The sequence below is a fragment of the Nelumbo lutea genome, chromosome 1, assembly GCF_056320005.1.
Source record: "Nelumbo lutea isolate HS-2025 chromosome 1, American lotus-T2T, whole genome shotgun sequence".
Classification (NCBI taxonomy): domain Eukaryota; kingdom Viridiplantae; phylum Streptophyta; class Magnoliopsida; order Proteales; family Nelumbonaceae; genus Nelumbo; species Nelumbo lutea.
This window is the reverse complement of record NC_142684.1, coordinates 163,257,558-163,329,646: the sequence shown is the minus strand read 5'-3', so window position 1 is coordinate 163,329,646 and position 72,089 is coordinate 163,257,558. Positions and strand designations below refer to the sequence as shown.

Genomic DNA, 72,089 nt, shown 5'->3' with positions numbered 1-72,089 from the left:
CTCGCCTTACGCAAGCTAAAGGGTTGTGGGTAAACGAGCTACCTAGTGTCCTTTGGGCCTACTAGACTACCATCAAGACCGTGGCCAATGAGATGCTCTTCAGCCTCACTTACGGGACGGAAGCCATGATGGCAGAGATTGAAGTACCGACGTTGTGGCTTGAAGTTTACAACGAAGAGACAAACGACAACAAGCTCAGAACTAACTTGGACCTCGTCGAGGAGGTACGTGATCTGGCCCACATTCGGACTGCATCTTACTAGTAGCGAGTAGGTCGGTATGGGTCAAGAAGTGACTATTCTGAACCGGCAACTTGGTCCTCCGTAAGGTAATGGTACATGAGCCCGGCGTGGGTAAGCTCAACCCGAATTGGGAAGGTCCTTGCCGGGTGAAACGGGTGTTTGGAGAAGGAACCTATGAGCTCGAGACCATGGAAGGGAAACAGGTACCTTGAGCCTGTAAACCTCAACGCAGTCAAAACGGTTAAGTCCATAAGATCACCGAGTTGACCCTATGGATGACGAATTGGAGAGAGGACCTTAAGTCACTCCCAGAAGCCTAAGGGCTATGGTGCTGAGCTGACAAGAAGACCTTAGCTCAATATAAGACCCAGTCGCCTCTCCGGCATGGGCAGAGAACTCTTAATTGCCTCCTTGGCATAGGTAACTTAAGACCCAATCGCCTATTCGGCATAGGTAACTTAAGACCTAATCGCCTCTTTGGCATAGGCTCATTAAAACCCAGTTGCTTTGGCATGGGCAAGGTGAAGTAGCCTGGGCACAGATAGGTCAGGCATGTACCCTACAATGTCTATTCACCCCAGCATACAATAACAATTAGATTATTCATATTTGAGTCAAGATCGCCAGTTTGGGAGTAGCCTACACTTAGAAAAATTTTGCTCCTATATGGTTTAGCTCACGAGCTTGGGAGAAATCTACACTTAGAAAAATTTTGCACACATAGGGTTTGCAAAATACTTGTATTCTATTGATAAAGAACTTTGAGTACATGGTGAAAAAAAGAAAAGAAATATTACAATTGTTTAGCTGAGCTCGAAGGCTCAAGACATCAAGTATTTACAAAGGGAGGTCTAAGAAAAGAGGCATCAATCACTTAAGGGCTCCTCATCCCCTGTAGAGGCATCAGCAGGCAGATCTGTCTCAATGAGGTCCTCGGCGGCATTAGCTCCCTTCCCCTCTCCCACTGTCTTATCATCGAGAGGGTCGTCCTCGCTCTCTTCCTCGGAGTCCAGGTCCTTCGCGGTTTCGACAGCCATCTCCTTGGTGAACTTATATGTTGTGATGGCACTGAGGTTGAGGTAGGGAATTCACGCCGAGTCAACCACCTACTGAGCTTAAATCCCTTGCGGTAGCCCACTGTCCCAACCTCGACCATCTTCTCACGGTACTCTGCCAAAGACTTGTACTCCTTGACAGCCTTAGCCTTGGCATCCTCCATCGCCTGGAGCAAAATCTCAGTTTGCTCCTTCACCAGTGCTTTGAGGTTCTTGTTCTCCCTCTTTAGAGCCACCTCGCCCTCCTCAAGCTGCTTCTTCTCCACTTCAAGCTCCTTCTTCTCCGCCATCAGTAAAGTCAGTAACTCCTTGTATCGCACATTAGTCTTCAGTTTGTTGATCTTGCTATGAGATAAGTTGATCTCATAGTGGGTACTTCGGGAGGATTCCTCGGCTTTGAGTGCTCCATTTAAGTTCACCTAGTATTGGTAGGCCAAGGCGTGGATTGAGGAGTTCACCTACCAAAAGAAGAGAAAAAGTATCAGTCAGCCTGAAGAATAAAATACCTACCACCATATAGTGTGTGGCCGCTTTGGCCCCGAATTGAGCAACCGGTAAGTCAGCCCAATGAGCTACCTCCTCGGTGAATACTGCATCCTTGCTTTTGAGGAGGCCGAACTTTGGAGTTAGAATGCTCCGAGTAGAAGCATCGCTATTCGACGGAGTGGTGGTTTCCTGCATGGGCTGAGGCTCAGAAGACATGGTCTCCTCTAGCACATGAGGTAGTGTAGCTTTGCCTTGGTCCTCCTCAACTAAGTCAATCAGAGGTGGTGATTTCGGTGTAGAGGTGAGCCTTCTTGGAGGCCCTCTTCTTCTTCTTCCCTTTTTGCATACTCCCGAAGAGCTCGTTGGTGGGGATGTCATCCATGGAAACTACAACAAGTGATGAACCGGGTTAGATACAACATCAAAGTAAAGCAAAACAAAGAAAAAAGGTACCACAGTTGGTGTCTTACCAGGAGGGCTTAAATTGGCTTGCATGAGCTTCTCCTCGGTTACGAAGTTTTTGAACTTCAAGCCGAGCTTTCCCTAGATCGGACCTCATCTTGAGTTTTTAGGTCCAATATGACACCAGGGTCCTGGATGGCTGCCCTCCAGTGAGTTGGGAAAGGCCACCCCTCGGTGTTATGGACCACGAAGTAGCGTCTCTTCCAGGCCGAGACTTTGTTAGGGAGCACATGCAGTAGCTTGTACCCGGGGTGAGGAGACATATAGTAACTTCGCTTGTGCTCAGGTAGAACACAGGCCAAGTTCTTCTTGATGGAAAGGATCAAGGAGAAGATGTCGAGGTCTAGAGGATGGTTGTAATCATGGAAATGGGCAATAGTACCTACGATGTTATGGGTGGAGTTCGGGTGTAGCTGGTTTATGGCAATGTCAAAGAACTTAACGACTACGACTATGAAAGGGTGGAGTGGAAGATGTAGCCCAGCTATGAGCTGCTTCTTGAAGACCACGATCTTGTTGTGACTGTGATCCCAAGGAAAGTTGCCTAAGGGAATACTATATACAAAGTCATTGGGAAGTCTATACCAAGCTACTAAAGATAGGAGTCTGTTCGCTGTCATTGTAGACAGACCGAAGCTGTCCAGCAAGCGACATCGGTGTGAGGTGGAGGCTGACTTGCCAGAGGCTTCTCGCTCTCGCTGAGGTGAATCCACCTTGGATAGATTGGACTCCACATCCGGTGCCGAAGTTCCCACCTCAGTAGGATGAAGCTCTGCGATTTGTGTCGAGGTACGCACCTCGGCCCTAGTAGACTCACCGCTCCCATCTAGAAGGCTATCTAAGCTAAGACTAGACATACTAACGAAAAGGACAATGGAATCGAAAGCAAAGGAAGACAAACTCACCAAAGGAAGGCCGAAGAAAGCAAGACAACCTCGGACCTAGGAATATCTGACACCGAGCTTGAATACTTGAATGCGACCTCAAGGACTTTGGATTCATGGTTTTGTGGCAAAGAAAATAGGCCCTTTAGCCTCTATTTATAACTAGTATATCCGGGGATCAATGATTGAGATTTGCGCGATCCAACAACTCCTAGGAAAATTGGTTCCGTGCTACCCGAGGTTGAAATCAGTTAAGCATGCTTTTTGACGTCCGTGGAGTTTATAATCGTCTTGACGTCCGCATGTACCTGATACGCGATCTGGATTATTTCCTAGTTGAGCCAAACAGTTGAACAGGCCACCAATGGTCCGGCCTCCATCACCTAGACTTTGTGCCAAATCCACATGGGCTCGTCATGAACTCTCTGCGCTAGGTCAGGACCCCTGGCACGAGGAGTGGAGGGCAATTGATGAGGGGTAATTTGGCACGACCTAGCAAGTAAAGGTCACGTGGATGCGATCTGCTCGTAGGGTGACAACTCGGCAAGAGGAGCCTAGTCAGTAGTTTTTAGAGCTTGGGTGTTCGGTCACCTCGATACAAAGCCACCTCGACATAAGAGTTACCTCGGAATAGTGGCACCTCAGCACCTATGGCAGTTCGGGGCCCAGGAACCGAAGTGACACGTAATTGACTCCAGAAGCTTTTCAACGGATTTCAAACCTCACCCGGATTTGGCTGTAACAATAAACTTCATTGACTGATATGTTACTTCCCAGCTAAAGTGGAAACGGATCTCATCTACTCAGGCCAAAGATCCTAGAATTGTTTTGTGAGACCCACGGCAGCTCAGCTATATAAAGGCATCAACCCCTCCAGGGCCTAGGCACGCGTGATTATTTACATTCAAGCTTTTAGCTCGCAACCACAAGCAAGAATACTAACTAAAGCATCAGATCGACCTCACCGAGTCATCCACCTCGGTTTCTCTGGTCCCTATTTTGCATTTTGATCCAGCTCGCCACGTGAGCAACATCCAGGCAACCTTCTAGCTAGGAGCTTCCAGATCACGCATCGTGACATATCATATGAAAATTGATAGATTTTAATTACTAAAAAAATTATTCTATTATTAGTATTTTATTTTTATAAAATTTTGAAGTTAAAAATTATATTTTATATAAAATGTAGATTAATGGATTTGATAGATTCAATTTGTATTATATTTTCAAATACTTTGTAAATAATACTTTTATTTTGTAAATAATAAATACTTTGTTATTTAATGCAAATTAAAGTATTAATTAATAATTTGTAAAAATTTAAGATATATACCATATGCAAATTTGTAAAATTTAAGTATTAAAATAAATATTCTATTATGAATATTTTATTTGTATAAATTATTAAAATTAAAATTCACTTTTGATATATATATATATATATATATATGTGTGTGGATTTTATAAATTATTTATTCCATTTATTTAAAATACTAATTTTGAATATCATTCTTTTTAATTTATAGTTGAAGTTTTTGAATATAAATGTATGTTGGTTTTTGTTTGCATGTAAACATTAAGTTTAATAAAAGTTATTTTATTACACTTATTAACACAAAATAACAAATGGCTTTGTGGTGAAAGCGCACTTTGGCATTAGGCGTGCATTAATCGATGTAGGTTCAAGTTATGCCCCTCTTTTTTTATTGTAAGACACTAAACCATTAATCGAAACGATTGTCGATGCGCTTTGGTATCGGCACATATTGGACCGATACGCACGAACGGAAAGATACACCTATGGTCGTAGTGTATCCCATACCGGTGCAATCCAATACCAATACGATACGCCACGTATCGTATCGATGTTTTAATCCTTGCCTCTGTGGCCAATGACTTTAGGCCATATCGGCACACCTCACCACAACCACATTATGGAGAGGCCTCACGAGGAAGTAGAGTCCTGCATAAACAAGGAGATGCAGCCCACCAGAAAGAGCAGGACCTCTCAAGAACATCGGTGTGCGACCTCATCTCGACAATCCCGTGAACCACATTCGACAACAACATGGGTGTTCAGTCTATATAAAGTAATCTCCCCCTTAAGGTAGCTCTTTGGGATCTAGCACACATTACTCTCCTCGGCTTGGACCAGAGCTCTTTACCTGCTTGGCCTAACCAATCTCTCTCTCTCTCTCTTTCTCTCTCTCTTCATTACTGACTTGAGTGCTGAAGTGCCTACTCAGGGATAAATTCCTTGGGCCTCTAATTCTCTCTGTACTTGTAGACTACAATGCACAACCTTATCCTTCTACCTTGACCTCATCCAATTGGTAGGACTATCTACTACGTATTCGGCTCAGCACACATCATTCACTTCATTTAATTATCTATATTTAAATCTTATATTTCTTTGATAAATGAACAACAAAAGATACACCAAAAAGATAAAACATTACAAAAAGAAGAATCTAGCCTAGTAGGTAGGCCTATCAATGATACTTGAACCTTCACAACTCGATCCAATGATATTTGGATGAGGTGTTTTATGTAATCAGATTTGGATTTTACAATTTGCATCTTATTAATAATAAAAATAAAAAAATACATATTAATATAAATTCTTTTGATACATTATTACTATTATTATCATCATCTAGAATTGCTACGTGTAAAGCACATGCATGCTTACTAGTTAAAAAAAAAGTGTAAATGGGAGTGTGGAACTTTTGTTTGACTAAAATACCCTAATTTTTAAATTTAGTCCCTCTTTAATTATAATGATAGAAGTGTAATTTGAACAACCACTTTTTCTCCTTATCTAAAATACCCTAATTTTTAACTCCCATTAATGTTCATTGAATCCGAATCTTAACTAAAATGCCCCTTTTTTTGAATTTGGTCCCTCTCTAATTGTAAAGGTACAAAATGTAATTTGAACAACTACATTTCTTCTCATTCATATCCATCTAATTAAGTCTTATATTTAGGGTATTAATTCTCATTCTTTCATTGAATCCTATATCAATTATTATTAACCATATTAAAGAAAAACAAGTGTGACAAATAATAATTGTTTTTATTGATGACATAAATAAAGTTCAGATTTTAAACCAACTCCGTGGAAAAAGTTCTTTTCCTATTTGATGGTGAGTCAATAATTCAACCTTTTGGGTCAAAATTTGTTAACCCTTGATGTCATAGTTAACTAAAAAAAAAAAAAAAAGATAAAACACATAAAAGTACAAAATATTGTAGAAAACATTTGGGTACATCTTTAATATTACATATTCATCAATCATCATGTTAAGTGTTAAACAAAATATAAGTGTGTCAAATATGAATAGTTTTTATAGATATAGAAATATAAAAAAAAAATTGTGAGTATTAGACCTATTTGTGGGTCGGGTAGCCTAACGGTCTAGGTTGACCCATTCTAAGTCGGGCTTGGATATAATTTTAGGCCCATGGGTTCGGGCTCGGGCCTAAAATACTGGGCCCGACCTTTTTTTGGATTGGGCTCGAGCTTTCTCAAAAAAACCCAGCCCAAGACAAAGCCCAACTTAATAATATATTTTAAATAATAAAAAACATTTTTTATTTAATAAAATATATATACAATATTTTTTCTTTGTTTCTCTTCTCTTTTTTTCAAGTAATAGTGAGATCTTTTATTATTTTTGAGTTTTGAGGATTTTAATATAAATAAAACATTTTTTATTGAATAAAAAAGAAAAAAAATCTGTTTTCAAATTTCTTGCTAGGCTCAAACCTGAGCTTCAGGATCAGGCCTAAATGTATTTTGTTAATACATAGTCAAAGCCCAACCCGGCTTGTGAACAGGTAGTATATAAACAATTTATCTATTTGGTAAATTGTTCATAAGAAACGCATTTCCTTTCAATGTTGTTTGGATAGTCCTATTCTTTAGATCATTAACTATTTATCTTAAATCAAATTATCACTTCATGGAAAACTCTAAACACAATTTTCGATATCCACATGAAGGAAGAAGAATAAATGAATAAGGTATTCATTTAATGTAATGTAAATACAGAATAACAAACTAATTTAATTTGTTTTATATAGATTAATGCAAGCTCACCTTTCTTTTCCCGTAATACAAACATGAAGATAATTAAGAACATTCTTGATCGTCTGGAATGGGGTTTGGATAATCGAACCCATGGGTTGAATGGAAAGAAGGTTGACCTAAACTACAAAAAAGGGAGAAATTATGAGCAAAACAAACGTGAATAATTTACCTCTGTTACAATTAAAGTGAATAATTTATATTTGTTGACTTGTGACTAAAGTTTTTGGGGGTTTTAGGCATGAAAAAATTTGAGATTACAAAAAGTATGGAAGAAAAAACACAAAAAATATATTACCTGAGTCTAGTTTGTCATTGCCTAAGGATAAAAGAATGGTGTCTTAGATGCTTGAATTGATGGCTATCTCATTCAGATAAATGGTTTTGACAACCGGATTGGACTTAACGGTTGGATTGATTAATATGGGAACCAATCAGGTAAACCGGTTATGTTTCACCCTAAAACCATTACTAGGCCAAAAACCGTTGATTTGGTTAGCGGTCTACTAACTCGTGTGGTCGACCCGAACAATGGTTTTGGCTATTTATATTTATATTATAGTATATTATATTATATTATTTATTTTTTAAATCAGAATGGGTCATCCATTCTAATTAGAGTCAAACCATTTGACCCAGGAACTAGACCTGTTCATGGGCCGGGTTAGCGCCCAACCCGATCTGAGTCAGGCTTGGACAAGATTTCAAGCCCCTGGGTTCGGGTTTTCTCAAAAAAGCCCAACTCGAGCCTGAGCCCGACATGGTAATTCATTATATTAATAAAAATATATTTTATATAATAAAAAATCATATGTATAATATATTTTTCTTCTCTTTTTCCAAGTAATAATGAGACTTTTCATTATTTTTGTAGGTTTTGAGGTCTTTTAGTATAAATAAAACAGCTTTTAATTGAATTAAAAAGGAATTTTTTTTTTCAAATTTCTAACCATGCTCGGGTTTGGGCCCAGGCTTTGGGCTTTATATGAGGGCCAGGCTCAGGCTCAAGACCTAGGCCCAATGGTCGAGCCAGGCTCGGGCTCAAGACCTAGGCCCAATGGTCGGGCCTGAACATATTCTGTTAATGTAGAGGCAAAGCCTGGCTCGTGAACAGGTCTACCGGGAACCAATTGATAAAATAGTTCCGTGTCTAGTCTGATTTTTAAAACCTTGGTTTCAAGCAATGGAAGAACATTGGCTTGAGTGTTAGGGGGTGGGCTTCCTTTTCTTTTCTATGGATTTTTATTATGTATTTGGGTCAAAATCACTCATTTGGCTCGAATTTTGCATGTAGAACACAGACATGTTCATAATTTTAAAGGGCATAATGTGCTTAGAGCATGTTCTTGTAGAATAGTTCCAAAGAAATGACAATTTCTTAAAGGCATGTTCTTGCATGAAAATGAAATGGATCAATGCTTTCTTCACAACCAAACATATTTTTGTTTCGTGAAAACATCCAAAACACAATAATCATTCCTATGAAATGATGCCAAACGGGTTTTACTATCCTAGGCAATCATATTTTATCATATATATGCATGGAATGCATGATTTTGGATTTGCTCCTCACAAAGCGCGCCTCATAGTGCTTTTAATCATGCATTGAGAACATCTCCCATACTTGATATTGTCATTCATGGGAAGATGTTCCCAATGTAGGGGATGCCATGTGTTGTGAGGTGTGCTTTGGGCACAAGTTGATCACTTGGGCATAGGTAGGACTACTAGGCCTTGTGTTAAAAATGGTTATGATGAACCTATCTAAACTATTAGGTAAGAATACTTCTCCTAGCTCTTCAACATGGGTCACATAGTCCTATTACTCCCTTGCTACTAAACTACAAATAGAAGTGAGAAAAAGAGAGACCAAGGGCCTATTCATTTGCACGGACATTTGACATATGAAAGTGCAATAATTACATTAAGAGATATATTGGTATTGGTGAACTTTTCTTTCCTTTGAACCCTAACTACAGAAAATGTTGTTCTGAATTTTGAATTTTGAAAATTGTCAAATGCCCATTTTAACCCCATATATAAGAATTTTTGTTTGTGTTTTGGGGGTATCATTGGAAAACAAAAAGTTGTAAGGTTCCTCTTTAAGAGATAAGAGATAAGAGGAAATGAACACCCATTTTTCTCTTAAAGTTGTAAGATTCCTCTTAAGATATAAGAGTTAAGAGGAAACAAGCAAGCCCTAAGAGAAGGTGGAGAAGAACTTTAATGGTGACTATTCAATGCTCTCCTCCTTCAATCTATTAATAGGAACCAAGGTTTTAAAAACCAACCTGGAATTGGAGCTGTTTTGGCCATCGGTTTCAAAGTTGATAGTTCGATCATTTGGTTCGAATAGACAACCTATTCCATCTTAAAAATATAATTAAAATAAAAATGATTAAAAGTCATTGAGCGGGTCGACAATTCAACCACCAAGGTCAATGGGTCATTGACCAAATCAATGGTTTTTAGGGAATACCAAGTTAAAGTTGAAACAAAACCGGTTGCCTAGACGATTTTCGAGCCAAATGGTTTGACTATTTGAGTCAACGATGGTTTGGCACTTATAGGAACAATGGTCTCTCTAGGGTTTCAAATGTTTGTAATGGAAAATGGGTTTTAATCCTTTTGGAAGGACAAAAAGTGACTTGGCTTCACCTCCTTGTAATGCACTAGCTCTACAACATGTTTCCTCCACTTAGATTATTAGTTAATGCCATTGGAGGAAATATATTTTCAACATTTTCTCTATAGCACCACTGCAACCAATTTTCAAAGTGTTCATGTTTCAAGTCTAATACAACTTGAAACATCCTCTACTAAATGGTTTTTCAATGGTTTGAACTTTGAAGTGTGATGTGGGAGCATATATGTGGATCTAATGTTACAATGCATCGGCTTGTCATTAATGTTTTTGTTTGTCTTTTATTTTTTTTAGGAAAACCAGATCAATTGCTTTTATTTTAAAGATAAAAGAGCCATTATAAATAATGGCTTGTCAATTTGGTAAACATAGAATGGACAAACCAAAAGATGACTTAGATCAATCCTATTTCCATCTCTCCTTACATGAAAAATTGTATTGTCACGTAGGAGTGATCATAAAAAAAACCAAAAAATCAAATAACCAAACCAAATTCACAAGGTCGAACCAAAATTTTTGGTTAACCAAACCAAATGGTTCAATTTAGGTTTGGTATTTTTAGAAAAACAAATGTATTAGTTTAGTTTCGGTTAACCAATATAAAAAACCAGTGATTAACTGAATTGAGTAGTTTACATATGTATATTATATATATATATATTTATATTATCAATATATTATAAATGAATATATATGCATTATATACATTTATAATACATAATATATATTTATTATTATTAATTTTTTAACTCCAAAATTTACTCCCAATGGAGGGGTGGCCACCGCAAATTTATCCATATGAAATAAAAACCTCGGGGGGGGGGGGGGGTGTGAGGCCTTACCCCTCAAAACTATACAGGGGAAACCTGACTCATATAAACATCAGGTGTTCAAGAAACCTACGATCAATGAATTTGCAAAAAAGGAAAACCTAGACCATCTGCGATAACCAAGTTTTGGACATGAGAAGGAAGAATTTCTATGCAGTTATAAACAATTTTCTAAGAAGTTAAGCAACCAAGCTTTGCAGAAGCCTTCGCTGGTTGATTAACCTCTCTATAAATATGTACACAAAAGAATTCCAATCTATTCCTAAGCTCTTGTACTTGAGACAACCAAAACCAAAGCTTCCAAGGGGCTGTACAAACCCCATTAAGAATATCAAACAAGATTTTGGAATCCGAATCAACCATAATCTTAATTAAACCTAAAGAAATGACAAGGTTTAAGTGCCATAAGTGTTAGAGAAGGGGCTTCTACAACTAAATTAGTTTTAGTGCCATAAGTGTTAGAGAAGGCACAAACATAACCATTCCTTCCATTTCTAATAATACCCCCTCCACCACAGGGGTTGGGATTTCCTCCGGAAGCACCATCAACATTAAGTTTCAAAAAACCCTCTGAAACCACCATCAAATGTTCCTTACTCTAATCAATTGGATCCACAACCCCAAACCTTGCAAGGATAGCTGTTGGTTGTAGTTCACCTTATGGGTTAGAATTAAAGAAGAAGAAACCTCATGAAACCACTGCACTACCACCCAAATCACCAACTTTGAGCATCTGAATTTATTTTCCATCTTACACCTATTTCTCTCTTTCCAAATCTCCTAAACAGCAAAGCATGCAATCAGCCCCACCACAACAACCCATTGATTCCTATCCAATGCCGTTGAAAACCAACAAGAGAGAATCTCCTTAATACTCTCATTCCCCCTGAAAGGCAATCCTAAAATTCTATTGAAGAAGAGCCACACTTTTCAAGCTAAACAGCCATGCACCAACACATGATTGATGTCTTCTTCTGAAGGGTCACGACAACACATACATCTGGAAGCCAGTGGAATTCCCAGCCCTTTAATATCAGCATCCACACTGACCTTCACTACCATAAGTTTTCAGATAAAAAAAATTATCTTGGTTGGCAATAAAGCATTCCACACCACCTTGGATCAATTCACAGAAGGATGAGCAATCCTATAAAAAGACCAAGCTGATTTTACAATAAATTCCCCCTTCGCCTCAGTTAGCCAAACTATTTTGTTGTGGCAGTTGGAGAGCCTCACACCAGACTCCTGAATGCTGTTTAGGACATCCTCCTCTAGAAAACCACAAACCCAACCTAGGTGCCAAGCCCCTTCTTCATCTAGGACATCACAAACCCTCAATTGCAAATTCAGCCCTTCATGTTGAAGGACTTTATCAATCAAGGGGCCATCCATAGTTCACCTATCAAACCAATAATTGATTGCTCTTCTTCCCACCATCTACCTCAAAAGATGAACTAAATCACCTCTTAGTTCCATATTTACCTTCCAAGTACGTGAAGTGTAGCAAAGATGGATGGTTGTATAAAAATGACTATGTTTCAGAACCTTGGCTCTAAAGAAAGCAGCCCATAAAGAATTGTGAAAAAGCACCCGCCCGAAGAGCTTTATGAACACCATATAAACTCTTAATTTGGAGCCCCCCTTTAGAGAAAGGTCTCACAATTTTTTCCCATGCAACCCAATGATGTTGATTGGCTGAGTCAGATTTGGTCCATAAGAAGCCTTTTCATCAATTGTTTTATTCGCCTAATAACACTTTCCCATGTTGCCATTACTGACATCAAATAGATAGGAATGTTGTTTAAAACATATATGAGTAACACAATCTTGTCTCCTATTGAAATCATTTTCCCTTTCTAACCAGAAATTTTGGCCACATCTTTTTGCACTACATCATTAAAAGCTTTTTCTTTCATTCTACCCTTACCAATTGGAATACCAAGATAAATGAAAGGTAATTTCTTATGCATATAACATTTAGCTAAATTAATAATCTGGATTCTACTATGAGAGGCTTTTGTTGAAGTGAAGAAGCAACCCTTTGCCTTATTCGCCAATTGACCCGAACACTTCTCATATCTTTAGATGACTTTCATGACTTTCTCTAGTACTTTCTTGGATCCTCGATGAAGATAATTGTGTCATTGGCATAAAGTCTATGAGTGATAACCAGACAGCCTCTATGAGTAGCAAAAACACCTACAGGATATTTCTCACCCAATTTAGACAAATTTCTACTTAGGACTTCCTCTGTGATGATAAACAGATATGGAGACAGAGGCTCCCCTTGAAGTAGCCCTCTTGTGGACTAAAAGTATACTATGACTCCTCCATTCCACTTTACTAAAGAACCAACATTTGTAAACCATTTTTTCACCAAACCAATCCATGCTACACTGAAACTGAACCTTCTCAAAACATCAAAGAAAAAGGACCAATTCAGCCAATCATAGGCTTTCACCATGTCTAGTTTCAACACTACATTCCCCCTGCCGCCTTCCTATCAATATCATTAACCAGTTCCTGCACCAGGGCCACATTATCCATGATATTCCATCCTCGTATAAAAGCACCCTATTCTTGTGAAATCAATCTAGGTAAGATACTTGCTAACCTCTTAGTAACCACCTTTGAAATAATTTTGTAGCAAAAATTACCTAGACTTATGGGGCGAAAATTTGTAAAACTTTTAGGAACTTTGCATTTTGGAATGAGTAATAAAAAAAGTGTAACCCTCCGGGAGCTGGCCACCATTAATTGTTGTACAGCCCTTACCACGTCATTACCAATGATGTTCCAACAAGAAACAAAGAAATGTCTCGTAAAGCCATTTGGTCTCGGAGCACTATCTCTATCCATGGTGTGGACCACCTCATGGATTTCAGCCTTTGAAGGAGCATCCAATAAAACATCATAGTCTCCCTAATTTACCACACACGGGATAACCTCCAACAAATCATCATCACATTCTGCCCCTTTATCTGACAAAACATTGCAAAAGTAGTTCACCGCATTCAATTTCATTTCCTTCGGATCAATAATCCAATCTCTTGCCGAGTCTTTGATTTTACAAATTCTGCCTCTCATTCTCTTCATTTTAATAGAGAGGTGGAAAAATTTGGAGTTTCTATCCCATTTTTTCAACCATTTGATTCTAGATTTTTGTCGCCAAAAAATTTCCTCCAATCTGTGGATTTTCTGAAGTTTCTTCTATTCTTCCCTAAGTTCAGTGAGACTGGTGGATGAATTCACCTATAAATGATTCATCTCCACATATTGAACTTTGCCCTCGGCCTCTTTCACAGCCTGATGAATGTTCCCAAAAGCCTCCCAATTCCATTGTTTGAGTTTACCCCTTAATTTATATGATTTAAGAAATAAACTCACAAGCAGATTTGCATGAACATTTTCATTCCAGCAATCCCTAACTACATTGTGAAAAGATTGGTGAGACAACCACATCTGTTGAAATTTGAAAGGTTTAGGACTTGTTTGCCTTTCCTCCTCAACTAAAAAACTCAAGGGACAGTGATTTGAACAAGTTCGGTTTAAATGGCTTACCGGTTTCAAAGGAAAAGATTAAGCCCATCTAGAGTTTACCAGAAACCGATCAAGTCGAGCCCAAACACAATGCAATCCTTCTTTATTATTGCACCAGGAGAATCTGCTATCAGAGAAACCCATGTCCACCAAACCCACTGCATTGATCATATCTACAAAATCCTCTATTGCAGAAACATTAGGACTTCTCCCTCCAACATTTTCCGCTCTACACGTAACCACATTAAAGTCACTAGCTATCAGCCAAGGTTCTGAAACCCAAGAAGCTAAATTCTAGATTCTTTCCCATAGAACCATTCTTTCCAACCGGTCACATTTGGCATAAACCACAAATAGAATAAAAGCCTCATCGGCAGAAGTAGTAATTCTCATAGTTAAAATCTAATCATATTCCTCTATCAGCTATATAGAGAAAAAACTATTCTAAAACAAAACAATTTTGCTACTAATATTAACAATGAAACCGGTCATATTAAGTCTCCTGGTAATCAAAGAGAGTCTGTCATCCCCAATCATGGGTTCAACCACAGCCACCACACCTAATTTATGTAACTTGTAGAGTTTTTTTAAGCGAGTAATGAAGGGATCATTAGAAATCCCTCGAATATTCCAGAAAAGACCATTCATTAGGAATAACTAGAAGTAGACCATTCTTTCTAGGCCTTTTCTTTCGAAGCTAGCTTCATCCTCAGAGAGTGCACAAGAAGGACCTTTCATTCGTTCAATAATTTTGTCAAGCAACTCAGCATCATATTTGTTGGCATTGCTATGTCCCCAACGATTAAATCTTTCATCCAATTCCAATTTGGAAATCCTTAGATCCTCCAAACTCCAGAGCCTTTCTAGCTTCCTAGAAGAGAGAGGACAAATAGTCTCCAGCAGGTATGGCCAAACAGGCTTCACACTGATATCATCTTTGGAGGCAAAAGATTTTTGCACCCCATCAGCAGGGATCTCCACCATATAAGTAACCTCAAGTTGTGGAACCTGTACCTCCTCTGAGTTTAGAGTTTTTGTCAATACCCTCTCTGTGGTAACTACAGGTGCTCTTCGTACTCCTTGGTAGATTTGCTTCACAATCTATTTTCTTCTGGAAGAGGGTGCTTGTTCCACTGGCTTTGAAATTGAAGTAGCATTGGTCTTGGCAACTTCTCCCTCTGCTTTTGAAGTTCTTTTAGTTTTCAATTTACAATCCCCTTCACCATGACCATGCTTGAAGCAGAAAGTACAATACTTGGGTAGACTCTCCTACATTATTTTCTGCTAGAACCCCTCTTTCCTGGGCCCAACCTAAACACAAGTAAGGTTCTCCTTCAACAGATCCACCTCCACACAAACCCTAGTCACCGTAGTTCTAGTCAAACGTGTAGTGGTTGGTTCAACCTTCAGAACTCTTCCTGCTACATGTGCAATCGAATGCAAATACCTATCATTGTATATATTGATCGACAACTTTGGCAAAGAGATCCAAAGCAGCATAACTGATGGTTCCCACCCTAACTCTAAACCTGGTGTCCATTTCAAAAATCTGAGAAAGTAGTCTTTGACAAAAACCACCTCTCGTAGCCAAACCCTAAGTATTCCTCTTCACTTTCAATCCTGAGAAGCACATGTCTAGGATCTAGGGCAATGACGATAAGAGCTCTTTGAAGCCTGAATGTACCCACCAAAAATTCTCTGATTTTAGCAAGAGAAGGACGTCCATCAGAACATTTTCCAACCAAGGCGAACTGATGAGGGGGGAGAGATTTTTCGATATCTTCCTCTGAGAAAAGAACTGTAGGTTCTCCCCATTTAATTGAAGGAACCTTCAAAGGAATATCCACCACTAGTGGATCAAGAATAGCTGGGAAAGGATTTGTAGAGGATGCAACAACCGAAGCAAAGGAAGGAACACCACGAGTTCCCCGGTGACTCTCCCATCTCGTCCCTAAATAATTGGAAATCTAACTATTATAGTTAGAACTAGGAGCAGAGGATATTATTTATTATTTATAATATAATAATTTATACGTATTTTTAATATTTATATATATATATATATTTATAATATATTATAAATATAAGAAAACATAAAATTGATGAACTAAATTAGTGATTAACCAAACCAATCAACAGATTGGCTTTGGTTCAGTTTCGATTACTAATTTTCCAAAAACTAATAATATCAATTTGATTTGGAAAATAGGCCTAGAGCACCCCTAGTTGAAAGATCTTGTGATTAGTATTTTGTGGCCAGCAAACCCAAGCTTGCATTGGAGGGTAACGGGGGTCATATCCCCATCCCCCTTCCTATTCATCATTTAGGAGAAAAATTACCCTCTGTCCCTCTTTCCCATCAGGTACTCAAATATTTGATTTTTTTTAATTAAAGGCATGTTTTGGAAAAAAAGATTTATTAAAAAAAAGAAAAAAAAATCATCAATCTAAATTGGTTTAACACTTTCCTAACACCATTGATCACCAAAATAACCACTTGGAATTTGCTACCTATATCCCAGCCCACAAAGCACCACCAATTGACAAGGGTGATATTCCCATTTCCTAATACAATTGTAATGTCTCGTGGGTAGAGATGTGGGAACAACTCATGGGTCAAAGATCTTGGCCCCAAAATAACATAGAAATTGAAATTTGTACTATCATCAATGTTTTTGAACCATAATTGACCCAAATGGTGGGAGCATTTGGCTTGGAAACCGTCCAAGCAACTATTTCCATTTCACCCTTAACCCATTCCTAGGTCAAAAACCATTGACTTGGTCAGAAAATCGCTGACCCGAGTGGTCGAATTGTCGACTTATTCAACCTGGATAGCAGTTTACAGTTTAAGAAAGTTGTAGAGGATAAAGAGGGAGAAACTGAGAGTCTGAGACATGAACTCATATTTGAGGTCCAACACACACACACATACATAGAGAGAGAGAGAGAGAGAGAGAGAGAGAGAGAGAGAGGAGGAGGAGGAGGAGAAGGAGGAAGAGAAGATTGTAGAGGTTGTGGAGAAATCGATCTTAGATCAGATTTGCATCTATTGCCGCCACTTCGCCATCATCGTCACTGGTGAGTGTTGAATCCTCCTCCTCTTCCTTCTTCTTTCCTCCTTCCCTCTGTGGTTACCCGACCCGGAGGGAGGGACGGATAAAATGGATTATGGATTCAATGGAGTTTGGAGTCGCCACATGAATTTTTGGAATTGGGAATTTAGAAAAACCCGGGATTTTTTAAGAAAAACATTTTGTTTTCTTGGTGACTCGTTGCCCAATGAAGATGAGATTCTTAGGGTCCGGGGACCAAAGTACAATGTGGGAAGGTGTTAGGCACCCCGCACACACCTGATTGAACCGGCCTCTACTTCACCAATGTTCCAAGGAAACTTTCATAATTTTGGGCTTGAGATAATTATGAATCACACACTCAAAGAAAGAAAATATCTGAATAAAAGTGAAAACTAAAGAGTTAAATAGCTACTCAAGAAGGAACTACAAATAGATTAATTAAACATTGTACATGAAATAAACTGGCCTACTGGAATTTAAAGGCTAAAGATAACAAAACTAATACAGACCTAGAATGATAAATGTAGATAAAATGAGATATGAGAATGATTGCGTGCTATTTGTTGTAAATACGTCAAAACAGAAAAGAAGAAGAAAAAGGAAAAAAAAAAAAACAAAAGAGACTACATGATGAATATCCTATAGTTCAAGACTCTAAACAGAATTCCATAAAAGGCATAAGGATTAATCTAACAATTGAGAATTATTAGAAGCTTTGTGGTGGAAATTAATCAAGGGAAAACTAACTCAGCCATGAAAACATTGACCTAAATGATGACACAACTTCTTATCGGTAGTTCCTAATAAAAAGCATTCTACAAAATTAAATGGCCATGTACGGCAACTAAGTAAAACGAGACCTATGATATATTATTGCTTATCATGCAAAATAAAAGACGGCGAGAGAATGATGCTAAGACAAGGAAAACTAGAAATAAAATCTACTAGAGCAGAGATTTAAATAGCTATGAAATTAAAGAAAAAAAAAGAATGACTAATTAATGGACTGTTTATGAAATTAAGCGTTGTAAGGTAATAACTAATTTAATGCAGAATGCAAAATGCAATTAAGCAAAAAGTTACTAAAAAACATGAAGTTATCAAATCCGACAATTTTAACTATTCTAATCTAAATTAGAAAATCTAAATGCAAGAAGCGATGTCAATTAAGCAAGTGAGAGGATTATTAGAAATGATAAATGAGATGATGCTAATAACGTAGAACTAAAAAACAACAGCTACTTTAGACAAAAGAAATTCTATCAATGTCTTTGATTGACCGGAACGTCAATCTTACTTAGTTACTTGGGCAGAAACAAAAATTAACTAACACAAATGGAAATTGCAAGCCTACAATAGAAGAATAAAAAAAAGGAACGTCAAACCTTACGGATCATAAAGTGGAATCACCTATCGCCAGTTTTTTTATCAACAACATGGCCTTTATAGTTGCCCTTGCTATGCTTCTTCATGATGTCTTTGAAAACTTTGTGAAATTCTTTGAGTTGAAGATGGATTTCTAGTCATTTGGGAGGTCAAAGATGTTGGATATGTAGCCCAAGATGTGTAGAAACACTTCTAGATCGAGTATTATTTTTGTTGCACAATTGTTACTTCAAGAATGCTTTCAGCATCGTCTCTTCGGCACGACTTGGGGAGTTCTTGGACTAAAACACTGATATGGGGAGACTCTAGGGACATGAGAGATGGTGGAGGAGTGTAGAACATGGGTTAGGGAAGCTTGAGGCTGCTTGGGACGTGAAGGGTGTATTCTCTACACTAGTGAGTGTAGGATCTCTAGGCTTTCTTGTGTGTTTTGGATGTGAGAAAGGAGTGGTATTTATAGATTTTTTGAGAGGGGAATGGAGGGCTGAGATGGAAGATAAGAGAGATCAATGGTTGATGTTTGAATGGTTTTTGGAGGGAGATTGATTGAGAGAATGGGCTGTCAAGACAGTTTGTGAGAGATTCTCTCAATCAATCAAGACAAAGAGTGAAATATGATTTCACCAATTTACCTAAACTGGACATTCCAAGTTTAGGTGATTGGCTTGATTGATTGGAAGTCATAGCTAGTCAAATCTTAGATTTTTAAGATGTTTTTAGAGGCTGAGGGGAAGTTTGGATCATAGAATGCCCTAGGTTCGAAGTTATTGTGAAGAGGATTCTAAACGGAGGGCCCGGGTCAAGTATAGCTTCGAGTCTCAAGATGGAGGGGCTAATGGTGTTGGAATTGGACGATCTTGGTACCGTTGGACTCAGAATTTCAAGATCTATCCATCTATAAAGTTGGATTTCATATTTTATGGGGGTTAGGATTTAGGATCAGAGATGATCCTGATCGGATGATCGGTATCGGTTTCGGTTTCGGGTCTTGAGATGAAGGGGTAAGCGGTGTTGGATTCGGGGTTCATTGGATTCGGATTTTTGGGTTCTATGTACCTATGGTCTCGGATTTTGGATTTTATGTGAATGAGGATTAGGATTAAAATGACTCCAATCGGGCGATCAGAATCAGTTCCGGCTTCGGGTCATAGGATGATGGAGTAAATGGTGTCGGACTTGGGTGATCTTGGTGTCTTGGATTTGGACTTTTGGGCTCTACATGCCTATGGTCTCGGATTTTGGATTTAATGTGAAATGAGGATTAGGATTAAAATGACTCCGACTGGATGATCGGAATTGGTTCTGGCTTCGGGGGTAAATGGTGTTGGACTCGGGTCATCTTGGTGTCTTTGGATTTGGATTTTTGGGCTCTACATACCTATGGTCTCGGATTTTGGATTTGATGTGAAATGAGGATTAGGATTAAAATGACTCCGACCGACGATCAGAATAAGTTCTGGCTTTGGGTCTTAGGGTGATGGGGTAAACGGTGTCAGACTCGGGTGATTTTATTGTAGTTGGATTTGGATTTTTGGGCTCTACGTACCTATGTTCTTGAATTTTGGATTTAATGAAATGAAGATTAGGATCAAAATGAATTTGATCGGACGATCGAAATTGGTTCCAGCTTCGGGTCTCAGGATGAAGGGTAAACGGTGTTGGATTTGGGTGATCTTGGTGTTTTTGGATTTGGATTTTTGGGCTTTATGTATCTATGGTCTCGGATTTTGGATTTGATGTGAAATGAAGATTGAGATCAAAATGACTTCAATCGGACGATCGGAACCGGTTCTGGCTTCAGGTCTCAAGATGAAGGGGTAAACAGTGTCAAATTTGGGTGATATTAGTGTCATTGGATTTGGATTTTTGGGCTCTATGTACTTATGGTTTTAGATCCTTGAGGCCCCAACTTTTGAAAAATTTCAAAAATACCCCTAGGTCGACCATAAGGTTAGCTGAAGCATGCTTGAATCTCAAAATGATGTAGAAAGACTAATGGGCGCAAAAATGTGGTGCCTACACCCTCCTTCCTTTCCTTTCTCTCATTTTCTTTTTTTCCTTTCTTTGTTTCCTTCTTTTCTTCTTTCTTTATTTTTTCTTTCTCAGCCAACAACATAGTCTCTTCTCCTTTGTCATATAAAACTTTTATATGAGAAATATTTTCCCTAATGCAAACCTTCCGAACTGTTCAACTCGGATGGTTGAACCCCCAGCCCAAAAACCAGTAGCTAGAATGGTTACGTTTTTGGGTCGATTTTTAAAACCTTGACTATCATTATTAATTAGGAAAATTCCCAATTAGTGCCCTATACTTTGGGCCTAGTGCCACTTTGATCCCCTAAACTTTAAAATGCGACAATTCAGTATCCAAACTTTCAAAACATGCCAATTTAGTACCTATGGTTAACCAACCATTAAGTGGCATTTGAAAAGACACAAAATCCCTTAGAGTGTCATAATTTTCTTTATCAACCATCCAAACATTGACAAAAATGAACAGTCCAAAATCTGTGCCTCTTTTATTCAAGAATGCCCAATGAGACGTGGTCCCAACTTTCTTGAATATAAGAGAAAAAGATTTGGGACTATTCACTTTTTATTAACGTTTGGAAGTTTGATAAAGAAAATTAGATGGCACTAGATGGGCATTTATGTCTTTTCAAATACCACTTAAAGACTGATTAACGACATGTATTAGATTGGCACGTTTTAAAAGTTCGGGGACCAAAGTGGCACTAGGCCCAAATACATGGTACTGATAAAAAATTTTCCCTTAATACCCGAATTTTAAAATGCGATGATGTACTATGGGAACTTTCCTAATCCGACAATCTAGAACCTACTGTTAGTGGGACCATTAATTATGTATATCACGTGACGTCATGTCCAATTTAATATATTTGAAAATGTCAAAATTACTTTTGAAAATAAACACACATTCATAATCTTCTTTTTCAATAAAATGAAAGAACCTTCGGTTCATGATGAAAACCCAAGCGTGATAAGATCACAAGCCCTCTCCTCACTCATCAGACTAGGTGACGCGGTGAGAACGATGCTATCGGACTTCGAATCGGCAGTTCACAAGGATCCATCGAAATCCTTTGTTCTTGGTGGTGGACTGCACCCTCTTACTCGATACGTGATGAACTACTTGAGCTTATTGGCCGATTACAGTGGAAGTCTTTCCGATATTCTTGCCAATGGACCTGCGCCAATGCAATCACTTCCTGAGTCTTACTACTCGAGCCCAAGCTGGGTGGATAACCAGTCATCATCGATCCATGAGTTGAGACGGAGTTTCACCATTCCTGTATTCACCATTGAGAACGTTGAATTCCGATCAGGCCCGTCTCCAGTTCTCCACTCTACAGTAGTATGGAGCCCCTGATTCACCGTTGAGAACACATTCAGCTGCGAGTCGCTAGCGTGAACTGATTCTTACCATAGATCACAGAATTAATAAACAACATGAAATCATAGATCACAGAATCGATCAATCACGAGGAAGCATTTATTGACGCAAACAAATTAAAACTCAAGTAAGCTATAAAGTTACCCGGTTCGAAAAATACAAAAACATATGCAAACAGAACATAACTGACCTCCTCTATCAGAAAGAAGAAAGGTCGGAGGACCTCCAGGCTTCGATTTGAAAGATAGATCGACCTTGTCGAAGTCCTTGCATGCCTTTTGGTTCACTTTCGGGTAAACCACAGTCCCAACCATGGTGCCGCGCGCCATACTGAGGAAGTGAGGAACACCAAAATACCCAGTTGCGCATTCGTAAACACCTTTCAATGACTGCGGTGAAGTCACCCGTAAGCTATTCTTTTCCACCACAAATCTACCGAGACAGGAACCGCAGAGAAACAAAGCCCAGATGAAAAATTGTAACTTTTCCCTCATCTTCTCTCCAGAAGAGAGAATCCAAACCAAATACGTCACTTGCTCAGTTTCTCTTAATAACCGATTGAAACAGATAAAAATAATACCCATATCATAATATAGTACTCTATTTTTATTCCTTCCCTCAAAAGTTAAAATTTAGATCGGAAAAAAATAGTATGAAATTTAAAAGGTCTTCACAATCACAGGTTCATCATCAGTGCATTCAAACTCTAGTTTTGCTAAGCTCTTCAGCTTGCTTGATTGGAAAGGTGAAGTTGCGAAGAAAGAGGTGAAGTTGTGTCTGTATTTTCCAAGATTGTAATTGTATTCATCCACCTCTCCACGACAACAAATAAAATTGAGGAAATCCATCAATCCATATTGTAGTCTAATCTAAAATCGTCACAGTAACAGGAGTCATCTTTTCGGCAATGGCACTGGATTCTTCTATTTCAATTTTTTCCTCGTTGTGTTCGAGCGTCCATTTCAACTTTTCTATGCATTTGCTTGACATCACCAGCGTGAGGAAGCTGGTTTTTGGAATCTCATTAACTGCAAGTGTGAACAGTGATTTTTACGGTTCATGCATTACTTGAAATAGCTGAGTATTTAAGTTTTTTTTGTCTTCTAACTGATTTTAAAGTTCGGATACTACATTGGCACTCGGGCTGAAGTACCTATCGCGAATTTTCCCTTATTAATTCATCGTACATGTTACGGCGACACTCTCGCGTAGCCTTAGCATTCTGCACTTCCTTTTTTTCCCACGCTCCCTTCGTATGCATAGTGTGCAAAGTCATACACTCATACTTCACCAACACTGAAGTTTAGACTCCAACAGGTTTTTCAAGGGTTTAACGGGCATAGCTAATCTCTTTCTGAAACCAGAAAGGCGCAGGTTAAATCCTCTCTTCAGTCATGAGAAGAGCGTCATCTTCTCTTCTTTCACATCTCACCCGATGCAGAACCAATTCAGTTTTCTGCAGAGATTTCATCTCAGACGCCACTCCGTTACCCCTCACGGAGAACCCAATACCCTTCTCTCCTTCCCATCTCAAATCCTGTAAAAGAACCCGTGGATTGTTGCTCTTTAAGAACAAAAAGTATCAATTTCAGAATCACCCGTCTCGAAATCTTGATACCCTTGTTGAGCAGTCACCTCATCTGTCCTCCAGACAGAGAAAAATCAAAGAGAAAAATGAAATTGAAGAAGAATTTGAATCTGCAACGACAACTGAAGAGATTCTCAGAGCTTTCAAAGATATGGAATCGGTTTTCAGTGAGAACGAGCTTGGGCTGGCATGTCTGAAAGTAGGCCTTAAGCTCGACCAAGAAGGTACGGACCCTGAGAAGTCTCTAGATTTCGCTAATAGAGCCCTAAAGATATTAGACCGCGATAATAAAGTTTCTTTATCAGTCGCAATGACTTTACATTTGATGGGTTCTGCTAGTTATAAATTGAAGAAATTTAACGATAGCTTAGGGTATCTAAATAGAGCTAATAGGATACTGGGGAGATTGGAGGAAGAGGGATATGATGCTAGTGATATCAGACCTGTTCTTCATGCTGTTCAGCTTGATTTAGCAAACACAAAGACCGCAATGGGTCGAAGGGAGGAGGCTCTGGGTAATCTTAGAAAGTGTTTGGAATTAAAAGAGATGGCTCTGGAGGCGGATAGTAGAGAATTGGGTATTGCTAATAGGGACTTGGCAGAGGCCTATGTGGCAGTTTTGAATTTCAAAGAGGCTTTGCCTTTTTGTTTGAAGGCATTGGAAATACACAAGGCTCAATTGGGCAACAACTCAGTTGAGGTTGCACACGATAGACGTCTTCTTGGTGTTATTTATTGTGGCTTGGAAGAGCATGAGAAGGCATTAGAGCAGAATGAACTCTCACAGAAGGTCTTAAAGAATTGGGGCCTAAGTTCTGATCTGTTGCGTGCAGAGATTGATGCTGCCAATATGCAAATTGCCTTGGGAAAGTATGATGAGGCAATTAACACTTTAAAGGGTGTTGTTCAGCAGACAGATAAGGAGAGTGAAAACCGGGCCCTTGTGTTTATTTCAATGGCAAAAGCCTTGTGTAATCAGGAGAAGTTTGCTGATTCAAAGAGGTGTCTAGAGATATCCTGTGGTATTCTTGATAAAAAAGAAACCATATCACCCATAGAAGTTGCTGAAGCTTACATGGAAATATCTATGTTGTATGAGACAATGAATGACTTTGAAATTGCAATCTCACTGTTAAAGAGATGTCTGGCCATACTTGAGAAACTCCCACAAGAACAGCATTCAGAAGGGAGTGTTTCTGCACGGATAGGTTGGCTACTACTGTTGACAGGTAAGGTTCCACAGGCAATCCCATACTTGGAGAGTGCAGCAGAAAGGTTGAAGGAGAGTTTTGGGCCAAAACATTTTGGAGTGGGATATATCTATAACAATTTGGGAGCAGCCTACTTAGAGCTAGACAGGCCTCAGTCTGCTGCCCAGATGTTTGCAGTTGCCAAGGACATTATGGATGTATCACTTGGTCCGCATCATGCAGATTCAATTGAAGCATGCCAGAATCTTTCAAAAGCTTATGCAGCCATGGGGAGGTAAGAATGCTTTCTAGTTTTAAAATGCCCTTTCTATGTATTGTGCTATTTTTCTTTCGTGTGTTGGTGAATACTAATGCAATTTATGTTATTTTGACATTCTTTTTGAATTGCCAATCCAGTCTGTGATTGGTCTGCGTAGTTAGATAAGGATATCTAATGGTGGGTAGGGGTCTTAAACTTTCAGATCTGGTGGTGGGCTTTATAGGAGCTTGTATATAACAAGCTTAATAAGGGACTTTTTCAGTTATTGATATTCTCTGCAGTGGATTTGTTCATACTGCAAAATATCTACATGTTTTCCTTGTCCATGTCCCTATCTTTCTGTATATTGCTGTCTCTTCACTTCTTCAGTTGATTAGCTTATTCCAAAGATTCTGTTAGAGAATAAAACCTATTCAAGGACCTCACTTAACAGCTTAAGATTTTAGGTTGAATGGTTCTTTGACATGGTATCAGAGCCACTTTGACCAAGTGGTCTGGTGTTCGATTCTCGTCACCCCCATTATAATTAATTAAGTTTCAGCACATGCTTTCCTTGTCCATGTCCCTATCTTTCTGTATATTGCTGTCTCTTCACTTCTTCAGTTGATTAGTGTATTTCAAAGATTTCTGTTAGAGAATAAAGCCTATTCAAAGACCTCACTTAACAGCTTAAGCTTTTAGGTTGAATGGTTCTTTGACATGGTATCAGAGCCACTTTGACCAAGTGGTCTAGTGTTCGATTCTCATCACCCCCATTATAATTAATTAAGTTTCAGCACATGCTTCAAACCCAATGGGCTTTCGTGTGAGGGGGCATGTTAGAGAATAAAACCTATTCAAGGACCTCACTTAACAGCTTAAGCTTTTAGGTTACTTGAAAGAAGAAGAAGAAAAACTGTTTACTATATTAGAGAAGTAATACAGGTTCGAAGAAGAGAGAAAGAGAGAGAGAGAGAGAGAGAGAGAGAGAGGAGAAAAGAAAGAAGGGGTTCTTCGGTGGTTAATGATCTGCCGCCCCATACACTTCTTTATTTATAGCTTTAGGTTCCTTACAAAAATTAGAAACAAAACGAAAATTAGAAACAATAAGGCCATCCAGCCCAACTTAAAAGAATTAGAAACTTCTAATAAAAGAAAATAGAAACTACTAATAAAAGAAATTAGAAACTACTAATAAAAGAAATTAGAAACAACTAGGTGTGGGTATGAAACCACACAAACTAGAGCCTGAGTGTGGGTATGGAACCCCACACTCATGGTTAACCAACTATTTCTTCACTCCCCCTCAAGTTGGGAGTAGATATTTGTCATGCCCAACTTGCGTAGATCTGTCTCCAATTTGCTTTTTGTGGTTGCTTTGGTGAAGAGATCAACTAACTGCATATCTGAGGCAATGCAAGGAAGGCATACTTCTTGAGATGCGACTCTCGGATAAAATGTCTGTCAACCTCAATATGCTTAGTCTTGTCATGCTGTATTGGGTTGTGGACAATATTAATTGTAGCTTGATTATCACAATATATCATCAAAGGCTTCTCATAATCAACCTCCAACTCATTAAGCAAGGATGTTAGGAACCTGCCTAACTCAGGGCTCTTCGAGGGAGCCAACCTCCTGAATTCGTTGGAAGGAGAGAGAGAGAGAGAGAAAGATTAATACTGAAAGAATTCCTGTCTTATTTCTCTTTGTGCTTCACTACTTATACTGTTTACAATCTTTGATTTCTTTTTGTTATAGCTGTTGCAAGTGGACAATTAGTTGTGCTGACGTGGCCTCCTCTTGTAAAACTCATTAAGTGCTTTCTGTTGGTCTGTTCTAGTAGTCTTTACAATCCCCCCCTCCTTTAGAGTGACCTTGCCTTCAAGGTCTAATGTGGGAAAATTTGATTGCAGATCTAAGTAGGATTCCCAGGTTGCATCTTCTTTTGGGAGTTTAGACCAAACAACTAATGCTTCTGGTATGACTCTTCCACCCCGACGCACCCATCTGAAATCAATGATGCGGGTTGGCTCAGTCTGCACCTTGTCATTCATCTGAAAATGTGGGAAGGGTCGCACTTGTAATGACTCCTGGCTTCGGCCCTTTCTTCAGTAAGGAGATATGGAATACCGGGTGCAGTTTTGATGTTGCCGGAAGGTCCAACTTGTAGGCCACTGACCCTATTCTCTCAAGGATTTTAAATGGTCCAAAATAGCGCGAGCTGAGTTTGTTCCACTGTCGGCTTGCAACTGAAATCTGTCTAAAAGGTTGTAATTTGAGAAACACCCAATCATCGACTTCATATTGGACATTCTTGTGATGTTTATCATAGGTGTGCTTCAACCATTGATGTGCCTGTAAGAGATGATGTCTCAGTTCTTTAACACCTCATCTCGTTGCGTCAGCTGTTCTTCTAAGGCCGATACTGTGGTGGTCCCTTTTTCATAAGGAAGTAGAGGGGGTGGGTCCCGACCATATAGAGCTCTGAAGGGTGTCATCCCAACGGTGCTGTGGAAAGTGGTGTTGGACCACCATTCAGCCCAGTGGATCCACTTCACCCATTGTCTTGGTCGATCTCCCGCGAAGCATCTTAGATGTGTTTTGAGACTCTTGTTAACCGCCTCTATATGTCCATCAGATTGGGGGTGGTAGCTAGTTGACATGAAGAGTTTAGCCCCGTGCAGGAGAAAAAGCTCAGCCTAGAAACGACTCATAAAAATAGGGTCCCTATCTGATATAATTGAGTTGGGGAGCCCGTGTAGGCGCACAATTTCCCGAAGGAACAATTCAGCAACTGTGACTGCTGTAAATGGGTGTGATAGAGGTAGGAAATGACTATATTTCGCCAATCTATCCACTACCACCAGGATAACTGTTTTGCCGGCAGAAACGGGCAATCCTGTGATGAAATCCATTGATATATCATCCCAGACTTGGGTTGGTATTGGGAGTGGTTGTAAGAGGCCTGCTGGTGTTGTAGTGGCTGACTTGTTTTGTTGGCATACTGCACACCCGACTATGAAGTTCTAGATAGATGTACGCATGCCTTTCCAATGGAATTGTGTGGCGATGCGCTTTTGTGTTCGTAGGATGCCGGAGTGGCCACTTGTGAGTGAGGCATGGAATAACTCCAGGAGTTTCCTGAGTTGAGCAGAATCTGCCGGAATTTTCGTGCATCCTTTGAAGAAGAGTAGATCATTCTTAATGGTGTACTTGGGGTGCAGTGAGGGATTTGCCAATACTTGGGCCTTCAATTGCTGTAACTCCCTATGGGATTGGGCTTCTTTTCGAAGTAGATCCAGGAGTGGAGAAGTTGAGGAAGATATTAGTAACTAAGTGGGTGCCGTGAGAGGGTGTCAGCCACCTGATTAGCAGCCCCTGCTTTGTACTCAATTATGTAGTTGTAGACTAGTAGCTTGGATATCCATTGTTGTTGTTCCGGGGATAGGACTGATTGATCCAATAAGAACTTCAAACTTTGATAGTCGGTCTGAATTATGAACTGTCTACTGAGCAAGTAGGATCGCCAACGTTGGACTCCACTGCTATTAATTCTCGTTCATAAACTGATTTGGCCCACTTTTGTGATGTTAAGGCCTTGCTGAAAAAGGCTAGTGGTCACTCCTCTTGCATGAGAACAACCCCAACACCTTGACTGGAGGCATCACATGCAATGATGAAGTCTTTTGTGAAATCGGGCAATGCTAATGTTGGAGGGCTCACAACTACTTGTCTCAACTGCTCAAAAGCTTGTTGGGCCTGGGTTGACTAGTGAAAAGCATCTTGTTTCAGCAATTAGGTCAACGAGGTAGCTATTAGGCCGTAGTTTTTGATGAAGCGGCAGTAGTACCCAGTCAAGCCCAAGAAGGCCCTTAACTCTTTCACACTTTTGCGTTGCGGCCAGCCCATTATACTGGAGATTTTATTTGGGTCGACCGCTACAGTTCCGTTCTCTACAACATGTCCCAAGTAGTGAACTTGGTTTTGTCCAAAGGAGCACTTGGACTCTTTAGCGAACAATTAGTTGGCTTCAAGTGTTGCAAGGGTGACTTGTAGATGATTCAGATGTTCCTCCCAATTGGGACTATAGACCAATATGTCATCAAAGAAAACAAGGATGAACTTACGTAAATATGGCCGGAATATGTCATTCATTAATGCTTGAAATGTGGCTAGAGCATTGGTCAGCCCAAATGGCATGACCAAGAACTCATAGTGGACATCATTGTGTTCTGAAAGCCGTTTTGTGAACATCCTCCCTATGTACCCTTATTTGATGATACCTAGCTCGTAAATCTAATTTTGAGAATATGGTGGCCTGACTGAGTTCTTCAAGCAGCTCATCAATGACCGGTATTGGAAATCGGTCTTTAATGGTGATATTGTTAAGGGCTCTGTAATCAATACAAAATTGCCACATCCCATCCTTCTTTTTGACTAATAATACCGGTGAAGAGAATGGGCTGTGATTGGGCTGTATTATCCCTTGCTTAAGCATATCTTGAACTTTCTTCCCGATTTCAAATTTTTGAAAGTAAGGGTATCGGTAAGGTCTTACATTGGTTAGGGTAGCTCTCGGCATGAGGGGGATGCGGTGGTCATGCTCCCAGCATGGTGGAAGTTCTTGGGGTTCTTCGAACACGCTGCCATATTGCTGAAGGAGTTGTTGTAGGCGACTTTGGAAGTCTCTAGGCCCATTTGGGCTGGGCTGCTGTTAGCTAAATATAGGCTGGTCCAATTTGAGTCCATGTGCATGAATATGGGCTGATCCGGATCTCCCATTTGCTTTGTTAATGTTGCAAGATTGATGGGCCTTGGACCCTTGCATGTTTGCCCTTGTAGATGGATTGTAGAGTTCCCTGATGTGAAGTCCATGGTGAGACGGGCCCAGTCCCAGATCACGGGCCCTAGCTGTCTTAACCATCGAATGCCTAGCATCACATCCACTCCACTGAGATGAAGAGGATATAGGTCCACCACAAACTGATGACCCTGAACTTTTAGTGGTAAGCCCATGCAAATGTTATTGCAGGATAGGCTATTACCATTGGCCACATGAACCGTAAAAGCCGTTGTTGGTTGAACCAGGAGTCCCATTTTATCCACCAAGACTTGAGTTATGAAGTTAAGGGAGCTGCCACTGTCTATGAGGATTGACACTTGGCGTCCCTGGATTAGCCCTGCAACTCTCATTATTTGAGGGGACGCAAGTCTCGTAAGGGCTTGTAAAGATATTTCAGGTGTGCCATTGGGTTGTATTTCCCACCCTGGGTTAGATTCCTCGTAATTGGTGAGGTCGTCTTCCTCTTTGGCATTTGTTTGGAGGAGAAATGCTTGTTGTTTCTTGCACCGATAGCCCGATCCGAATTTCTCTTCGCAGTTGTGACAAAGTCCTTTGTCTCTGCGGGCTTGCATCTCTGCCCAGGTCAGCCGTTTGAAAGGAACCAATGGGCCTGGGCCCAATATTTCTTCCTTCTTGTCTGGTGCTGTCGTCTTGGTTCCTGGACCCCATGGCCGTTGCACCTTTCTTGCTCGAGCGAACTTATCCTCATACAATCTTGCTAGCGCTGCCGCATTTATGACCGAAGTGGGCTGCATCGCCTTCACTTCCAGTTGCAGTTCTTCTTTCAGGCCGCCGACGAAGCTTACCACCAACACCTTCTCCGTCCACCCTTGGACTCTCACGGCCAGCTTTTCGAACTCCATCTGGTAATCTTTAACTGATCCCACTTGCCATAGCTTTGCCAAACTCTCATCATGATCTTCGAACCCAGACGATCCAAAACGGATAGTCATGGCATCAGTGAAGTCTACCCAAGTTTGACGAGGGTGCCCCCGTCGGTACCATTGAAACCAGAGGATAGCTTCCCCTTCAAGATGCGCAAAAGCTAGAGCTACCCTGTCTTACCCAGGTGTCTCATGGTAATCGAAGTACCGTTCGGCTCTGAGAATCCAGGGAGTTGGGTCGCCGCCTGAGAAGATGGGGAAATCGATTTTGGCTGCTTTCGTTGCCGCCGGCCCTGTTTTGCGGTTGTTTTCATTGCTGTGCTCTTCTTGGCTTCCTCTGTCGTTGTTCGTTGCCACCTGCTCCAGCCGATTGAGGAGAGCAGTGAAACCTTCATTCATTTCTTTGAGATCTGAAGACATTCAATGGATCTCTACCTCCATCTGATCCACTCGGGTGTCTACTGACGTGTTTCTTGTGTTGGTCATGCTGGCTCTGTTACCAACTTGTTAGGAACTTGCCTAACTCAGGGCTCTTCGAGGGATCCAACCTCCTGAATTCGTTGGAAGGAGAGAGAGAGAGAGAGAGAGAGAGAGAGAGATTAATGGTAAAAGAATTCCTATCTTATTTCTCTTTGTGCTTCACTACTTATACTGTTTACAATCTTTGATTTCTTTCTATTATAGCTGTTTCAAGTGGACGATTAGTTGTGCTGACGTGGCCTCCTGTAAAACTGATTAATTGCTTTCTGTTAGTTTGTTCCAGTGGTCTTTACAAAGGATCTTAGCCATAACACTTCTGCAACACCATTGGCTATGGATCTGTATTCTGCTTCTGCACTGGAGCGAGCAACAACATTTTGTTTCTTGCTTCTCCAGGAAACAAGATTTCCCCCCACAAATGCACAATATCCAGAGCACCTCCTATCGTCAACATATCCAGCCCAATCCGCATCTGTATACACTTCTATTTTCATATGACCATTATTCTTGAAGAGTATACCTCTCCCTGGACATCTCTTTAAGTAGGCAAGGATCCTTTCTACTGCAAGGAGATGGGTGGTCCTAGGAGAATGCATGTATTGACTGACAATACTGATGGCATAAAAAACATCTGGTTGGATTAGATAGAGATAAAGAAGTTTCCCAACCAGCCTTTGATACATAGCCTTGTCCTCAAGGAGTTCCTCCACTTTTTGCACTTATCTTATGGTTAGGCTCAATGGGAGTATCAGTAGGTTTCACTCCTAACTTGCCAGTTTCTTCCAATAAGTTTAGATAATACTTCCTTTGGGAGATGAAAATGCCATGCTTAGATCAAACTACCTCAATTCCTAGGAAATAGTGTAACATTCCTAGGTCTTTCACTTCAAATTGCTTATGAAAGTGCTGTTTAAGGGTTTCAATTTCACTAGTGTCACTTCCTGTTATCACAATGTCATCTACATAGACTACAAGTAGAGTTAGGAAATGGCTTGTCTTCTTAAAGAAGAGAGTGTGATCTGACTGAGCCTGTATGTATTCGAATTTGTCCAAAGCCAGTCTAAACCTATCAAACCAAGTTCTCGGGAATTGTTTCATCTCGTACAAGGCCTTCTTCAAAAGGCAAACTTTCTTTCCTACTTCTGTACTATAAAAAATAGGGAGTAACTCCATGTATGCTTCCTCTTGCAAGTCTCAGTTGAGGAAGGCATTCTTAACATCCAGCTAAAATAGTGGCAACGCTTGCAGCAATGGATAGAAGAACTCTGATAGTGTTCATTTTTGCAACAGGTGCAAAGGTTTCTGTATAGTCTATGCCATAAGTTTGTATGAATCCCTTTGCAACCAATCTGGCTTATACCTCTCTACAATACCATCAGCATTACATTTCACAGTAAACACTCATTTGCATCCAACAAGTTTCTTCCCTTCAGGTTGGTTAACTAGTTCCCATGTGTTGTTCTTGACAAGAGCATTCTTAACATCCAACTAAAATAGTGGCCATGAGAAGTTCGCAGCAATGGATAGAAGAACTCTGATAGTGTTCATTTTTTGCAACAGGTGCAAATGTTTCTGTATAGTCTATGCCGTAAGTTTGTATGAATCCCTTTGCAACCAATCTGGCCTTATACCTCTCTACAGTACCATCAGCATTACATTTCACAGTAAACACCCATTTGCATCCAACAAGTTTCTTCCCTTCAGGTTGGTCAACTAGTTCCCATGTGTTGTTCTTGACAAGAGCATCCATCTCTACTTGCATTGCTTCCTTCCATTCAGGTATCAAAAGAGCTTCTTGCACTTTTCTGGGTATAGGAATAGTAGAAATAGGTGCCAAGTAAGATCTGTAGGATTCTGAGAGACAATTATAGGAAAGGAACTTGGAGATGCAATGGGCAGTGGATGAGGTGCAACGACGCTTCCCTTTATGAATAGTAGTTGGAAGATCAAGGTCATTTGTCGGTGAAGGCTGAACATCTATAACAATGGGATCAATAGTGGGAGCAGTAGTAGTGTCTGGATCTGGAGTTGTAGAAGATGTTGGAATTGGCCTGGATTGCTGTTGAGTACGAGAAGCAACTTGCCTCTACCACTTTTTGTGATACACTCTCAACTCCTTGCATTTTTGACAACCTTCTTCGCAACTCCCCCCCTCAGTAACCGGGACGGGTAAAGGAATTCTTGGAGCTGAAACTGAAATCCCTTCCTCACTATTCTCCCCCTGAGGAGAAGCCTTATGATAGTAGGGCATATCCTCAAAGAAGGTGACATCCATGGACACAAAGCACTTCCTTGAAACTGGTTCATAACAACAATATCCCTTTTGATTTTGTGCATACCCAAGGAAAATACACTTAGTGGCTTTGGGATCAAACTTGGAGCGGTGAGGTTGAAGGATTTGAACAAAACAAGTACATCCAAAAGTTTTGAGGGGAATAGTGAATAGGTCCTTATCTGGATATAGAAGACTGAATGAGGTTTGCATGTTTAGGATCTGTGATGGAACCTTGTTAATCAGTATATGGCTGTGCGGATTGCATCTCCCTAGAAGTGTATGGGAACATTGGAGTTGAGCATGATGCTTTTGGCTACCTCTAAAATATGCCTGTTTTTTCTCTCAGCAACCCCGTTTTGCTGAGGTATGTAAGGACAAATGTTCTGATGAATGATTCCATGATCAAGGAGATAGGATGCCAAGGGTTTTGCAAATTATTCCTTGGCATTATTAGATCTAAGAATCTTGATCTTGGTTTCAAATTGAGTTAGGGTCATCTAATGAAAAGCTTGGGTCAGAGAAGAGACCTCATCTCGAGAGTGCATAAGATAGATTCATGAAAAACGGGTATAGTCATCAACAAATAATAAGAAATATCTGTACCCCCCCCCATGGTGGGAGTATGGTAGGGCCCCCAAACATCGGTATGCACAATCTCAAAAGGAATGTTGCTTCTTTTATTACTTAAAGGATAAGATGATCTACTATGTTTTGCAAGTTCACAACTTTCACATTTTAACCTAGACACTTATACTGACTCAAACAAGTTTGGAAAAAGACTCTTTAAAGACCGAAAAGCTAAATGACCTAAGTGGTTGTTCCAAAGCATAATCTTACTACAAGACTGAGAAACAAACAATTTCCCTGCTTCAATCTGCTCCCCTCTATTGTTCCAGTAGGTAGACTCCATTCATCTCGCGGCCAATCCCAATCACCTTCTTCGTTTCCAGATCCTGAAAAATACACCGATCAGGGAAAAAGGTTACTGGACAGTTTTGATTTTTAGTAATACTACTAACTGAAAGTAAGTTAGCAATAAGCTTGGGAACATGCAAAGCTGAGGATATGATGATGGTATCTGATAATTTGATGTCTCCCTTGCCAGAAATTAGTACAAGGGAGCCATCAACAATATAAACTTTGTTTCTCTCAGAGGATAAACAATAGGTACTAAAAAGAGTAGATATGTTGGTCATATGATCTGAAGCACCTAAATCTATTACCTAGGAAGGTCTAGTATTACCTAGGACAAAAGCATGGCAAGCAATAGTTCTTGTACCTATATGAGCAAGGGCTGAAGTAGGCTGTTGAGCTGGTGTAGGCTGAGCTGAATCACTAAATTCATTTTCTAGCTAGGTCAGAGTAGCTCAGACTATAACTACGGTATCTAGAGGAGTGCCCTAAACAATTCTCATTTGGTTGGCTGAATTAAATCCACACGAGAAACCCTAGATCGAAGGTTCTGATACCAACTTGAAAGAAGAAGAAGAAGAACTGTTTACTGTATTAAAGAAGTAATACAGGTCCAAAGAGAAGAGAGAGAGAGAGAGAGAGAGAGAGAGAGAGAGAGAGAGAAGAAAGAAGGGGTTCGATGGTTAATGATCTGCCGCCCCATACACTTCTTTATTTATAACTTTAGGTTCCTTACAAGAATAGGAAATAAACAAAAATTAGAAACATTAAAGCTAGCCGGCCCAACTTAAAAGAATTGGAAACTTCTAATAAAAGAAAATAGAAACTACTAATAAAAGAAATTAGAAACAAATAGGTGTGGGTATGAAACCACACACTAGAGCCTGAGTGTGGGTATGGAACCCCACACTTGTGGCTAACCAACTATTTCTTCAAGGTTGAATGGTTCTTTGACGGATTCAATTCAAATGGTTGCCTTGTCTTACTCTATCAGCTCCACAAGGATGTCAACTGGTTGTGTTTGGTATGGGTTGGGTCAACTGACCTGTAAATAAAACAGGTTAAATTCCCAGCTGCCCTGATTGCATCCACCCAATTACTAACTTGGAGTCTCCATCTATCTCAATCTGTTGTAGCCCCAATTGTTTGGCCAGTTTTACACCTTGATGTAGTGCCAAGATTTCCTCTCTTAAGGAATCTCCAACTCCTATTGGACCTGAAAACAATGCCATTATCTTGCCTTCATTATCTCTGAAAACACCTCCTATGCTAGATGGGCCTGGATTACCTGGAGCTTCCATCAAAGTTCAGTTTCCCCCTTTGTTGTGCCGATGGGGACCAAACTTCCTGTATCATAGCTTTGGAAGTAGTAGTAGATGCCACAATACCCCAACTTCTATAGATGTCTTCAACTGAGAAATCCTTATAAAGATCATAGGATTTCAACCAATGGATAACCTTAGTAGTTATTCCTTCCACAACCTCTTCCTTGGATCTACGTCTGCCTTTAAAGATCCTATTGTTTCTTTCCTCCCACACTGACCACAATACAGTAGCTCTAGTGGCTCTCCACATAATCCTTCCACGAACCGTTGGTTGCCTGTAAAAAGTTGGACCATAGAGGTTCGCCACGCTTGAGGAGGGAGTCCACTTGCAGCCAAAGAGAGAAGAGAACCAAGACCAAATAAAGAACACAAAGGGACATGAGATTAGAAAATGTGAAATTGTCTCACCAGAACCCAAATAGAGGCAACAAACATGGGGAGAGAGGCACATATTTGGCCTCTTTTTCTGCAATAAATCCAAGGTGTTGATTTTTTGGAGTATCACTTCCCAACAAAAGGCCTGAATTTTAGGGGGTACAGGGCTACCCCACACCTCCTTTGAAGGAAAATTCCCTACAAGGTTAGAGGTATGAAGAAAAATGTTATAGAAAGAAGAGCAATTGAAAAAACTAGAAGGGGAAGGTTTCCATTTTTTTTTTTTTGGTGAATGGGAAGGTTTCCAAATTCTGCTATCTCTACCGGACTGATCAAGAAAGACTTCCCCTAACTGAGTGATCAAATCATCAACCATCCCCATTTCAGAATCCCTTAGACCTCTTCTCAAGTCCGAATCCCAGGAGTTATCAACAAACACTGAAGAGATCACTTTTCTTTTGTTTTCAGACAAGGAGTAAATAGAAGGAAATCTATCTCTAAGGGAGTTTTCACCAACCCAAACATCTTCCCAAAACAAGACTTTATTTCCAGCGCAGACATCATATTTGAAATAAGGAAGCATAAGAGGCAAAATACTTTGAATAGCTTTCCAAGGAGAACACTGAGAAGCCCTAAGGTCGAGTCCTGCATCCCAGCCGTTATCTTCCAATCCATGAATACTAACAATCACTCTAGGCCAAAGTCTGTCCTGTTCCATCGGTAGTCTCCAAATCCATTTCCCCAGCAAATCCATGTTTCTTAATCTTATATTTTCTAACCCAAGACCCCCATCATCCCTACAAGAAACCACCTCCCACTTCACTAAGTGATCCTTCTTAGTATCCCTTGGTTCCCACAAGAAACCACCTCCCACTTCACTAAGTGATCCTTCTTAGTATCCCTTGGTTCCCACAAGAAATCCCTCATTATCTTCTCTAACTGGTTAGCTACTTTCATTGGTACTCTAAAGGTAGACAGGAAATAAACTGGTAGGTTGGCTAAGGTTGACTTGATTAAGGTTATCCTACCCCCTAAAGAGATGTAATTCCTCTTCCAATTTGCTAACCTCTTGGAGAATATTTCAATTATAGGGTACCAAAAACTCTCAACCATTGAGACAAGGTGGGATGAGATAAAAATGAAAATACTAATAAAAACAGAATAAATAAAAATAGTATGGTAAACAAAGATAAAAACTCATCTGGAGGGCATTGGTTTTGATGGATTTATGTGGAGTCATTCAGTGAAGAGATGAAGAATATTGGGTTGGAAAATGAGGAAGATCAGGGTGTGGCATTGAATGAGAGAGATGCTGGTTTCTCATTAAAGGTAGACATGAGTCTGAGTGGAATAAGTGAGAAGATGATTTGACTGATAATAATATTAGTAATCAATAGAATATGTTTTCTGATGATCCATTGATTAATGAGATTAGTCAAGATGTGGTTGAAGATTATGCTGAAGTTTAGGAGGTGAAGTGGTTGATGAAGTGGAAGTGGGTAAAGTGGGTGTTGATTTGGGTCGAAAGAGGGGGGTAAATGTGGGTGAGAAGGAGCTTGATTCAGTGGTGCCAAAGTAGCCTAGAGTTTCAAGTAAAACCTACATTGTGCATGTTACTAAAATACTAAGGTCTTTTCTTGACTGAAAGATGGTTTGGTTGGGGCAGGGCCTACCAGCAACTTCAAAAGGATTTACAAAAGAAAAGGGGTTAAGTTCAGAAATCTTAATTGTGTTGACCCTGTTGGGGAGAATCAGGATTTGCAAGGTCAAGGTGTTGATGGGAAAAAGAATCTGTTATTGTCTCCTCCTATGGGGGAATCTGGGAAAAGTGCTACTTTTATGGAGGAGAGTGGTTGCAAAGGACAGGTGGGGGAGGTTGGGGGCAAGGTGGTGCTGATAGGGGAGGGATGGAGAAAGGTAGTATAAACTCGAAAGAAATTGTTGACAGAGAGGTGGAGTTTGGGTTGTTCTTTTTGAGAGGGGAGTCTTTTACAAGAAGAATTTTTGAAGAACTTAAGAGGAGAAGGGAGGACTTATGGAATCTTCTGCAGGGGAAAGGGGGGAATTTGGAATGATGAAGGAGGGCAAGATGATATGTTTGACGGGGAAGATTGAATGTGCTTTTGGTGGAGCTTCTGGGGGTGGTGTCCAGTGCTTGTAAGGAGGGTTTTCTGCCTTTTATGTTTTGCTGGTTGTTTCTCAAGATATTCCTGTTGTAGTTTCTTTGTAGGGTGCTATCTTAGCACCTGTTAAGTGGTTGTACTCAGTTTTCTCGTTTCTTTAATAAAATTGTGCTTTTACCTTTCAGAAAAAAGGAGGTTAATTTTGGAGTCAATGATAATATATGTCTGTGAAAGCCGGGATTGTTGTATCTAGCTGTAGCCTTGATAGAGAGGAATCTGATAATTTGGAAGGCTTTACGAAAAATATTAAATAAACTGAAAGTCCAGATCAATTTGTATATTGTAGAATAGCCTTTACAAGGCCAATAGCTGATGATGATGTTCATTAGGGACGGAGTGGTGAACAAGAAGGGGAGCAAAATGTAAATGTTCAGGAAACATCTACGAAAGAAGTAATGAAGGTGCATGTGGATGAGATAGCTCATTAAGAGGTCTATTGATATTAGTAAGATCATTGATAAGAATATTTATGTAGGGAGCTTTGGGTTTCTTATGTTTAGGAGCAAGGTTCAAAGTATCGATATGATACACCCATATCAGGCATATCGTGTCATATTGGAAGGGTTCTGATACACCTATTTAAAGGTGTTTTTAGGAACCCTTTTGTTTTATTTATTAAATGATATAAAAATATTTATAAAAATGAAATTTTGAAAAACAAATTGCATGGTTTAAGCACTGATACACCTTCCGATACACCCTTGCTGATACACAAAGGTGTATCAATACTTTGAACCATGTTTAGGAGTGGAGGAAGTTTCTAAGATGCTATTCTTGAGCTTGAGGAAAAAGAAAACTCTAAGGGAAGGAAGCAGTTGTAGGGAGGGCCGGAGGGGAAGGTCATGAGGGTGGAAGTAGAAGGGGGTGTGGGTAAGGGAAGGGTGGGTTAGTCCATAGGTTTTCAGGGATTAATTTAAATGATGGGGGTGGTAGTGAAGTGGGATAGAAGGGGAGGTATTGGGTTGGGTTGCTGGAGAGATTGCCAAGGGTGAAAGAGGAGGTCAGAGTACCCAGGGTTTGAAGTTTGTTGCTATCAAATGTTGCATGGACTCTCCTAAATGGATGATATGTTGTGCTGGACATGCATTTGAGTCTGGAACTCCACAGATTCTCGAGGGCACTTCTGCATAAAATTTCTTTTTTTTTTGTTTTATGGTAATAAATAAAAAAGAAAATTTTTTATTAAAGAATTCAAAGTTACAAGCTAGGTGACAAGATACTCCCAAAACAAAGAAGGAAAAACTCTCTATCAGGACCCGGAAGGCCAGAACCATAAAAAAAAAAAAAGAAAAAGAAAAAAGAAAAACTCCCCCTTCATCTTCATATGGTCATTACCAAATCTGGCCCTAACATCATCCTTCCACTACTCAGATCTCCACATTAGAACGTTCCGTATCAAACATCACTTGTGGAAGGAAGACAATTTCCGAAGGATCTTTATAGCAAGTAAATGCATTGATTCAAGGATGAGGATCCAAGGTTGATATTAGGTGTGTTCAAATTTGGTTATCAAACTCAAAACCAAACCGAACTAAACCGAATAAGCCAATTCAGTTTGGTTACTTTGGTTTTTGGTTTGGTTTGGGAAAAAATCAACCTAACTGAACCGAAAACTGAATTAACCAAAATAAATACATATATTTATATTTTATTATAAACATTAAAATTAATACTAATATTACTATTTATATTAATAATAATATATAATATGTATTTTAATTATAAATGTTGATATATTTTAATAATAATAATAATTATTAATATAAATATAACATACATTTATATTTTAACTAACCAAATTAACTGATTTAACACTGAACCGAACTGGACCGATTTGAATTTGGTCTGGTTCAGTTTGGTTCATGAAAATTGACTAACTGAAACATCGGTTAGGTTCTATTTATGAACCAAACTGACCGAACACCCCTATATGATATATTAAATTGGTGTTTAAATTTGAAAAAGCATGTGATGGAGTTTTCTTGAAGAAGTCTTGCATATCATGGGTGTTTGAGAAAAGCAGAGGGGTTTGGTGTTTTCTTGTGTTTTATCAGTTTCATTTTCTATTATGGTAAATGGTTCTTTGTTGTAAACCTTTTGGCATCTACAGGTATACATCAAAGTGATTGTCTTTCTCCTTTATTGTTCATATTGATGGCTGAACTGAAGTTCTTAGTAGAATCAAGGTTCAAAATTCAATACATATTGGGCTGTATCGGCCGATACGTATCGTATTGAGGGATTCACGATACGCCCCTACAGTGGGTGTTTCTGGTCAGACCATGGTTCAGGGGGTAGACGGGCCTTAAACTGACCCCTTTGAACCAGATTGAAAAAAACTAAAAAAAATGGAGAAGCGAGCCTTTATACAGGCTGATACGTCCCTACTGGCGTATCAACCTGTATCGAAAATTTGAACCTTGAGTTGAATTATAAAATTAGAGGATTTAGTAGGGGTGTAAGTTTTTTTTGGAAAAAGGTAACGTAATATTTATTTATTCAAAAGCAGCACATACAAGCTGAGATCAGTCCCAGAAAGGTAGACTGATCAATACAGCAATTACATACTCCACCAAGACCAGATGGACCACAAGACAGCACTAGGAATAGTCTTCCACACTATCTTCCTTTTCTTGTTAAGACCTTTGATGTTCCAGCAACACAAAAGCTCTTTTACCGATCTTGGCATAGTCCATCTTAGGTTCATGGAGCTGAAAAAGTGGTTCCACAGATGAGAAGAGCAGTGAATGCACAGATGGTCAGTAGTTTCAGAATTGTTTCCACACAGACTGCACGAAAGGTCCAACAGATGAATGCCCCTTCTCACAAGATTAGCTCTAGACAGACATTTATTCAGAACCATAGTCCAGACCAAGAAGTTGGATTTAGATGGGCTAATAGGATTCCACACCTGAGAACATGGGAAATCAGTGGCACCCTTTCTACAAAGTTTGGAAGCCAAAGAATTGACAGAGAAAACACCATCTGGATTCCACTTCCAATACCACTTATCTTCTGAGCAGAAATCAACCATTTGAGTCTGAAGAATAGTCAACATATTCATTATCTCTTCAATCTCCTAGTCGAACAGATTCCTTCTAAAGGTAGGGGACCAAATAACTGAATCTCAAGACAAGCTGCAACACTCAGCAACAGAAGCCTCTTGGTTAGATGCACACTGAAAAAATAGAGGAAAAGATTCAGCAAGAGAACCATCTAAGCACCAAGGATCCTTCCAAAACTTGGTTTGCAGGAAACCAAGGATCCTTCCGTAAGTAAGTTTCATTAACTTATGGGGTTTTTTGTTCGGAAGGTGATCATGAAATTTCATAATGAGTTTGCAGGGTATACTAAATTTCTGCACGGAGATGGGTCTATTCTGAGACCTTATTGGTTAATTCTAACAAGATTATCATTAATCAATGTTTGAAACAAGGGGTGATTAGATTGTATGAAGTCCAATTTTCATCAACCATTGTTGGATGGGCCAAATATATTGGATGCTAGCTACCAGAATGTAACAGTAGCCTGATGGAGTTTGGAAATTAGAAAGCTCATCCTCATTTTATGAGGGGTGTTAAATATGCAGTAAGAAATGTTTTTTTATGTATAATAAGAAATGATTTTTTATATGTATAATTTTTTATTGTTTATATGAAGCTTGGCTCACTATCAAGCTCAAGCCTAGGTGAGCTTGACTATATGAGCTTTTGAGTCAAGCTGAATTCTAGCTTGATCCTGAACTAGAGCCTTATGCTTTTATGCATAGCTGAGCTCAAATAGTTTAATATTCAGCTTGGCTCAACTTGTATCCACCCCTACTCATCAGGTTGCTATAAGTACTATACAACACGAGTATCAGTAGTGCAAGGGAGAGGACACAAAGGCTGTGGAGGTTTGAAAAATCAGGAGAGTTTACTGTTCAATCTTTCTACAGCAGGCAGCAGCTTGATAAGGGAGGAAATTTCTGATTTTCCTAGTGAAAATATAGATCAGAAATGTTCCTTCTAAGTTGGCTTTCTTTGTTTGGTCAGCTCTATTGAACAAGATTTTGACTAGAAACAATTATCAAAAAAAAAAAAAAAGAAAACAAGAAAACAAAAGATTTTGACTAGAGACAACCTAGTCAGAAGGGATTTAGAAGTAGTGGATGCGGGATATGTGTGAGAAGAGAGGAAACCACTAATCATCTTTTATTACATTGTGATTTTGTCTATTGGATTTGGGATTAAATGTTGAATATCTTTGGTGTTAAGATGTGTTTCCCTGCAATGTAAGAGCTTTTTGGGTGCTTGGTTAGTTGAGGGGGCAAGGCTGGAAAGGTGGCATAGGTCATTTATTTCAGTAGCTCTGTTCTGGGCAATGTGGAGTGAAATAAAGGCTACAATATTTGAGGGAAGGCAGAATTAAGTGGAAGTGGTTCTCAAAAAGGTGTTGGGCATGGTTTTTTCATCATTGGCAAATCACTCTTTGTTTGTTCAGAAATAGACATACTCATTCTTTTTTTATTGGAATTTTGTTTTTGTAAAGCTATAGAAAGTTATCCTTGTACAGATCCTCATTGTACAGGGGTTAGCTTTGTACTTTTTGAATATTTTTAATGAAATAAAAAAAGCATTGGATGCTAGGTGGTGAAAGGTATGTTCAGCTGGTAAATTTTATCTAATGTCCTTTTAGAATACAATGATCAGGAATCAAGTGGAGCATTTTCCTTTAAGAGGGGTATGGGGTAACCTGGTTCCTAATAGGGTTGAAGCATTTGCATAGTTGTTCCTCTTAGACTTCCAGATGACTAGCCTGTGCTTCATGTATAGAAATTTCAAAGAGGATGCTTGCCATCTCTTCATTCTGAGGTTGCTAAATTCGTTTGGGATTTCTTCTTTTAACTTTCAAGTATTCAAAGGTTTCAGCCTGATCTTTCAAATGAGATTTTTTGAGGTGACATGCATTTCCAGGAAGGAGAAGGGTTAAAATCTTATGAAGTGTTATTCTATTCGTGGTATGCTGGGATATTTGGAAATAAAGAAACCATCGTGTATTTGACTGAGTCTCAACAAATAAGAAATTTGGTGGCTGGCATCTGCTGAATGATAGTAGAGTTGGTTTTGGCTAACAATGATTTTGAAGATTTTCTATAGGGTCTTTTGGGGCTAGTCTATGGGAGACATCTAACATCATTTTATCTAAAAGTTAGTTGTTCAGTTATTGGTTATGTATTTTCTTTTATACCATTTTTGTGGTGAAATCTCCTCACCTGTTCTTGTAACTATTTTCTAGTTTGATTAATTTCTTTTGTTACTATACAGAAAATATGGTATCAGCACTTCTCATGTATTATATAAAAGCACTTGTGCAGTGGCAGTGTAATAGTTGCATACACCATAACCAGAGCCTAACCTTAACGTGATTATACTCATACCAAATCCATCCATCCTAATAGGGGCAGGGTGTGGCAAATTTACCTGATTAACATGCCCCCATTGATATCCTAAGTGCTCCTCTTCTTGTTGTTAATATTGTAGTAATGAAATGAAATATTTGATTACCAAATAAAAGGAATATTCTGAACTTCCTTAACATGACCGAGGAAATCATTCTGTTTGTTTGATAGACGTCTTCAACATTATAGTAACGTTTGGTGATTTCGTGTTGACAAGAAACGTTTTAATTAGAGAATATTGTAAAGCTAACATCATCCTCTTCAACCTGTTCTTGAAGGTTCACATATTGTGGCAATAACATTTTAAGCAAGCCCAAGTAATTTTCTTTTCATATGCTAATTATGAATGCTTACCTTCCAGTATCAGTCTCAGACTACTAGACTGCAATTTTTAGGAATGGTTCTTCAGTTTTGGTATTCTGGTGGACTTTGTCAACAACTTGTGCGGAAACACACACACACACACACACACACATATATATATATATATACGCCCATATAAACACTGTGTAAATGCATGTATAGTGGCATGAAATGAAGTTAACTGACTTGTTGTTTTAGTTATTGTGTGTTTTATTAATATTGGGACAAGTTTTTTGATCAATTATCTCATGGCCTTGGTTGGAGCAGCTATGCCCTTGCAATGGAATTCCAGCAGCGAGTAATTGATGCATGGGAAAGCCATGGACCAAGTGCAAGAGATGAATATAGAGAAGCTCACCGACTCCTAGAACAATTAAAGAACAAGGCTCGTGGTTCACCATCAACTGAGGTCCTTACAAAGGCTTTACCACTGCCTCAAACTAGTGAACTTGCGTCCAGCAGAGGCATGAAACCTGAGGTCTGTGGGAATTGACCAAGAATAATTTTTGTATACTTAAGAAGCTACTTTTTTTTTTTTTTTGAAATCTGGTGTTTGCATTGGCTCCCCATGGTTTTCAGACTGGAAAGTGGTCAAGTACGTGATGGTTCACTAGGAATTTTCCTGCCAACTGACATCAATGGCTTCTGAGAGGAGTTATTAATTGCTTATTCAGGAAATTTTTATACTTTTAACTGGTCAGCTTATATATCTACTTGATTTGTATTTTAGCTAATCATTCTTATATAATCCTTTGTGAACCTTATAGAATATTTTAATTTCTTTATTCCTTTCTAGCGATGTTAAAGCAAGATGTAAGGACTCCTGAGTCCTTAGTCTTGGAGTTTAATGTGTGACATTTTGCCATTGCCCCTTCACTGCTTATTGCATGGAATTGTTGTCTATCTGTGCTGAAAGTGTGAAACAATAGGTAAATGATATGGCTCTATATTTCTCCAGTATTGGCATTGGCATTGCAAGCCTAGTCCTAGGTTTATGTTGGAGAACAGTGATGAAGAAGATATGCTGGATGGATGTAGTCTCAAGGTGGATACCTCATTTTTCTTTTGGATCCAATTATCCAAGTGGTCCACAAAAAGGCAACTAGTTAGTCTTTATGGAAAATTGAATCCGATTGGTATCTTGATGTTGTAATAGTTCCTGATCATCTAATGAAAGTGATTGGTTTTCCAGATTAATTTAGATCTAGAAGAATAATGGATTCCCTGGGCCTAAACCAGCCACTCGGTTAGCTAGTCTGCTAAATAGGAACAGGGAAGCGGGGATCAGGGACTGTCAGAGATACGACCAAGAGGGAAACCTGAAGTCAGACAACCAGGACGACCCAAGGCTGCTTTCTCTATTTTGCCCCCTCACCCCTGTAGTCTGTGTAGTCGGGGATCTTCCCTTTATACAGTCTCACCTTTGTTTAGAGCTGCAATCGGATTTAATAGAATCGGATAACCTAGATCCAAATTTGATTAGTTAATATTTGGGTTCGGTTCAAATCTTGTCCATTGTGTTTACCTCAGATTCGGGTTGTCCCATTAACAAATTAAATTAAAATAATCAAAATATAATGTTATGAATTATATCAACTAAAATGAATGATGATATACATGAACAGAATGAATGAAAAATAAATTTTCTGAGATTGAATCAATGAATTTATAGTGCTTATTTGGGAGTGCTTAAAAATAATTGTTCATTCGAAATAACTACTTATTTAGGCTAGGATCACACCATTAAGCACTTATTGGTGTTTGGGAAATAAGCCTGGAATAGTTGTTTATTTTAAAAACAAGGGTTTATTTTTTAAGCCCTAAATTTCAGCTTTTCTTAAGTGCTTATACATATTCAATTTTTTTTTTCTTTCAAAATTATCCATAGTTGAATTTTATAAAAGTATTTTCATAAAAGTGCCTTCGTAAAAGTACTTCCATAAAATTGTTTTATAAAGTACTTTTGTAAAAATATTTTTATGAAATTTCGTTAAAGTACTTTCATAAAAGTGCTTTTACAAAAGTACTTTCATGTAAAAGTACTTTTTATAAAATTACTTTTGTAAAAGTGTTTTATAAAAGTATTTTCATAAAAGTGTTTTTACAAAAGTAATTTAATAAAAGTACTTCCATAAGGGTATATTTTGAAAATTTGAAAGAAAATAAAGGATAAAATAGTCATGAATGATTAGTTAAGTGCTTATTGGAGATAAAGACTTCCAAATGCCTAATATGAAATAAGTGCTTATTTTTTAAAATAAAAACTTGAAAAAATTGGGTGCTAAATGCAAATAAGTGCTTATTGGAATATGCACTCCCAAACATGACCTAAATAGACAATAGCATTCATGCCTAACTTCATCAACAAGGTGATTTACCTCCTGGTGCTGGTATCCCAATCATATGTTTATTGGGGTATCAATATTGTAACTCTAACTTTCATGGTTAGGTCTCTTACTAGGCAACCGGGCCTTTGTTTTCAGGGTATCTGTAGGCACTTGTGGTAGTTATCCAATTTATAGCTATTTGCTTAAATTCTTAGGGTTGCAAATTAGTCGAGTTGAGCCAAATTTTACTCAGGCTCAATTTGGAAGGAGTACAAATACAAATATGTACTATGCAAATACATACAAAATAATATAAAATACAAGGTTTTGCACTCTACGAATTTGTATTTGAACTTGATGGGGGGTAATTTGGCATGAGTAATGGACATGACACGTGGAGTGACCCATCGACTTGGCGACACTTTAGCATCCCTAGACACCTCAACAGTCCTAGTCACCTCAAGGCACCTCGGGCCACTCATCCAAGACACTGAGGCCCAAGCAGCTCACCACACTCACTGACCTGCTAAGGTGCCAAGCAGCCTCCTTCTAGAAGCGAGCCAACTATCTCTGATCACCTCAAGATCACACTACACGCCAACAGATCCTATCATCCCACTCGAATCGAACGGACCTAGATAAGCCTTATCAGCTTACTCGGAGTCCATCTTCGGGTGCGGAACTAACTCCGGGTTAGATGGGCCCATTGATCTCGGACATGCATCGTAAGGCCCAAAGCAACTCACCTATATAAAGGATTCACCTCCAACCTCACAAGGTATGTGTGATTTAGCTCTCACATATTATTACTCTTAAAGCAATCTACTCTCCACAATCTCCTTCGCTAACTTACATGGTGTTTGGAAGCATGGGTGCTTTTTGGGACTGATTTTCAAGAAAAAACGCCCATTCTTCCAAGACCCATTTTTCACACACACACAAAAAAAAAAAAAAAAAAAAAAACGCTTCTGCCACATAGGCAGTGAGCAACACTATGCTGTTTGGTAAGGTGATTTTCATCACCGTTTTTCATGTATGTGCTGACAGGTAAGCACCACATAGGATACACATCAGTCAACCATTGGGGGGAACTGTTCATTGATGCATGAAACGCAAGGTCCCGATTTTTTAGGCATGCCCGATTTTTTAATAATCGATTGAACCAAACAATGAGATACATGGGCACCTGTTGAAACGCCTATGTGGATCCGACATGGCAACCATTTTTTTGAAAAATGGCCACGGTTCCAAACATCCCCTTAAGCATTGGAGTGCCCACACTAGGTAAAGTACTCGGGAGCTCTGATCTTCTTGTCTTGTAGGTTGACTCGACTACCTAGTAGTTTGACGTTTGAGCTTCCTTTCAGTAGGGAGCGACCAGATCGCACATCATCAATTGGCACTGTCTGTGCGAACACACAGCAAAAGGCTATAGTCTCACCTTGCTCTCTTACTCTCACTGATTCAATGGCATCCTCAAGCAACAATAAGCCCATCATCATCAACAACCAGGTCACAAGGGGGGGTAAGAATAGCCTGTAGCACATCCTGAAGTCCCTTCTGTGACCATTGGGCAATTCATAGTGCCCTTAACTTTGCCTGGCATCCCACCAATGCCAAACTAAGCCTTCCCTTTACACTAGGTGAATGCGCCTCTCCCTCCAGTCGAGCCATCAGTGGTTCCCATTGGGATGTGCACCAGTTCCACGAGTTGGTGCAGTATGTCTGCGGTATGAACCTCCAGATGTGGACATGGGAAGAAAGGTTTGCCACCTTCATGCAACAACCACAACAGCAGCCGAACCAATAGCAAAATCTGAACCAGCAACACTAGCAACCAGGCGACCAACAGCTTGACATCAGAAACCAGGACTAGGTCCCGGATCCACCTCGTCGCGCTGACGACCAGAACTAGGTCCCAATTGAGGAGCACAACATAGTCATGACACCCATAAGGACAGAAGGCAACAACACGACCGAGGTGTCAAGGAGAAGACGTTGTTGGAATGCACGTCGCAACACTAGGAGAAGCCACCTCGCTCCCATTAACAACGAGGGGGTAGAGAAGAAAGGGTAGGTCAGCCAGGTTGTCACGTAGCTAGTAGCACCACAGATGACCCGCACCTCTCCATTGGTACCAAAGATCCTTATGGCTACACTACCTAAGGACTTCAAAGCCCTGAGCCTAGAGTCGTATGTCGACACAACAGACCCCGTGGACCACATCAACATCTTCCAGGCCCTAATGCAACTTCATGGGGCGAGTGATGCGAGCATCTACATGGCCTTCTTAACGACTTTCCGAGGTACAACTCGGATGTGGTACTCGAGACTGGCCATGGGCTTGATAAAGAGTTGGAACCAGTTCATAGAGCTATTCACAATGCACTTTGGCACTAGCAAGAGGTGCCCAAAGTCAGTGACTTGCCTACTCAATGTTGTCTAATGACTGAACAAGATGCTTCGAGATTACATCAAGAGATTCAACTTGGAGTGCCTCCAAATTCCCAACCTCAACCTAAGTAGTACAGCTTACTGCAGCGGTCCAATGGCGTCCGCCACCTCGACTTGCGCTAGGAAGTTGAGTTGAACCCTCCATCCACTATGGAAGAGTTCCTCCACCAGGTTGACAAGTTTACAAAGGCGAAGGAGTTACTGGGATCTTGGTTAGAGCTGTCTGGGAAGAGAAAGTGAGCTGAAGAGGAAGCGGGGAGCAACAAGTAGCGACGTAAGAGCAAGTCACCGAAGAAGAGCTAGCTACCCCGCAACAGGCAAAGCAGGTCGCTAAGAAGGAGCAAGTCTCCACATTGGAGTTCTAGATCAGGCTGGTGATCCAGAACTCCCCCAATCTAGAGCATGAACTACTCCGCCCTAAATGCAAAATGAGGCAAAATCTTAATGCAGATAAAGACAACCGAGTATGTGAGATGGTCACCCAGAATGAGAGGCAACCCCACCAACCGCAAGCCTAACAAGTATTGTCACTTCCACTGTGACATAGGCCACGACATAGAAAGTTGCAAGAACTTGAAGGATGGGATTGAGGAACTGATCCATCATGACTATTTGAAGCAATTCATCAAGCATGATGATAGAAGTTGACCTATCGTCCATTCAATAGGAGTGCTAGAGTCAACCAGGAACCATGATCGGGATCAACTACCTCGGGATCCACCACCACTGGAGAGGCCTATTCGCGGGGTGATTAACATGATCACCAAAGGTTCTAACGCGGTGGTGAGGAACTCAGTCCGAGAGCTTGAGCATGAAGATGAGAACTTACCGAAGTACCCTTATGTGGAGGAAGTCATTTACTTCACTAAGGATGACACATGCAGGATCAAATATCTACACGACGATGCCCTCATTGTCAAGATGGTGATCAATGACTTCGAGGTAAAGTGGATTTTGGTCGACTCTGGGAGCTCGACCAACATTATTTTCCTAGAGGCCTTTGAGAAGATACAGTTGGAGAGGAAGGACTTGCAGCCAGCAAATGTTCCACTCATTGGATTTAGCGGAGACGTGGTGAGGGCCTTAGGTCGTATCAAGGTGCCATTTGCAGCAGGATCAGAGCCCAAAACAATTCGATTTGAGCACACCTTCCTGGTGGTTGTGACCTCGTCCCCATATAATGCTATACTAGGTCGCCCATCTTGCATGCACTTCGTACGTGACGACCAACTAGAGTCACATAAGTGCTTTGTTGTGGCATTGAAGGGCAAGGGGAAGCCGGTGGGCGACATCGACTTGGAGCCACCGTCAAATGAGCGAGCTTGACCAATGGAGGACACCGTCTTGGTCTTGGACTTCGATATTGAGCCCGAGAAGATAGTCTAGATCAAAGTTTGCCTAGTAGAACCACTTCAGTCGCAACTAGTAAGTTTTTTATTTCAAAATTTAGATGTTTTTGCATGCTCGGCAACAAAAGTGCCCGACATAAACCCATCAATAATTACTCATAAACTCAATGTGGACCATTTAGTTAAGCCATTCAGGCAAAGGAAAATGAATCTCACCCTAGAAAGGTAGAGGGTAGTAGATGAGGAGATTGGGAAGCTCCTTACAATAGACTTTGTTAGAGAGGTATAGTATCCGAGTTGGGCAGCCAATCCAATGCTTATGAAAAAGGTGAACAGAAAGTGGTGCATGTGCGTCGACTACACTGACCTCAATAGAGCCTGCCCAAAGGACAGCTTCTCGCTCCCTAGAATAGACCGCCTAGTAGACGTGACCTCAGGGCACGAGTTGCTGAGCTTCATGGATGCCTACTCCAGCTACAACCAGATCTGGATGGACCTAGAAAACCAAGAAAATATTGCATTTGTAATCGAGATGGGGCTATACTATTATAAAGTAATGCCCTTTGGACTAAAAACGCTAGAGCAACTTTCTAATGACTTATAAATAAGATTTTTTCTCCATTAATTGGAAATAAAATTGAGTGTTATGTTGATGACATGGTCGTGAAGACCCAATTTTTAAACTATTTAGTTAATGATTTAAATTATGTTTTCAAATTTTAAGAAAATTTAACATGAAACTAAATCCGAACAAGTGTGTCTTCGGGGTCACATCAGGCAAATTCCTTGGCTACATAGTGCAGCGACGTGGCATCAAAGCCAGCCCGAATAAATTTTAGACAATCCTAGACATGAGACCACCTAGGTCAACCAAAGAAGTACAAAAGTTAATTGGCCGGATTGCTGCCCTGAACCGATTTATGTCTTAATCGGTTGGACGATTTCTACCAGTCTTTAAGGCAATAAAAAAGAGTGAGGACTTCGAGTGGACCAAGGAGTGCCAACTTGCATTTAATGAGCTCAAAAGGTACCTCAACCCACCTCCATTGTTGACTTGACCTGAACCTAGAGATGAATTGAAACTCTACCTCTCTGCGAGCAACGAGGTAGTGAGCTCGGTATTAGTAAAGGGAAGTAGATAGGGTACAACGACCCATCTACTGTATAAGCAAAGTCTTGCATGCAGCTGAGACCAGGTACCCCAACATAGAGAAGCTGGACTTCGCCTTAGTCTTGGTAGCTTGGAAGCTACGTCCTTACTTCTAAGTTCATATCGTCGTAGTTTTGACTAATCAACCTCTAAAGCACATTCTTTAGAAGCTCAAGGTCTCAGGAAGGTTGACAAAGTGGGCAATTTAGCTAAGAGAGTACGACATCTGGTTCGAGCCGTGGGCAACAATCAAAGCGCATGTCCTAGCAGACTTTGTCGACGAGTGCACATTCAACACTCTGACCCTTGGGGTGGCTGAGCTAGTTAGCACGTCGGAGGCATCGACTAGTGCGGAGCCTGTCTCGGCTAGGGATGCCTTGACCTGGGATGAGGAGCCTTGGATCCTCCATGTCGATGGCTCGTCTAACCAGCATGGAAGTGGAGCTGGACTGATACTTTACAGGCTTAGCGAGGTGAAGTTGGAGTACACCCTCCAGTTTTCATTCGAAGCATTGAACAATGAAGTAGAGTATGGGGCGTTGATAGCCGGGTTGACTTTGACGAGGGAGGTCAACACTAAGCACATTGTGGTATGTAGCAACTCTCAACTGGTCATGAACCAGGTGAATGGGCAATACGAGGCCTGAGAGCCCACCATGTCGGCCTATTTGGCCAAGGTGAGAGAGCTCTTGCTCGACTTCCATTCCCGGTATATCCAGCAAATACCCAGGACCGGTGTGACAAGAAGAATGGTCTACATCGAAGACCTGCTACGACCTAGTATCGAGATGGTGGTAGAAGAGGTTGCTCCTATTTTGGCAGTAGAACTAAGTTGGATGGACCTGCTCATTGATTATCTATGCCACAGGACCCTACCAGTAGACCACAATGTAGCTCAGAGGGTAGAGCGCTAATTAGCTCGCTATGTCATTATTGGCGAACAGTTGTAGGGTAGAGCGCTAATTAGCTCGGAGGGTAGACCACAAGTCAGGTGCTACACGAGATCGACGAGGGAGGACACTTGGGGGGTAGGGCGCTAAGGCAAGGCTATTACTGGCCTACGATGAAGGCGAATGCACTCGAGCTCATCCGAAGGTGTGACAACTGCCAAAGGCATGCCAACATACCCTACTAGCCCACTGTCGACCTTAAGTATCTGACAAGCCCGTGGCCATTTTCCCAATGGGAAATAGACATCCTCGGTCCTTTCCCACCAACGAACGGGCAGAGAAGGTTCATCATGGTGGTTGACTATTTCACGAAGTGGGTGGAGGTCGAGCCATTGGTGACAATTACAACCTAGAACGTACATAATTTCTTCTGGAGGAACATATTATGCAAATTCAATCTCCTGAAGGTGCTGATATCTGACAACGGGAAGTAGTTCGATGACATAAAGTTCCAAAATTGGTGCACAGAGATGGGGATCTAGCAAAACTTCACTTTGGTAGCTCATCCCTAAGTGAACAGACAGACTGAGGTGACGATTAGAGCAATCCTTCGACTTTTCCGAGCTAAGGGTTTATTGGTAGATGAGCTGACCAACATCTTTTGGGCCTACCGAACTACAATGAAAACGACGACCAAAGAGACCCCATTCAATCTTACATATGGAATGTAGGTCGTCATCCCTATCAAGATCGAAGTGCCCACCTTGCGATTAGAGGCCTGCAATGAGGAGGCCAATGACAATGAGCTATGGACCAACCTCGACCTAATGGAAGAAGTTCGAGACTTGGCCTATATTCGGGTCGTGACCTACTAGCAATTAGTAGCTTGGTACTACAATGTCTGAGTCAAGAGATGCCACTTCCGAGTTGATGACTTTTTACTTTGGAAAGTTATGGTACCTGAGCCTAGTGTAGGTAAGCTAGGCCCGAATTGGGAAGGTTCCTACAGAGTATTATGAGTGATCAATGAAGGAATGTACGAGCTTAAGAAGTTGGAAGGGAAGAAGGTGTCCTGTGCTTGGAACATGGACAATCTCAGGAGGTACTACCTATGAGCTCGAGAGTCCAACATCCGCAACTTCACCAATTGCTTGAAAATTTTGCTAAGTATAAAAGACTGCCGCCCACCTCGGTGACCTGGTCGAGCTGTCCTACGTAAAGAGCACATTGGCTAAATTACACTTCAAAGGGGATGCCAAGTCGCTTTAATCCTAAAAGCCCCCTATGCCGACTTGGTAATGACCTCGGTAGTTTGATAAAGCCTAGTTGATTTGGCATATAGGCATTTTGGGGTAATCCCGGTTTATGCCCAATTGGCATATAGGCAGTTCGAGTTATATCCCATACTATGCCTAGTTGCCTTGGCATATATACACTTTGGGTTAATCCCCTACTATGCCTAGCCACCTTGAGAGCTAGGCACCTCGGGATAATCCTACACTTGGTTTATTTTTTATGAAGTTTCAGATTCAAAAGAAATGTTAAAAGAAGACAGACACGAGGTGTGCAGAAAAAATACTTTCATTCATTGAAGTTAAAAATTGATTACATCGTTATCATAAGAAAAAAAGAAAAGTTTTTTGGACTGAGCTCGGAGGCTTGGCACTTTACACGTGTAGGGGGGTCTAAGAAAAGAGGCAAAAGTTTTAGACATTTTGGGGCTCCTCGTCCTCATCTCCAGCAATGTCGGTAGCTTCCTCCTCGATGGCCTCCTCCTTGATGGCGTCTTCTTTGGCAGCGTCCACATCAGCTTCCTCCCTAGCTCCCTCGTCGGCCTCGTCTTCCTCCACTTCGGAATCTGGATCTAGGTCGACCTGGTCGAATATCTCATTGGTTCAAGCCGAGGACTTGATGGGCATGAGGTCGAGCTCATGCCGACCTCACTAGCATCCAATAGAGTTTGATGCTCTGACAGAAGGCCATGATGCCAAATCCGTCCTTTTCCTGCAACCAACCTAGTGAAACCTTGAACTCAACCGCTTGGACTCTAGAAGCTTGGACCTCATCGAGAAATTTTACCTCGTGTTCGGCAAGGTAGGCATCCTTTTCTTGAATCTCCTCCTTGAGCTTCTTGATGTGAAGCTCCAGCTCCTTGACATGGTTTCTCTCATCCACCAGCTCGTCCTTTAAATTTCTGATGATGCCGAAAACTCGTTCAACACGGGATTGGTACTCATTCGTTGCCACCTCGGTGTTGTCAACCCTCGCCAAATGCCGCTCATACTGCTTGACAAGGGAGTGGACTATGGAGTTCGCCTGCAAAGATAAGAAATAAGCTAAGTATAAAGAAACAACTCGGGAATAGTACAACGAAGAACTTGGAAGCTTACCATCATGAGGAAATGCATTGCTTTGGCGTCGAGCTCACCAGACCGCATCTCGGACATGTCAGAGACTTCCTCAGGGAAGATGGCCTCCTTGTTCTTTATCAAGGCAGTCCAGAAGTCCATGATGGTCTGCCTCTCTTTAGGTGCCTCCTCAGTTGTTGGAGCTCTGGGTTGCAGAGGGCGCACCTCGAACGATTAGGCCACCTCGGTCTCTTGTGATGGCCTCCTCGCCTAATCTTCCTCGACCAGGTTGGCCACTGGGATCTCATCGGCAGCAGTAGGCATAGTTGGCTCTGGAGAAGATGCCCAAGGAGCATCCTAGTGAGACACCTTCCTCTTTTTCCTCTTCCTCATGTTCTAGAGGAACCTTGAAGTTGCGATGCCTGACATGTCACCTACACAAGAAGCCTGGGTGTTAGTTAAATCAACATGAAGTGAAGAAAATAAACACTCAAACTTGAGACGATGACCTACCCGGAGGACTTAGCCCGACCTGGATTAGCTTCTCCTCGGCCAAGAAGTCCTTTAGATCCAACTCGCAGTCTACTGGTTTCCACATCTAACCTGCACCTACTTGCTCAACTCCTCCCTAACTTTCATGCCCTCTCTCTAGTGCATTGGGAAGGACCACCCACCAGACAATGTAAGGTGAAAAATATTTTCTCTTCCAAGCTAAGACTTTAGAAGGGAAGCCTTGAAGGAGTTTGTAGCCGGGCCGATAGGACAAGTAATAACAGACCTTGCTTGGGGTACTGGTAGGATTTTGCTTCATTTGGAAGCCGCCAGTGAAAGTCCTGATGTTAAGAGGAAGGCCAAAGTGGAAGAAAAGTGAAATCATACTGACCAGGGTATGGATAGAGTTTGGGTGTAGTTGGTCGAGGATGACATCGTAATAATTCAACACCACGGGACTGAAGGGATGGAGTGAAAACCAGAGACTTGCTTTCAAAGCCTCCTCAAAGACAACTACCTTGCCCTCATTGTTCTCCCAAGGGTAATCACCAGTAGGGAGGGAATAACCATAATGATCTGGGAACTTGAACTGAGCTGCCAGATTATGGATGTCCTCGACAGACAACTCAATGGGACCAAACTGGTCTGACACTCTAGGCCTAGTTGGCCGGTGGGAAGACGAAGCCCTTTTGTGGGAACCTCGTTGGTCTTGGGCCGAGGTCCCCTCCTCGACCTGACCGGATTGAACTCTCTCCCCACTAGACTCACTACCCAAGATACTGAAAGGAACGAAAGCACAAGGAAATGAAATGAGAAAGGAAGATGACTTACCTAAAATGAAAGATCGGCTTTGCCGACTGATCTGAGGACGCCGCCGACAACATGCTCCGCGACCTCTAAATGCTCGAGAGCTCAAAATGGGACGAAGTAAATGGGTCCTCAAGGGCCCTATTTATATCCACCTTAACCGACCATAGACGTACCAGATTAAATAGATCCAACGGCTCCTAGGGGTGCGATTGTTTGTATTCTGAGTAAGAATTCGATTGAGCGCGTTTTTGATGTTTGCGGAGTTTATATTTCGCGTGATGTCTGTGCGTGACTGAGACACGACCTCACCCCATATGGTCGAGCTGGTTCGATTGATCAGGTTCGAACCGTTGGTTGGACCTCGACTAAACCATAGACCAGGCCAAAACTATTCAGCTTGTTAAGACTCCCACCCCGAGTTATCTACGTCGGGCTTAGGAGTGGGGGCAATTGATGAGGGGTAATTTGGCCCAAGCAATGACATGATGACATGTGGAGCGACCCATCGACTTGGTGACACTTCAGCATCCTCGGACACCTTAGTAGTCCTAGTCACCTTGGGTCACTCAACAAAGACACCAGGGCTCGAGCAGCTCGCCACTCATTGACCTGCCGAGGTGCCATGCAGCCTCCTTCTAGAAATGAGCCAACTATCTCTAATCTCCTCAAGATCACACCGCATGCCAAAAGATTTGATCTTCATCCCGTCCGAATTCGATAGACCTAGATAAGCCTTATCATCTTACTCGGAGTCCATCTTCTGGTGCGGAACTGACTCCGGGTTAGGTGGGCCGGTGATCTCGGACACGCATCATGAAACCCATGGCAGCTCACCTATATGAAGGTTGTGAGGCACAAACGATTTAGATCTCACATACCATTATTCTTAAAGCAATAATCTATCCACAATCTCCTTCGCTAACTTAAGCATTAGAGTGCCCACACCGGGTAAAATACCCTGGGAGCTCTGATCTTCTTGTCTTGCAATTTGACCCGACTACTTAGTAGTCCAACGTCTGAACTACCTTCCAGCAAGGAGTGACTAGATCGCGAGAGAGGACATCTCTACAAGGTTAGGTTCTAATAAACATAATCATCTTTTTGTATAGTTTGATTGAATGATTTTTTACTTTTGTGCTTAATGGAACTAACTAAATTGGTTTTGATGCATGATTTGTATATATAGAATGCGATAATGTCTCTTCATTGGAACATAAATGCACACAGTGTGATGTACGTTCTTAGGATCAAAACTTGTAAAGGATCATAACCCTCAGTTTCCAAGGAAATCGGAACCAGAGTCAATTTGGAGACAGAAAGTTCTTGGTCAGACGTGTCTTCTACACCGTCAATTCTGCTGGTCGGAAATAGGAAATCCAAACTATTGAAGGAATGTTATGATCTAATGGTTGTTACTCCTCCTCGCGGAGCCCGTTGCATCAGGGGAAAGGGTAGAAGAAGTAAAGGAAGAAATAGCTTGGGCTGTTAAATTGAGGGTATGTTTACTCTTTCTTCTTTTGGAGGTCTCTTAGGCTTTGAGTTTTTAGAGTAGGCTGAAGAGTTTGGTTTCAGATATCCTCGCTAGTGCATGTTGTGTTGTTTTGTGGCCCTTGAGCTTTGGGTGCGGGTTGTAAGTGGTTTGTTTTGGGCTTCTGCAGGGTTTCTATTATTGTATACCTCTTGTATACTTTCCTTTCTTTTTGAATATATTTAACCTTACCTTTTCAAAAAAAAAATGTTGTCAAAATACAAAAGCTCGATGAGAAACTGCAATTAATGAAGTCAAAGAACCTTCAAAAATAGCTTCTACGAGATAGTATAGTAATTTAGATTTAGAGAGATAAATGCAAAAAAAAAAAGTATATGAAATTATTTTGACTTGCTCCATTTTATACAATCTAAAGAAGTACTTTGAAAATTTTCAGAGAAGAGGAAAGTTATATACATAATCAAATTTTTGAATTCAAGTGACTATTGTTTATCAATTACCCGTTAATGATTATTAAAGAGGGTATGAATCCTATGGTCACACATAATTAGCTCTTAACTATTAGATTAAAACATTAAACATGAAAGATCTAGATCAAACAAAGTGTGTGTCTCTAAAGCATTTCATTATGGCAGATACATGCACACACATGCATGGCTCCATTCTATATCTCTTAGGCAAGAATCAAAATATCGCAATATATCATAGGTCAATGCGTATTGTATCGGGGGCTTCCCGACTTGTTTTTAAGGGGGTGTTTCAGGGTTTGGCCTAGTTCAAACCCCTTTGAACCAGTTTCAAAGTAAAAGTAAAAAAAAAAAAAAAAAGAAGTGAGCAAATATAAATGCCGATACGCCTCTCCCTATGTACCGGCCTGCATCGATATTTTGAACCTTTCTCCAAAGTTTCCATTAATAAGTTTAAGGGAAGTTTTGTAAGTTTCTCACGATGAACCGTGTAAAAGTGAAAAGGAGAAAACATGATCTTTAATGGACAAATTTTTAAATTTCAGAACACTACTTTTATTTTTTACAAAAGAAAAAAATGCAGGCACGTAAAAGTTGTGTAATCAAATAATCACATACCCATGAAATTTAATCTCCAAAGATATTAAATCTCAGTACTTGGTCATTATAGACTTCAGTAGCTTTGTCTTCAACAGAAACAATGATAAGACGTCAAAATTGTATGAAGTATATATTAGTGGATGGAAATGGAAAAAGAAAAAGAGAAGGCCGAGGTCTAATAAGACATTTGCACAAAATTAGGCAGAGATTAAAAGAAATAAATTACTAATGTCATGGGCATATTCTAATGGAATCTGTCTAGCAGCTGAATTCGATCAAAGTCATGAACTTATTCTTCGCAGAGGTGTTTGGAGGCAATGAATTAAACCAAACATAAAGCATTATTCGAATTGTCATCGATGGTTTCATAAATAATAGCTTGCAACTCGGTAGCCTATAGGATGTGATTGGCAATTTTTCTTTTTAAATTAATGAATCACGACCTGGCCTGACCAAAATTGAAAATAAGTCTACCAAAACATACTTGTCCACTTCAATCTAAACATTAATTTCCTTATTACATACCTTTGGAACTTGCATTGCTTTCTTGGTAAGAGTGTAACTAAATCGTTCTTATGGTTGGTGGGGCTTTGGGCAGCCCAAGAAATGGACAGATGTGTTACCATTCACATTGCATGGCTACCAAATCTTTACTATTTGGCATTCTCTTCCAAATAAATCATTTGTTTTTTTTTCTTCTCTTCTGTCTTTTCTGCATGAAAAGTAGAGGCCTCTGATTATACTTTCTAGGATAGGTTATATGGGATAGTATGTATATATTTCTGTTTTTCTTGGATGGTCCTGGCGGTACGTGTCTTTGATTCATAAATCAAAGACATTTTGGGTCATGGCCAAGACTGATCAATTAACGAAACACATCCGTGCCACCATATCTACTAGTAGTAGAGCATTTTAATTTCAGATGATATATATATAGAGAGAGAGATTTTATCTTATCATTAAACATATATCAATGGACACAAAACAGTAGTCTAATTATATATTTACACATGTTTGAAGTACAAATAATAGCCATAAAGGGCTATTATGGTGGCTGAAGGGCATTACTCAGGTGTCAACCTCTAATGCACCCATCTTCTCTATAAATACCTGATCATTCTATTCGGCTCTTCACCACGGCTTGGTAGTGCAAATTCAATCATGTCTGCTTTCTCTTGGTATATGTCTCTTTATTCTGTTTCATGGCTGCCTAGCTGTCTGGCCATACAATTCTCCCCAAGGCCAAGGTTGGAGTACTCGGCCTGATCACCAGTCTCGAGGAGAACAAAGTGAGTGCCAGATCAGTAACCTTGATGCCCTTGAACCATCTCGTAGAATTGAAGCCGAGGCTGGCCAATTTAAAATCTGGGATGACAACAATGAACAGTTCAGGTGTGCTGGGGTTGCAGCTTATCGGGTTACTATCCAGCCCAAGGGCCTCTCCTTACCTGTCTATCACAATCAACCTAGGATCCTCTACATTGTCCAAGGATAGTTCACTGAACCCCTTTTTGCATTGCTACTAATTTATTGTGTTCTATGCATGTTATATTATCATATAACATTCAATTAAACTTGTGTTATGACTTACGTGCTTGAAATCCACGTACAGGTAGGGGACTTTTAGGATTATCAATCCCCGGATGCCCTGAAACGTTCCAATTATTCCAGCAAGATGAACAATCCGAGGAAGAAGGTTGTAGAAGCCAAAGATCAGAGGATGAAGGCAGTAGCAGTCAAAGATCAAAGGATCAAGGTGGTAAAAGTCAACAATCGGAGGATCAAGACAGTAGAAGACAAAAATCTGGGGAACAATACAGCAGAAGCCAACAATCAGAGGATCAAGACAGTAGAAGACATAAATCTGAGAGCAGAAGCCAAGGAAGCAAAAGTCAACAATCAGAACATCAAAGTAGCACAAGCCGAAAATCCGAGGATCAACACTGTAGAAGCCATAGATCCGAGGACTTTCACCAACAACCAAGATTCTTCAAGGAGGGAGATATCCTAATGGTGCCAAATGGAATTTCCTATTGGGTCTACAATGATGGTGATACGCCACTTGTTGCAATTGCCGTCATTGACACCCGTAATAGTTTCAACCAACTTGATCGAAAAGTGAGAGTAAGTAAGCTGACTCACTAGCATTCATTTAATTATTTTATGCATGAATGCAAAATCTAATAAGGCTTATGACTGATTTTCTATTCAAATGCTTGTTAAAGAATTTCTGGCTTGCTGGTAACATACAAGAATAACAAGAGGAAGAACAACGAAGAGGATCTTCGTCATCCAAGAGTGAGGAAGTTGGGCAAGAGAGCTCGAACAATGTTTTTAGTGGCTTTGATGCAAAGATGTTAGCTCAGGGTTTTGGAGTGACAAAGGAGACGGTGAGAAAGCTACAAAGGAAAAATGACGAGAGGGGACCTATCATCCAAGTTGAAAGGGGACTTCAGGTGATAAAGTCAATATCGAGTGAAGAGCAAGAAAGACAACAAGAAACTAATGCAAATGGTTTAGAGGAGACTGTTTGCAACATGAGGCTCAGACAGAATATTGGGAAAGCCACGAGTTCCGATGTATACACTCCTTTTGGGGGACGAGTGACCAACGTTAACAGCCAAAGCCTCCCAATTCTTGGCCTCTATGAACTTAGTGCTGAGAGAGGACATCTCTACAAGGTTAGGTTCTAATAAACATAATCATCTTTTTTGTATGGTATAGTTTGATTGAATGATTATTTACTTTTACATGTATTTGTGCTTTATGGAACTTACGTACTAAATTGGTTTTGATGCATGTTTTGTATATATAGAATGCGATAATGTCTCCTCATTGGAACGTAAACGCACACAGCGTGATGTACGTTCTTAGGGGTGAAGCCCGGGTTCAGATCGTTGGAAACTCTGGTCAGACTGCCTATGATGGACAGCTTTGTGAAGGCCAACTAATCGTCATTCCTCAAAACTTTGCTGTAGTGAAACAGGCAGGAGACAATGGATTTGAATGGGTTTCAATTAAGACCAGTGACAATGCAGTGAGAAGTCCACTTGTTGGAAGGACTTCTGCCATTCGGGCCATGCCAGAAGAGGTCCTGGTAAATGTTTACCGGATTTCCAATGAAGAAGCAAGGATGTTAAAGTACAACAGAGAGGAAACGTGTGTATTGGCACCAAATTTTGAATCCAACGGAAGGTTTTCTGTAATGTAAAATAATAGCCATAAAGGAGAGTTATTTCAAGAATAATAAAGCTTTATAGGCACGGAAGTTGGTACTTATAGATGTTTGAACTCTTCAACTTTGTATTGAGAGTTTTTATAACTTGCTTTGGGTAATAAATAAAGGAAAAACTTTCTTCGGGCTGTCCAATTTTGTTTCAATTTTATTAGTTGATTCTTCAGTAGTTTTGTGTGCGGGTAAGCAATAGAGGGGGTGACCTAGCATGGTTGCATCATTATCATTTCATTACATTCCATTCAAAACACATGCATGAGTAACTTTCCTGGACTTGGTTGATGGCCTCATTGAGGCATTTTTTTGAACAATGGGGTTTCCTGATGGGTAAGCAGGGCAAGGGTGGTCTAGCATGTGGGCTGGGTGTGCCCAAGGGGAAGGAGATGTTGGGCCAAGCTACGCAACCTAGGATATGGGGGAGTTAGTGTGTGGGTTGGAGAGGATTTTTATGGACTTGGTCCATTGATATAATTCGTTGAACAGGTGGCGGCTATCTCTGTTTTCTAACGCAGAACAATTTGTAGAAATTGCTGGTTTTTAATAGGGTTAAGAAGGGTAAAATGGGGTTTTTAAAAAAATAAAGAGGTCACATAACTTCATATTCAACTGTTATTGACAATTTTGAAATAGAGGGTATATTGAAGTCTACTGGTGTCAATCCATTTGGTAGGTATATACTCAAGGTATGTTAAGTTAGGAAACAAGTCCAAAACCTATGATATCTTTAAGTCTCTTACCCTAAGATAATACAAGACCCGATAACTGGCCCGCTGAGCGATTCTACCAATGAGGTTGACAGGTTGTTGATCTGGTCAACAGGTTTTAGAAGCATAGTGGATTAGGTGTTTACACGAACAAGGATTGTGATGGGGTCAGTAGTCATTGGTTTGGTCTGATTGGTTGGATCATCGACACATGAAAAGATATATAGGATTTAAAAAGATTTGAATAGCAACTACAACAGCCTAAATAAAATAAGATGTAATATGATTTTGGGGGACCAAATTTTGATCGTCCATACTTTGAAAACTCCAAAAGGCCGCACAAATAGAATTACTACTACGTGCATTTCCAAATTGATCAGATTGAGTGAGATATGCCTAAATACAAATCCCTACCCAAAAGAAAAGCCTAAATCAAAATCCAAATTTGATTGTTAATACTCGTACCATATCCTTCACTCTAGGATAAGATTTCGTTATTGAACACGGTGATTAATAAATTAATATTATCAGAACTATTATGTTACTGACAAAAAATTAAAATAACTTCGATATAAATGACTTGAAAATAATTTCTTGGTCGTGCATGACTCTTTAATAATCAAGTCAACTTTAATAATTAATAAAAAATTAGTTTTTGCAAAAATAATCTATACCTTTGTATTTTTTTCTCAATGTTACGTGCAAACTAGTGAAATAAATAATTTGAAAATATCGTATAAATGACTTTCTTATTTTCATTGCTGCCATGCTCATGTTTCATTGGGAGATGGCATGGTAATGCTGTGATCACAATCCTAGCAGATGTGCAAGCTCCCTAATGTTATTGGGTGATGATCTGTATTTATAATTAAACTGGCTCCACTCTATTTATAATAATCTTGTCAGATTATTTTAATGTGATGAAATCCGAACTCGGGTATGGACTGCACAAGGACCAGGCTACTTGTTTTCATTCATTAAATAAGATATTAAATTTATGTAATCAAAGAAAACTCTATTGTGCTCTATACCAATTGGCTAATCAATTCTAAGTCATCATGTGTATGGCTGTGTCATGAACAGGTATAATCCACCTGTGCAAAGGCTTGGGGGAGTAAATGGCTTCTAATTTTTGCTTCCTAAGAAGAAGCTCGCGGTGCCTTTTTACTCCCGCGCTCAAACCTTCAACTGGATGAAGTTCACCTTATCTCGCTGGATTCAAGAAGAGTGTTCTGAAAGGTAGAGAGGAGGTTACCGTAAGTGGTGGATCAGGGTATTTGGCGTTCCCCTCTCTGTTTGGTATTGGGTGGCTTCATTGCTTTGGATCTGGATAATCTAGCCTGGAGAAACCTCGAGGCCCTTCGTCTTCTCGTTTGGAGTAGGATGGCCCGCGAAATTCCCAAGTGGGTTGAGTTGGAAGTGGAAGGTATCAGGTACCTGTTGAGGGTTGCCGTTGAAGACCTGGAGCCCCCAGTGTTTAGCCTAACCTTGGTAAGCAAAAAAGGGGAGTTGAACCTTAGGTCGACTGCTCCGCCTCTATTCAATAAACCGGATTGCAAGCAGAGAGAGAGAGGGGTGGGTTTTCATTGGGACTTGGTTCTGCGAGCTTTCCCATGAGTGCGCACCGCAAACGAAGGAAAAGAAGGAAGCCTCGTCAACCACCGCTGACAAGGGAAAGAGAAGAGATAGTGAAAGTTTTGTAGGGGCTGTCGGCGCCGGGGGACACTGTTGCAGGGATCGATCATCAGAGTCTCTTTGTAGAGGAAGGAAAGAAGGATGTTGCAATGCAGACTTCGACAGGAGCGACGGTGGAGATGGTTTCAATGGAGGACCAGTCACTGGAGAAGCTAGAGACGTCGTTCTTCGTATCCCAGCGTTTGGTGGGTGTTTCAAAATTTCAGAGATTCCCGCTCTTCGTAGGAGGGCGGGCGGGAGCGAATGTTTTTTCGAGTTGGGGCGTGGGTAGATCTCTACATTAACTCGACCGAAAGTCAAGTTAATGATGGGCTGGAGTTGGCCGCTTCATTGGTAAAGCCCATGGCGCCATACTCTCCGTACGCAGTCATCCTTCTCAACTCAGTTTGGCAAAGTTTGGAGGGAATTAAGAACCCTCCACAAAGTTTGGAGGGAATTAAGAAGCCCATGGCCGCTTCTTTACTTGCCTTGAATCTTCACCCAGGCCTAAGTTTAGCGGAGATGGGCCGCTTATCCCTCCCTTGGAGAGAGAAGCAATTCCAACCCGGAGGAGGTCATGGTGTGGGAGGCTGGGATGGATTCACAAGAGAAAGAAGGTTGTGTGGAGAGGGAAATCGTTGAAAGTCAAGTGAAGAATTTTTTGGATTTTGGGAAGCTTCTAAGGGTATCCTTCTCTGTGGATGAATAAGAGCCTCAGTTGCGAGATTGGATCAGCTCCTTCCAAACTGAACCTCATCTTTCTTAGAATTTGCTAAATGGTTCAAATTCAAATTATATCTAAATTTGATATGTCAATACTTGAATTTGTATTGCATTAAACCTTTTCTGTTGAAACCTTAAGGTACTAACTAGCTTTCTGGTAAGGTCTCTGGTTGGTTATTGTATTGGAGACTTGGAAATGAATCCGTATTCATCAGAGATTTTTCAGGGTTGGGGAGGGCTATACTCTGGAACCTTATCTCTTAGATTCACATTGGATTGGCTTGGATTGAATTCTTATATTAATTATACATCATTAACAATAAAAAAAGAATAACTTTGATATTATAATATATCATGAACAAAGTGATTTACTTGAGAACCCAACCTATTTGCGATGGCCGATTGAGATGGGTTGAAGTGGTTTGGTTGGGCTGGGTTAGACTCATATGTGAAAAATAAATGGGTATTTTTTTTTTTTTGGTCGTCGTGGCTAAGTTGCTCTTTATCCTGCACCTAATCTACCCAATTGCCATGCCACTCTTTAGTAGAATGCAACACTCAAACCAACCCTGTTAGTGTTAATAGATATCTATCACATATGGATTTGGATGGGTTTGAATCGAATTAAAGTGGATTTTCGTAGGAGTATCAATTCAACTGGATTTGGTCCAATCCAATCTGGTCCGAGTCCATTACAGATGGATCAGGTCCAATTTAATCCGGTGAATACTTTGGATTATTTTAGACTGGTCCAATTCAATATCTTCTATCAATAGACCAGATATTGGTTCAATCCGATCCATATCTATTACAGATGGACCAGATCCAATCTAATCCAATAAATCTGGAATGGTCCAATTTGATATGTCTTATTGGTCTGTCCAATCCATCCAAATAAATTTTGATTAGGACGGGTCCAACCCAAACAGATCCATTGACACTCCTTGATACGTGATAATTGTCTATTATTTGCACTAGTATTTGTCAAATTGGTTTATTTCAACCCAATTATTGATATCAGCCCTGTTTAGCTCATATTTATAAACTAAAAACTAAAACTTTAAAGCATAAATAACCTTTGGTGTTTTAGTTGATCATAGAAGAAAATTATCAATTTTGGTACTACTCCATGGTATCCATCACATATCGGTGTGTATCATACTTGTGTCAGTATGTATCAGTCCATAATCGATCATCACAAATCAATACTAACTGTTACAGATCAGCCATAAACCCATTTTCAACTGCTACAAACCATCACGAAAAGCATAACTTTTGAAACCATACTCCACTTTTACAAACCTATGATCAACCAAAAGAAAAAAAAAAATACTATTAAAAAACTGACACTCAATTAGCAAACTTTTACAAATCCATGCTTGACCATAATAAACCAATATCAGTTGTTATAACTTATAAACGGATGCATGCATACATTATATGTATATAAACATACAGATATCTATACATGTATCTTATGTGTATACATCATATATATATATATATATATATATATATATATATATATATATATATATATATATATATATATATATATATATATATATTATATATATATAACTGTTACTTAATATGATGTATTCAGATGAATAAAAAGCAAAATTCTTTTAATAAGCTATAATATCACAAATGACACATGCTTCAAGCTTCAACTTTCTAAGCCATTTTGTCAACCTTTTTCTTGTTAATATTATATGTCAAATAATTAAAAATAAATAATATAATTAATTGATCATTAAAATTAATGATTTTTTTTATTCAAGGCCATATTTTCATTCTTCTGCCATTTTCCAATATTTTCTTAGTGAATTCTTGTAATTCATACTTCACATAAACTATTAAAATTCTATACGAGTTTTTCTAACCCATCCATTCATATCTTAATTTTTTTTTATTGTATTCATGCATCTCTTAATACATCTGATAAATTTGAGTTTTCTATATTTTGCATTCCCAATATTATTAATATAAAAAAGTAAAGAAATTCCATTAAAAACTATGATATTTTTATATATGTATGATATATTAATTAAATATATATATATATATATATATATATATATATATATATATATATATATATATAATTGCTACTAATAGATGAAAATGGTGACGGGTACCCTCATTACCAGGATGCTTGTTCCTTACTCTAGGGTATACCTTCGGCTATGGTGCGCTCAGTTGTACAAATTTCCATCTGGCACCTTACGATGTCAGATGCCAGCACTTGTACAGTTAATTAGTTCTATATGACCCATGTGCCTAAATATTTCAACTAATTATATTTTTTATACATATATACAGATGCAGTGTTGCAGCAGCCAACAGGTCGGACATGGAACCCATTTGTCTATGCCTTGGGGAAGTTGCACTCAAAATCAAATTAAGTTTCCTTCTAGAACACTGTGTCTTACCAACTCAGCCCCCATATGGCCATATGCCTGCTTACTCTGAAAGCAGAAAGCAGAGTTCTCCTCATTGCCCTTTGTCCACATGGCTTCTCTGCAATATTTTCTATTTTGTTTTCCTCCCTCAAACCGGACTGGATCCCATCTCTTCATTAAGTCCACACTCCAAAGAAAGAAAAAGAAAAAAAGAAAAGACCCGTATTCTCTTATGCAGTCAATAAAAAGGTACTAGTACTACTACAATTCCCTGTTCTATTTACTTATTACCCAGGAAAGAACCTGTACTCTGCTCTTGTCCTCCATTTTGACTCACCTAGTTCTTCAGACAAAGGAAAAACAGGAGAAAGGCTTCTGGTTTGGTTTTGGTTTTGGTTTGGGTGGTGGGTGTCCTGATTAAATCTTCCAAGGATTCCCTCAGCCAACAACCCAGAACAGTTAGCTGTCCTTTTATATTCTATGTTTTGACCAAGTTTTCTAAACATTTTCTAGGTTGGAATTTTTGGGTTTTCTGATGTAGGTAAGCTTGGGTTGAACCCACAATGTAGTTTTCTCATTTATTTATTAGTTTCTTGATTTACATAAAAGAATTTAAACTACAGACGAGAGAGAGAGAGTTCTTTGGTTTCTCTCGCACACCAAAAGAGAAGCTCGTTCCTTTTAGGCTGGAAACGACTGGAGCTATGTAACCAAAATCATTAATCATACATTCTTTCCTTCACGAAAATAATGATTATTAGTCGAGACAAAAGAAGGAGCCGGTGAGGTGAAGGAATCCCCTTCCTAACTTTTTCCTTTTTCTGTAGCTTGCACTCTTGCAGAGAGAGAGAGAACAGTGAATTTCATTGATGGAAAAGTAGAAATTTAAAAAGAAAAAGGTCTTATCCACACATAGTGGTTTAAGCAATGATGCTTATAATCATGCCCATGGTTCAAACTATTACGCATTTAAGCTGCTAATCCCATTATACCCAAATTTTCTATACAGACTGGCCCTCTTTATGACATTGGTTTAATGAAACTTCTATTTACCAAAAAAGAAAAAAAAGGCCTCGTAGCTTCTCCAAAATCTGTCTCAAAAATAAAACTTGTAAAGGAAGAAGGGGAAAATAAGAAAAAAAAAAGGGAAAAGAAAAGTTGCAAATTTTCTCTGTTTAACTTTCAAGGCTCGAAGTGGAGAGGAAGAACTGTACTTCTGGATCCTCGACTGTGGCCGAACGAGAAGAACGACCGACGAACTCTGTTACTACAACCTTCACTTGGACTTACCTCATTGAGATATCTGTTCTGCTGTATGATCTCTTGGACACAGAGATAGAGCTGCCGATCAGCAGAAGAATCCATGGAGAAGGATCTCCTAATGGGTGTGATTGAGAACTGATCGTCTTTTTCTCTAACATTAATGCACTCATCTCCCATGCTTGAAACATGATGGAATTTCCTTGGTTTCTTGTTCAGAATTCTCTGCTCTAACTTTCTCGGGGAAGGACTGATATGTCGGGCTGAGAGTTCTCCTGAACTTGCTGTTTCCTGATGTCCATGGGTTGTTTGATCTGCACCTTCTTCGCTTCTCAGTTCTATTACTACGAAATCCTCATTACCTCCCACAAGACTCTCTGTAAATGGATGTGGATCTTGGGGAGAAGGGGTAGGAGCAATAATTTGATCAAGCGGAAACCTGGTTGTTGTCGAAATGCTTGATCTGCAGAGAGGGCAATCGATATGGAAGACGTGAGCACAATTAGGTAGAAACCTTAGCTTCTCTTCTTCCTGAAACTCATTCAAGCAAACTGCACACTCGAAGAACCTTCTCTCTTCGCCTTCCGCTCCCCTCTTGAATTGAAAAACCGGGATTGCACGGATCAACGATTCATCAAGACCGCGGTTCTCCGGAGCGTAGATAATTAGTGGGTCTTCATGCCTTCGAGCTTGCGAGATAGAAAACCGTCTCAGGAGATCGAAACGATGCCAATTCAAGCAGCATTTGATCACGAAGACATAGTAGCTCACTAGTAAGAAAGCTGTGGTCATGATTCCTAGTATAGCAATGGCTAAGATGGGGATACTTGTGTTCGGACCAGGAGAATGGAGATGATAATCTGAGTTTGCTAGACTTTTGACAGGAGGAGGAGCTTGGACATGCTCAAAGAAGTATCTATGTACTGGGTCCATGGGAAACGGATTTTGGAGAGATTTTTCAAAGAAAGCGCAGGTGGGGGATATGGTAGCAGAGAGATTACTGCTCGAAGCAAAGCTGCAGAAAAAATCAGATTGATTGGTTTGGTGGAACAAATCCAGAGAGAGGAGTTTTGACCTGAGATTTGAGAGAGAGAGAGAGAGAGGAAGAATATCCGTTTAGAGACTTGAAAACAAAGTGAACCTACTTACCCAAGTGGGAGAAAATGGAGAAACTGATGTGAAAGCCATTAAATGCTTGAAAAATCGTTTTTGTTGAGGAGAGATTCAGTGAGGCAGAGTGATTGGCTGAAGTTGTAACAGCTAATGGGTTTCTCTCAGAAAGAAATATATCCAGAATATGCATATAATTAATAGGAAAAACAGGTGACAATAACATTAAATAGGTGTAATTCTTTCAAGCTACATTAACACGAAGATGGGGGAGACGAGAGGCAGATAGCAAAGCAAAGCGGATTAAATGAGAACTTTTTGACAGAGACGATCCTTTTCCGGGGTTGGAAAGGTTTCATTTTTCATCAACAATTAAAGAGGAGGAGAACGCGGAGGATATACACAATATATATTAGTGAAGTAGTTTAAGAGAATCATCCTATCCTAGCTGGTCTGGCCGTCTTCTCGCGTTTTATAGAAGGGATTTTCCTTGGACGAGAAAAATAACAGCACAGCTGTTTGTGTCCATATTTATATTATACATGTGAGGCAACCAACTTGAATTAAAATAATCTCTCTTCAGTTTGTAGATTGTGTTCATTTGATCATGTGGGAGCCACAAGCCATACCCCATTGAACGATGGTGACCATTGGATTCGGATATCATATGTTGACATGTATTTGGTGTGGGCACCACCAATTTGGGCTACCTTGTGATGAAGAGCTGCCATGATCCACTGGAGGGGAGTTCTAAGATGAGATGAGAGCAGTTTCTAGTGAGAAAGAGTGGAAGCATATAATTGTAATGAAGAGAGTCCACAGACTCTAGCTACTGTTATGTCTACACTCAGAAGACGTGGTTTCTGATTGAAAGTCAAAAAGGACTCGATGAGAAAACAAATTAACAAACAGAACCGACAATCACTGTTTGTGATAAAATGTCGAGGGACAATTGCGTATGGACTAGGGACCGGACCGGACAGAGCGGGGAAGACAGAGAGACGGGAATCAAGCGAGCCTCCTTCAGGTTCAGGGTTAAAGTGGTATTTATATATTAACTCTTCTAGTCTAAAAGGTTTGAGTCTGACCATTCTTTCAGAACTCGCAGAATGGTCTAGGTCTATCACATGATACATCACTGTGGAGTGTGGACAGACCCTTCGTGAAGGGAATACTGTTATCGTTCTTTGCCCTTGCCTACAAAATCAAAACCATCAAATAATTCCACTTGTTTCTTTTTGCTGGGCTGGGGCCCATGTTTCTTTTCATTAATTATGTCCAGTCCAACTGGTAAATTTCTTAGAACATTCCACCCTCCCCCTCTCTATTAAACAGTTGATGTATCAACCTTTATTGCCGACTTGACGACTTCCCAAAGAAGGATATGAAAAGATGAAAGAGAATGGTGAAGCTGAAGACGAGCACATGAAGTCAACCATGAGTCTGAGACAGGGAGCCAACACGGTTGCCGTGTTCCACACCCATGATGGGCCATGGTGATGGCGCGTCTAGTCTAGTCAAATGGTTGTAGTTGAGTTGATTTTGACTTTGGGCTTGCCCATTATATTACTATCTTACTAGGGGCCCATACGACCATCCATGATCCATGATCTACCCAAATTGGGGAATTGTGAATGGTGAATGGTGAGTCAAGGCTTACGCACTCATCTGCGTCATCTTTCCTGTTCCTAAATTGTTGTGATCTATTAATAAAATAAAATTGCTAAGCTACTAAAAAGGTCCACGAGACTTCTTTGTCAATCAAGAACAGCAGCACTGAATGACTGAATCATGGAAGACTTATGAGAGAAGATGGAAGAAGAGAAAGGACTGGACCACACCCCTCCCATCGGCCCATCCCATCAATGGTGGACGACAAAACACCTTATAGGTTTTGTCTATTGCCTGTCCATCTGCAACCAAACAGTAGATAGATGGGACTTCAGAAATTCACATTGAGATTTGAGGGAGCTTCTTTCTTATGGTTGCTTGCTGGGCTGTTCTATTTATTTCAGACTTCAACTGGGGCCCCATCTCCATTTCCATCGCCTCTCAAGTCTCCACAGTGTCTAGTAACACTCCCATCTGGCACATCTCATGCCCAATGGGCCATTTATCTAGACGGAATCTCACTGATCAGACGGTTACAATCATTTGGGTGGCCTGGAGTCTGGACCACTGGGAGTGGGAGGGGAGGAGGAGGACCACTGATGGAGATGGTGAAACGTGAAATACATTAAATGGGAGCACATGGGCCGTGATTATTTGCCTATTTTTGCCATTTTAGTTGGTAAGTTTTGCAAACATCATCTCTCAAGATTTGATTCATATGTTTCGATAAGAGAGATTTCTGTACCTTTTTTGACTTTGT

General features: G+C 40.1%; 3 protein-coding genes and 1 pseudogene across 4 annotated transcripts; 3 read left to right on the top strand and 1 right to left on the bottom strand.

The window, feature by feature from the left end:
• Positions 1-23,331: 23,331 nt before the first annotated feature.
• On the top strand, positions 23,332-45,016 carry LOC148878844 (Tetratricopeptide repeat (TPR)-like superfamily protein). Its single transcript, XM_088960210.1, has 2 exons — positions 23,332-25,187; positions 44,499-45,016. The coding sequence occupies exons 1-2, from the start codon at positions 23,509-23,511 to the stop codon at positions 44,722-44,724; spliced, it is 1,905 nt and encodes a 634-aa protein (XP_088816336.1). The 5' UTR covers positions 23,332-23,508; the 3' UTR covers positions 44,725-45,016.
• Positions 45,017-49,768: 4,752 nt separating this feature from the next.
• LOC148878843 (uncharacterized) lies at positions 49,769-50,338 on the top strand. Its single transcript, XM_088973494.1, has one exon. It carries the CDS (start codon positions 49,769-49,771, stop codon positions 50,336-50,338), a length of 570 nt encoding a protein of 189 aa, XP_088829620.1.
• A 9,402-nt stretch (positions 50,339-59,740) lies between these two features.
• LOC148878842 (13S globulin basic chain-like) lies at positions 59,741-61,977 on the top strand. Its single transcript, XM_088965676.1, has 3 exons — positions 59,741-60,731; positions 60,833-61,288; positions 61,423-61,977. The coding sequence occupies exons 2-3, from the start codon at positions 60,962-60,964 to the stop codon at positions 61,816-61,818; spliced, it is 723 nt and encodes a 240-aa protein (XP_088821802.1). The 5' UTR covers positions 59,741-60,731; positions 60,833-60,961; the 3' UTR covers positions 61,819-61,977.
• Positions 61,978-68,193: 6,216 nt separating this feature from the next.
• LOC148878841 (RING-H2 finger protein ATL16 pseudogene) lies at positions 68,194-70,691 on the bottom strand (annotated as a pseudogene). The gene has a single exon (XR_016104027.1). The product of XR_016104027.1 is annotated as an RING-H2 finger protein ATL16 pseudogene (transcript).
• Positions 70,692-72,089: the final 1,398 nt, after the last annotated feature.

Coding starts and splice junctions, on each gene's coding strand:
- LOC148878844 (XM_088960210.1), top strand. CDS start 23,509: ATGAGAAGAGCGTCATCTTCTCTTCTTTCACATCTCACCCGATGCAGA. Junction 25,188..44,498: donor GCTTATGCAGCCATGGGGAG/GTAAGAATGCTT, acceptor TGGTTGGAGCAG/CTATGCCCTTGCAATGGAAT.
- LOC148878843 (XM_088973494.1), top strand. CDS start 49,769: ATGATCACCAAAGGTTCTAACGCGGTGGTGAGGAACTCAGTCCGAGAG.
- LOC148878842 (XM_088965676.1), top strand. CDS start 60,962: ATGTTAGCTCAGGGTTTTGGAGTGACAAAGGAGACGGTGAGAAAGCTA. Junction 61,289..61,422: donor AGAGAGGACATCTCTACAAG/GTTAGGTTCTAA, acceptor TTGTATATATAG/AATGCGATAATGTCTCCTCA.